The sequence below is a fragment of the Scomber scombrus genome, chromosome 4, assembly GCF_963691925.1.
Source record: "Scomber scombrus chromosome 4, fScoSco1.1, whole genome shotgun sequence".
NCBI lineage: Eukaryota > Metazoa > Chordata > Actinopteri > Scombriformes > Scombridae > Scomber > Scomber scombrus.
Genome location: NC_084973.1, coordinates 29558369 through 29630168, shown reverse-complemented (window position 1 = coordinate 29630168; position 71800 = coordinate 29558369). Strand labels below are relative to the sequence as shown.

The window sequence follows — 71800 nt, the reverse complement described above, 5'->3', positions numbered from 1 at the left end:
CCTCCGCAAACCATTCTGCTCCTCATTTTCTTTCAGCTGTTTCTCAGTCTTTGCTTGTTTTACCTGGATTTTTTTCGCAGCCTTTTCCTCATTTTTTTTAAGACGTTTGTCCGCTTTATCTTGTTTTACTTGAATTTTTTTCGCAGCCTTTTCCTCCTTTTCTTTGACCTTTTTCTCAGCCTTATCTTGCTTTACTTGAATTTTTTTCGCAGCCTTTTCCTCTTTTTCTTTTAGCTTTTTCTCTGCTTTCTCTTCTTTTACTTTCTTTTTTTTCGCAGCTTTTTCTTCTTTTTCTTTATTTTTCTTCTCCTTTTCACTCTCACCGTTATTTTTCTTGGGTCCCTCCAGTTGTCTCATGAGCTCCTCCAACTTGGTGACTCTGACCTCCGTCCTGTGCTCACTTTCAGCCAGCTCTTTCTTATATTTCACCTCCAGAGCATCGCATTTGCCCTGCCAGGTGCTTTCAGTCTGGAGAATTTCAGACTGTTTAGTGTTCAGCTGGTCTGAGACCTCCGTGAGTCTTTCCGTTAGATCCTTATTCTCTTTGCTCAGAGCAAAGATGTCGGCAGCCTTCTGTTGCAGCAGCTCCTCCAGCTGCTTGACCTTCAGCTGCAGTTCCTCCTGCAGCTGGAAAACCTGCGTGGCAACAGTGGGATCTTCTGCCTCTTTGTCACGTCCTGCCTGGTGTGGTGTGCTTGGCACTTCTGCCTGGGGTGCGGTGTTCGGCACTTCTGCCTGGTGTGGTGTGTTTCGCAGCCCTGCCTGGTGTGGTGTGTTTGGAAGCCCTACCTGGGGTGGGGTATTTGGCACTCCTGCCTGGTGTGGTGTGTTTGGCACTTCTGCCTGGTGTGGTGTGTTTGGCATTTCTGCCTGGTGTGGTGTGTTTGGCATTTCTGCCTGGTGTGGTGTGTTTGGCACTTCTGCCTGGTGTGGTGTGTTTGGCACTTCTGCCTGGGGTGGGGTGTTTGGCAGAGCTGCCTGGTGTGGTGTGTTTGGCACTTCTGCCTGGTGTTGTGTGGTTGGCACTTCTGCCTGGGGTGGGGTGTTTGGCACTTCTGCCTGGTGTGGTGTGTTTGGCACTTCTGCCTGGTGTGGTGTGTTTGGCAGACCTGCCTGGTGTGGTGTGGTTGGCACTTCTGCCTGGGGTGGGGTGTTTGGCAGAGCTGCCTGGTGTGGTGTGTTTGGCACTTCTGCCTGGTGTGGTGTGTTTGGCGCTCCTGCCTGGTGTGGTGTGTTTGGCACTCCTGCCTGGTGTGGTGTGGTTGGCACTTCTGCCTGGGGTGGGGTGTTTGGCAGAGCTGCCTGGTGTGGTGTGTTTGGCACTTCTGCCTGGTGTGGTGTGTTTGGCAGACCTGCCTGGTGTGGTGTGTTTGGCACTTCTGCCTGGTGTGGTGTGTTGGCAAAACCTGCCATGCGTGGTGCGTTTGGCCAACCTGGCTGTGGTGGTGCGTGGGCAAAACCTGCCATGCGTGGTGGGTTTGGCCATCCTGGCTGTGGTGGTGCATGGGCAAAACCTGCCATGTGTGGTGGGTTTGGCCATCCTGGCTGTGGTGGTGTGTTTTGCCATCCTACCGGGTATGGTGGTGCGTGGACAAAACCTGCCATGGGTGGTGGGTTTGGCCATCCTGGCTGTGGTGGTGCGTGGGCAAAACCAGCCATGCGTGGTGGGTTTGGCCATCCTGGCTGTGGTGGTGCGTGGGCAAAACCTGCCATGTGTGGTGGGTTTGGCCATCCTAGCTGTGGTGGTGTGTGTGTCCATCCTACCGGGTGTGGTGCGTTTGGCCATCCTAACTGGTGTGGTGCATTGGCAAAACCTGCCATGCGTGGTGGGTTGGCATGTCTTGGCATGCGTGGTGGGTTGGCATATCTTGCCTGGTTTGGGCGGTAGCTCATTCTTTGCATGGCTCCAAGTAACAAAAATCAGCAGCAGTTTGTAAGTAATGTAGTTGTCTATTAGTAGACTAGCTGTCTGTAGCAGACTGTGGGTTGAGGGTCGTAGTGGTCTTTGGTAGACTGTACTTAACTCTGGAACACAACACTTGGGTGCAGTTGACTTGAGTTAATATGATGGTCCTACTTCAGTCCTATGTCAGTGTAATTGTGATGTCATCGCGCACAAAATTGTGCGCGATGACATCACAGGTTTACCTATGATGTGTTAGAACCTTTGTGACATCATCATATCTAATGACATCATACGGTCCTCATGACACATGCACACATTTGAGGTCATGTGACCTGACGGCAGCACATTTCAGAATAAAAGCACCATATTTGGAGAAAACTTGCAGTCTGATGATGTTATTAGGTTTTTAACACTATTTACATTCTTAACTGATGATCACTAAACATGAATCCATTCCACATCTTGTCATCCGACTAATATGGAAAATAATAGATAGAAACTTTATTTGTGTGGCATTAAAATAGGGGAAATATAAAAGTGGATCAAGAGATTAAACAACAAGACGCATTAAATACATGTAAAGGGTTTCCTATAAAAGAATGTTTTAAAAGAGTACAGATGCAGCCTAATTGATTCCAATGGGCAGTCTTCTAAAGTATGGGTACTCCAGATCTGTCAACTCTCACGCAATCAGAGTGAGAGTCACGCAAATGGCCATTTTCACACACACATGGTCCTCTAGACTGCAATATTTATACTAAAGGTATACAGTTAAGGCTGTATTAAAAAGAGGCAGGCAAAAAGCAACAGCCTACAACCTACAAAGGAGACACAGGGTTATGCTACCTGCTTACACAATTCATTCAAAATTGTCCTGGCCCCCTTTACCACTGTAAGGAGTTAGAACAAGGAAGCTTAAACAACAGCAACCAAAGACAATATTACCTCTGGCAATTAAATGTCAGCCTATCAACATTTGTCCAGGGCACATGGCAGGAGCAAGAGAGGATGAACAGGGGCAGACACGTGTCTTAAATAATCTAGCCCTAATTAGGAGCTGGTTAGAGGAGAGGAGGGGCCAAACCTGGGGCTGCATTCAAGGCCTATAGTGTTGTATCTGCACTTAGCTCAGGGAGCATTTCCCACCACACTCATCTACACCATACAGCCACTGACAGCATAATTTTGTTGCATTTCAAATTTATCCAGCAGTATTTTCGTTTCTTTCTTTAATGTCACTGCTTTCTTCATATGCAAATTCTAGTGACTTTTTAAGTTCCTCAATGGTGTTGGCAATGCTGTTTATGAAGGAAGGATGGTGCCATATATCCAAAGAAGAGCAGACTATGATTTGCACTTGTAAAATCTGTAATTCACAACTCGTGAAAGCACATCTCAGAGTTTGCACTTGTAATTTCTAAACTGCAAAACTGCACAACAGGATTTGCATTTGAATCTTCCTATTTGCGTGCTCAGTTGCGTCATCCTTCTCACGTGATTTTTGGCACGATTCTCGCAGATGGAGTGCCAAAACACCCAGTTCTACATCTATCCAGTAGGTGGCAGTGTGTCTATTGATTTCCCCCCCCAGCCTAGTTTAAATTAAACCACGCCTACTTCCGGATGACCTTTAACGTAACAAGGGTGCCTTTAGAGAGTGCCTGGTGTCTCTCTAAAGGCACTCTAAACGTAACCAACCAATTTTCACAGTGGGACTGTTAATACATCAATTTATTAAAATTTTAAAAAAATGTTAGGGTGAGAAAGTAACTATGTAGATTCCCAATATGTGGTCAGTTTATCAAAATAACATCTGTTTGTAAATCTGCTGAGATGTTTTTGGACATGTTAAAAGCCAGTCATCTCAGCTGTTAGCCTTTCATTTGACTCTGAAATGATGACCGGTTATCTGAGGGAGAACATGATCAAATGAACTGACCTGTGCAGCTTCTTGGTGATTTACTCTTAGCTCAAATGTGTAGCATATATGATCACATTTTATTTGGTCTCAAGAATTTAAAAAATGTTTTTAATGGACAGAACAACAGCCCTGCCTTTATGCTCTATATGTACAGATATGACCAGCTTAACATAAATATATTATATGAATGTAATCTTTTGTTAAGCGTCCTCCCGCCAGGGTTAGGGTTAAATATAACACGATATTATGGCATTATATTTGTGCCACATTAGTGAGAGCACAGTGAGACTTAACTGGGCGTGCACTTTATATTTTTAACAGAAAATATTAATCCGAGCAAACAAAAATGTAGATGTTGAGTTAGCCGAACGGCTAAGTTGCTATGTTGTTGCCATTGACGGTTGCTATGCTGTTGCTATAGACGGTTGCTATGCTGTTGTTATAGACGGTTGCTATGCTGTTGCTATAGACGCAACCCAGTATCATTGTGGGAGGCTGCAACATTCAACTCCTTTCTTGATTGGCTGTTTAGCATCCAATCAGACTGCCTCTCAAAACGACACTGGGTAGCGTCTATAGCAACAGCATAGCAACCGTTTATTGCAACAGAATAGCAACTTAGCCGTTCGGCTAGCTCAACAGCCAATCAGGCTGCTTCCTCCCCTCCCATTCTGTGATTGGCTGCTGGTTTTGTGGTTCATTTACATACACTATGAAAACTCGAGCGAGCACACATGAAGTTTTGAGCGCGTTATTTGATCAATAAAATAGCTACACTACTGAAAAGCTACTTGACGTAGAAAAACAGCGATGTTACGACCACGCTACTGAGAAATGTAGTTAAACTAATAACGCCGCTACTGCCCAACACTGAGTATTTCCATGTGATGCTGCTTTATACTTACATTCCACTACATTTCAGAGGGAAATATTGTACTTTGTACTCCAGTACATTTATTTGACAGTTTTAGTTACTTTTTAGATTTGACACAATGGATAATATAACAAGCTTTTAAAACACAACGCATTGTTAAAGATGTATGTCAACTGTGTTATTAGGCTAAAACTCAGAGAAGGATTACAATTTTTGGTATGAGTATTCTTTTGGTTTCTGTACATCACTTTTAATACTACAGCACCCCCCTGAGGAAGCTTTTGGCTTTGTCCTGCTGAATGTCTGTGTGTTTTTACAGGCCACATCCTATCATTTCTCATCAGAACCATGAGTTCAGTTACAGAGGAACACAGTGAATATTTAATTCTCCACTGTAATGTTCATTCTGTCTGAATGAAACTTTAATTTTTGTTTAAATCATAACATAGAGACATGACATGTGACATCACAGCTTCTACATTACATTCAGAGTATAAAGTCATACAGTTGTATAGATATATATTTACACAGAGAGTCAGACACATTTATTTAAGGGGTTTTGATTTTTTTATTTATATTTTTTTGTTTGTTTAGGGGGTGAATTTGGAGTGTCCAATTAGCCTAATCTGCATGTTTTATGGGATGTGGGAGGAAACCTGAGACCCAGGAGAAAACCCATGCAGACACGAGGAGAACATGCAAACTCCACACAGAAACAAAGGTGTCTCTGTGAGGCTGTAGTGCTAATCACTGAGCCAACGTGCTGCCCTAAAGATAGAATAAAGTTTAGGAAAGTCAGAAAGTGGGGGAAAGAGAGAGGGGTGGGGATGATCAAGGGCGGGTGGGAGTTAGGAGAAGGGTGGAATGAGGGAGGTTTGGGTGGCGAAGATGGGACGGTGGGCATTGGGATGATGGTGGAATGACGGAGGTTTGGGTGGGCAAGATGGGAAGGGGGGCATTGGATAAAGGTGGAATGATGGAGGTTTGGGTGGAGAAAATGCGACGATGGGCATTGGATAAAGGTGGAATTAAGGAGGTTTGGGTGGGGAAGATGGGACAGTGGGCATTGGATAAAGGTGGAATTAAGGAGGTTTGAGTGTGCAAGATGGGACGGTGGGCATTGGATGAAGGTGGAATTAAGGAGGTTTGGGTGGGTAAGATGGGACGGTGGGATAAAGGTGGAATGAGGGAGGTTTGGTTGTGGAAGACGGGGGAACAAGAAGAGGGGGAAAGAAGGGAGGGTGGAGAGGTGAACAGTGGAGGAAGGGGAAGCTATATCACTCTCACTTCCACGAATCTATTGTCAGATTCGCTTTTTTTCCACCTCCTCCTCCCCAAACCATTCTGCTCCTCATTTTCTTTCAGCTGTTTCTCAGTCTTTGCTTGTTTTACCTGGATTTTTTTCGCAGCCTTTTCCTCATTTTTTTTAAGACGTTTGTCCGCTTTATCTTGTTTTACTTGAATTTTTTTCGCAGCCTTTTCCTCCTTTTCTTTTACCTTTTTCTCAGCCTTATCTTGCTTTACTTGAAGTTTTTTCGCAGCCTTTTCCTCTTTTTCTTTTAGCTTTTTCTCTGCTTTCTCTTCTTTTACTTTCATTTTTTTCGCAGCTTTTTCTTCTTTTTCTTTATTTTTCTTCTCCTTTTCACTCTCACTGTTATTTTTCTTGGGACCCTCCAGTTGTCTCATGAGCTCCTCCAACTTGGTGACTCTGACCTCCGTCATGTGCTCACTTTCAGCCAGCTCTTTCTTATATTTCACCTCCAGAGCATCGCATTTGCCCTGCCAGGTGCTTTCAGTCTGGAGAAGTTCAGACTGTTTGGTGTTCAGCTGGTCTGAGACCTCCGTGAGTCTTTCCGTTAGATCCTTATTCTCTTTGCTCAGAGCAAAGATGTCGGCAGCCTTCTGTTGCAGCAGCTCCTCCAGCTGCTTGACCTTCAGCTGCAGTTCCTCCTGCAGCTGGAAAACCTGCGTGGCAACAGTGGGATCTTCTGCCTCTTTGTCACGTCCTGCCTGGTGTGGTGTGCTTGGCACTTCTGCCTGGGGTGCGGTGTTCGGCACTTCTGCCTGGTGTGGTGTGTTTCGCAGCCCTGCCTGGTGTGGTGTGTTTGGAAGCCCTGTCTGGGGTGGGGTATTTGGCACTCCTGCCTGGTGTGGTGTGTTTGGCACTTCTGCCTGGTGTGGTGTGTTTGGCATTTCTGCCTGGTGTGGTGTGTTTGGCATTTCTGCCTGGTGTGGTGTGTTTGGCACTTCTGCCTGGGGTGGGGTGTTTGGCAGAGCTGCCTGGTGTGGTGTGTTTGGCACTTCTGCCTGGTGTTGTGTGGTTGGCACTTCTGCCTGGGGTGGGGTGTTTGGCAGAGCTGCCTGGTGTGGTGTGTTTGGCACTTCTGCCTGGTGTGGTGTGTTTGGCAGACCTGCCTGGTGTGGTGTGGTTGGCACTTCTGCCTGGGGTGGGGTGTTTGGCAGAGCTGCCTGGTGTGGTGTGTTTGGCACTTCTGCCTGGTGTGGTGTGTTTGGCGCTCCTGCCTGGTGTGGTGTGTTTGGCACTTCTGCCTGGTGTTGTGTGGTTGGCACTTCTGCCTGGGGTGGGGTGTTTGGCAGAGCTGCCTGGTGTGGTGTGTTTGGCACTTCTGCCTGGTGTGGTGTGTTTGGCAGACCTGCCTGGTGTGGTGTGTTTGGCCATCTTGCCGGGTGTGGTGTGTTGGCAAAACCTGCCATGCGTGGTGCGTTTGGCCAACCTGGCTGTGGTGGTGCGTGGGCAAAACCTGCCATGCGTGGTGGGTTTGGCCATCCTGGCTGTGGTGGTGCATGGGCAAAACCTGCCATGTGTGGTGGGTTTGGCCATCCTGGCTGTGGTGGTGTGTTTTGCCATCCTACCGGGTGTGGTGGTGCGTGGGCAAAACCTGCCATGGGTGGTGGGTTTGGCCATCCTGGCTGTGGTGGTGCGTGGGCAAAACCAGCCATGCGTGGTGGGTTTGGCCATCCTGGCTGTGGTGGTGCGTGGGCAAAACCTGCCATGTGTGGTGGGTTTGGCCATCCTGGCTGTGGTGGTGTGTTTGTCCATCCTACCGGGTGTGGTGCGTTTGGCCATCCTAACTGGTGTGGTGCATTGGCAAAACCTGCCATGCGTGGTGGGTTGGCATGTCTTGGCATGCGTGGTGGGTTGGCATATCTTGCCTGGTTTGGGCGGTAGCTCATTCTTTGCATGGCTCCAAGTAACAAAAATCAGCAGCAGTTTGTAAGTAATGTAGTTGTCTATTAGTAGACTAGCTGTCTGTAGCAGACTGTGGGTTGAGGGTCGTAGTGGTCTTTGGTAGACTGTACTTAACTCTGGAACACAACACTTGGGTGCAGTTGAATTGAGTTAATATGATGGTCCTACTTCAGTCCTATTTCAGTGTAATTGTGATGTCATCGCGCACAAAATTGTGCGCAATGACATCACAGTTTTACCTATGATGTGTTAGAACCTTTGTGACATCATCATATCTAATGACATCATACGGTCCTCATGACACATGCACACATTTGAGGTCATGTCACCTGACGGCAGCACATTTCAGAATAAAAGCACCATATTTGGAGAAAACTTGCAGTCTGATGATGTTATTAGGTTTTTAACACTATTTACATTCTTAGCTGATGATCACTAAACATGAATCCATTCCACATCTTGTCACCCGACTAATATGAAAAATAATAGATAGAAACTTTATTTGTGTGGCACTAAAATGGGGGAAATATAAAAGTGGATCAAGAGATTAAAAAACAAGACGCATTAAATACATGTAAAGGGTTTCCTATAAAAGAATGTTTTAAAAGAGTACAGATGCAGCCTAACTGATTCCAATGGGCAGTCTTCTAAAGTATGGGTACTCCAGATCTGTCAACTCTCACGCAATCAGAGTGAGAGTCACGCAAATGGCCGTTTTCACACACACATGGTCCTCTAGACTGCAATATTTATACTAAAGGTATACAGTTAAGGCTGTATTAAAAAGAGGCAGGCAAAAAGCAACAGCCTACAACCTACAAAGGAGACACAGGGTTATGCTACCTGCTTACACAATTGATTCAAAATTGTCCTGGCCCCCTTTACCACTGTAAGGAGTTAGAACAAGGAAGCTTAAACAACAGCAACCAAAGACAATATTACCTCTGGCAATTAAATGTCAGCCTATCAACATTTGTCCAGGGCACATGGCAGGAGCAAGAGAGGATGAACAGGGGCAGACACGTGTCTTAAATAATCTAGCCCTAATTAGGAGCTGGTTAGAGGAGAGGAGGGGCCAAACCTGGGGCTGCATTCAAGGCCTATAGTGTTGTATCTGCACTTAGCTCAGGGAGCATTTCCCACCACACTCATCTACACCATACAGCCACTGACAGCATAATTTTGTTGCATTTCAAATTTATCCAGCAGTATTTTCGTTTCTTTCTTTAATGTCACTGCTTTCTTCATATGCAAATTCTAGTGACTTTTTAAGTTCCTCAATGGTGTTGGCAATGCTGTTTATGAAGGAAGGATGGTGCCATATATCCAAAGAAGAGCAGACTATGATTTGCACTTGTAAAATCTGTAATTCACAACTCGTGAAAGCACATCTCAGAGTTTGCACTTGTAATTTCTAAACTGCAAAACTGCACAACAGGATTTGCATTTGAATCTTCCTATTTGCGTGCTCAGTTGCGTCATCCTTCTCACGTGATTTTTGGCACGATTCTCGCAGATGGAGTGCCAAAACACCCAGTTCTACATCTATCCAGTAGGTGGCAGTGTGTCTATTGATTTCCCCCCCCAGCTTAGTTTAAATTAAACCACGCCTACTTCCGGATGACCTTTAACGTAACAAGGGTGCCTTTAGAGAGTGCCTGGTGTCTCTCTAAAGGCACTCTAAACGTAACCAACCAATTTTCACAGTGGGACTGTTAATACATCAATTTATTAAAATTTTAAAAAAATGTTAGGGTGAGAAAGTAACTATGTAGATTCCCAATATGTGGTCAGTTTATCAAAATAACATCTGTTTGTAAATCTGCTGAGATGTTTTTGGACATGTTAAAAGCCAGTCATCTCAGCTGTTAGCCTTTCATTTGACTCTGAAATGATGACCGGTTATCTGAGGGAGAACATGATCAAATGAACTGACCTGTGCAGCTTCTTGGTGATTTACTCTTAGCTCAAATGTGTAGCATATATGATCACATTTTATTTGGTCTCAAGAATTTAAAAAATGTTTTTAATGGACAGAACAACAGCCCTGCCTTTATGCTCTATATGTACAGATATGACCAGCTTAACATAAATATATTATATGAATGTAATCTTTTGTTAAGCGTCCTCCCGCCAGGGTTAGGGTTAAATATAACACGATATTATGGCATTATATTTGTGCCACATTAGTGAGAGCACAGTGAGACTTAACTGGGCGTGCACTTTATATTTTTAACAGAAAATATTAATCCGAGCAAACAAAAATGTAGATGTTGAGTTAGCCGAACGGCTAAGTTGCTATGTTGTTGCCATTGACGGTTGCTATGCTGTTGCTATAGACGGTTGCTATGCTGTTGTTATAGACGGTTGCTATGCTGTTGCTATAGACGCAACCCAGTATCATTGTGGGAGGCTGCAACATTCAACTCCTTTCTTGATTGGCTGTTTAGCATCCAATCAGACTGCCTCTCAAAACGACACTGGGTAGCGTCTATAGCAACAGCATAGCAACCGTTTATTGCAACAGAATAGCAACTTAGCCGTTCGGCTAGCTCAACAGCCAATCAGGCTGCTTCCTCCCCTCCCATTCTGTGATTGGCTGCTGGTTTTGTGGTTCATTTACATACACTATGAAAACTCGAGCGAGCACACATGAAGTTTTGAGCGCGTTATTTGATCAATAAAATAGCTACACTACTGAAAAGCTACTTGACGTAGAAAAACAGCGATGTTACGACCACGCTACTGAGAAATGTAGTTAAACTAATAACGCCGCTACTGCCCAACACTGAGTATTTCCATGTGATGCTGCTTTATACTTACATTCCACTACATTTCAGAGGGAAATATTGTACTTTGTACTCCAGTACATTTATTTGACAGTTTTAGTTACTTTTTAGATTTGACACAATGGATAATATAACAAGCTTTTAAAACACAACGCATTGTTAAAGATGTATGTCAACTGTGTTATTAGGCTAAAACTCAGAGAAGGATTACAATTTTTGGTATGAGTATTCTTTTGGTTTCTGTACATCACTTTTAATACTACAGCACCCCCCTGAGGAAGCTTTTGGCTTTGTCCTGCTGAATGTCTGTGTGTTTTTACAGGCCACATCCTATCATTTCTCATCAGAACCATGAGTTCAGTTACAGAGGAACACAGTGAATATTTAATTCTCCACTGTAATGTTCATTCTGTCTGAATGAAACTTTAATTTTTGTTTAAATCATAACATAGAGACATGACATGTGACATCACAGCTTCTACATTACATTCAGAGTATAAAGTCATACAGTTGTATAGATATATATTTACACAGAGAGTCAGACACATTTATTTAAGGGGTTTTGATTTTTTTATTTATATTTTTTTGTTTGTTTAGGGGGTGAATTTGGAGTGTCCAATTAGCCTAATCTGCATGTTTTATGGGATGTGGGAGGAAACCTGAGACCCAGGAGAAAACCCATGCAGACACGAGGAGAACATGCAAACTCCACACAGAAACAAAGGTGTCTCTGTGAGGCTGTAGTGCTAATCACTGAGCCAACGTGCTGCCCTAAAGATAGAATAAAGTTTAGGAAAGTCAGAAAGTGGGGGAAAGAGAGAGGGGTGGGGATGATCAAGGGCGGGTGGGAGTTAGGAGAAGGGTGGAATGAGGGAGGTTTGGGTGGCGAAGATGGGACGGTGGGCATTGGGATGATGGTGGAATGACGGAGGTTTGGGTGGGCAAGATGGGAAGGGGGGCATTGGATAAAGGTGGAATGATGGAGGTTTGGGTGGAGAAAATGCGACGATGGGCATTGGATAAAGGTGGAATTAAGGAGGTTTGGGTGGGGAAGATGGGACAGTGGGCATTGGATAAAGGTGGAATTAAGGAGGTTTGAGTGTGCAAGATGGGACGGTGGGCATTGGATGAAGGTGGAATTAAGGAGGTTTGGGTGGGTAAGATGGGACGGTGGGATAAAGGTGGAATGAGGGAGGTTTGGTTGTGGAAGACGGGGGAACAAGAAGAGGGGGAAAGAAGGGAGGGTGGAGAGGTGAACAGTGGAGGAAGGGGAAGCTATATCACTCTCACTTCCACGAATCTATTGTCAGATTCGCTTTTTTTCCACCTCCTCCTCCCCAAACCATTCTGCTCCTCATTTTCTTTCAGCTGTTTCTCAGTCTTTGCTTGTTTTACCTGGATTTTTTTCGCAGCCTTTTCCTCATTTTTTTTAAGACGTTTGTCCGCTTTATCTTGTTTTACTTGAATTTTTTTCGCAGCCTTTTCCTCCTTTTCTTTTACCTTTTTCTCAGCCTTATCTTGCTTTACTTGAAGTTTTTTCGCAGCCTTTTCCTCTTTTTCTTTTAGCTTTTTCTCTGCTTTCTCTTCTTTTACTTTCATTTTTTTCGCAGCTTTTTCTTCTTTTTCTTTATTTTTCTTCTCCTTTTCACTCTCACTGTTATTTTTCTTGGGACCCTCCAGTTGTCTCATGAGCTCCTCCAACTTGGTGACTCTGACCTCCGTCATGTGCTCACTTTCAGCCAGCTCTTTCTTATATTTCACCTCCAGAGCATCGCATTTGCCCTGCCAGGTGCTTTCAGTCTGGAGAAGTTCAGACTGTTTGGTGTTCAGCTGGTCTGAGACCTCCGTGAGTCTTTCCGTTAGATCCTTATTCTCTTTGCTCAGAGCAAAGATGTCGGCAGCCTTCTGTTGCAGCAGCTCCTCCAGCTGCTTGACCTTCAGCTGCAGTTCCTCCTGCAGCTGGAAAACCTGCGTGGCAACAGTGGGATCTTCTGCCTCTTTGTCACGTCCTGCCTGGTGTGGTGTGCTTGGCACTTCTGCCTGGGGTGCGGTGTTCGGCACTTCTGCCTGGTGTGGTGTGTTTCGCAGCCCTGCCTGGTGTGGTGTGTTTGGAAGCCCTGTCTGGGGTGGGGTATTTGGCACTCCTGCCTGGTGTGGTGTGTTTGGCACTTCTGCCTGGTGTGGTGTGTTTGGCATTTCTGCCTGGTGTGGTGTGTTTGGCATTTCTGCCTGGTGTGGTGTGTTTGGCACTTCTGCCTGGGGTGGGGTGTTTGGCAGAGCTGCCTGGTGTGGTGTGTTTGGCACTTCTGCCTGGTGTTGTGTGGTTGGCACTTCTGCCTGGGGTGGGGTGTTTGGCAGAGCTGCCTGGTGTGGTGTGTTTGGCACTTCTGCCTGGTGTGGTGTGTTTGGCAGACCTGCCTGGTGTGGTGTGGTTGGCACTTCTGCCTGGGGTGGGGTGTTTGGCAGAGCTGCCTGGTGTGGTGTGTTTGGCACTTCTGCCTGGTGTGGTGTGTTTGGCGCTCCTGCCTGGTGTGGTGTGTTTGGCACTTCTGCCTGGTGTTGTGTGGTTGGCACTTCTGCCTGGGGTGGGGTGTTTGGCAGAGCTGCCTGGTGTGGTGTGTTTGGCACTTCTGCCTGGTGTGGTGTGTTTGGCAGACCTGCCTGGTGTGGTGTGTTTGGCCATCTTGCCGGGTGTGGTGTGTTGGCAAAACCTGCCATGCGTGGTGCGTTTGGCCAACCTGGCTGTGGTGGTGCGTGGGCAAAACCTGCCATGCGTGGTGGGTTTGGCCATCCTGGCTGTGGTGGTGCATGGGCAAAACCTGCCATGTGTGGTGGGTTTGGCCATCCTGGCTGTGGTGGTGTGTTTTGCCATCCTACCGGGTGTGGTGGTGCGTGGGCAAAACCAGCCATGCGTGGTGGGTTTGGCCATCCTGGCTGTGGTGGTGCGTGGGCAAAACCTGCCATGTGTGGTGGGTTTGGCCATCCTGGCTGTGGTGGTGTGTTTGTCCATCCTACCGGGTGTGGTGCGTTTGGCCATCCTAACTGGTGTGGTGCATTGGCAAAACCTGCCATGCGTGGTGGGTTGGCATGTCTTGGCATGCGTGGTGGGTTGGCATATCTTGCCTGGTTTGGGCGGTAGCTCATTCTTTGCATGGCTCCAAGTAACAAAAATCAGCAGCAGTTTGTAAGTAATGTAGTTGTCTATTAGTAGACTAGCTGTCTGTAGCAGACTGTGGGTTGAGGGTCGTAGTGGTCTTTGGTAGACTGTACTTAACTCTGGAACACAACACTTGGGTGCAGTTGAATTGAGTTAATATGATGGTCCTACTTCAGTCCTATTTCAGTGTAATTGTGATGTCATCGCGCACAAAATTGTGCGCAATGACATCACAGTTTTACCTATGATGTGTTAGAACCTTTGTGACATCATCATATCTAATGACATCATACGGTCCTCATGACACATGCACACATTTGAGGTCATGTCACCTGACGGCAGCACATTTCAGAATAAAAGCACCATATTTGGAGAAAACTTGCAGTCTGATGATGTTATTAGGTTTTTAACACTATTTACATTCTTAGCTGATGATCACTAAACATGAATCCATTCCACATCTTGTCACCCGACTAATATGAAAAATAATAGATAGAAACTTTATTTGTGTGGCACTAAAATGGGGGAAATATAAAAGTGGATCAAGAGATTAAAAAACAAGACGCATTAAATACATGTAAAGGGTTTCCTATAAAAGAATGTTTTAAAAGAGTACAGATGCAGCCTAACTGATTCCAATGGGCAGTCTTCTAAAGTATGGGTACTCCAGATCTGTCAACTCTCACGCAATCAGAGTGAGAGTCACGCAAATGGCCGTTTTCACACACACATGGTCCTCTAGACTGCAATATTTATACTAAAGGTATACAGTTAAGGCTGTATTAAAAAGAGGCAGGCAAAAAGCAACAGCCTACAACCTACAAAGGAGACACAGGGTTATGCTACCTGCTTACACAATTGATTCAAAATTGTCCTGGCCCCCTTTACCACTGTAAGGAGTTAGAACAAGGAAGCTTAAACAACAGCAACCAAAGACAATATTACCTCTGGCAATTAAATGTCAGCCTATCAACATTTGTCCAGGGCACATGGCAGGAGCAAGAGAGGATGAACAGGGGCAGACACGTGTCTTAAATAATCTAGCCCTAATTAGGAGCTGGTTAGAGGAGAGGAGGAACCAAACCTGGGGCTGCATTCAAGGCCTATAGTGTTGTATCTGCACTTAGCTCAGGGAGCATTTCCCACCACACTCATCTACACCATACAGCCACTGACAGCATCATTTTGTTGCATTTCAAATTTATCCAGCAGTATTTTCGTTTCTTTCTTTAATGTCACTGCTTTCTTCATATGCAAATTCTAGTGACTTTTTAAGTTCCTCAATGGTGTTGGCAATGCTGTTTATGAAGGAAGGATGGTGCCATATATCCAAAGAAGAGCAGACTATGATTTGCACTTGTAAAATCTGTAATTCACAACTCGTGAAAGCACATCTCAGAGTTTGCACTTGTAATTTCTAAACTGCAAAACTGCACAACAGGATTTGCATTTGAATCTTCCTATTTGCGTGCTCAGTTGCGTCATCCTTCTCACGTGATTTTTGGCACGATTCTCGCAGATGGAGTGCCAAAACACCCAGTTCTACATCTATCCAGTAGGTGGCAGTGTGTCTATTGATTTTTCCCCCCAGCCTAGTTTAAATTAAACCACGCCTACTTCCGGATGACCTTTAACTTAACAAGAGTTCCTTTAGAGAGTGCCTGGTGTCTCTCTAAAGGCACTCTAAACGTAACCAACCAATTTTCACAGTGGGACTGTTAATACATCAATTTATTAAAATTAAAAAAAAAATGTTCAGGTGAGAAAGTAACTATGTAGATTCCCAATATGTGGTCAGTTTATCAAAATAACATCTGTTTGTAAATCTGCTGAGATGTTTTTGGACATGTTAAAAGCCAGTCATCTCAGCTGTTAGCCTTTCATTTGACTCTGAAATGATGACCGGTTATCTGAGGGAGAACATGATCAAATGAACTGACCTGTGCAGCTTCTTGGTGATTTACTATTAGCTCAAATGTGTAGCATATATGATCACATTTTATTTGGTCTCAAGAATTTAAAAAATGTTTTTAATGGACAGAACAACAGCCCTGCCTTTATGCTCTATATGTACAGATATGACCAGCTTAACATAAATATATTATATGAATGTAATCTTTTGTTAAGCGTCCTCCCGCCAGGGTTAGGGTTAAATATAACACGATATTATGGCATTATATTTGTGCCACATTAGTGAGAGCACAGTGAGACTTATCTGGGCGTGCACTTTATATTTTTAACAGAAAATATTAATCCGAGCAAACAAAAATGTAGATGTTGAGTTAGCCGAACGGCTAAGTTGCTATGTTGTTGGTATTGACGGTTGCTATGCTGTTGCTATAGACGGTTGCTATGCTGTTGTTATAGACGGTTGCTATGCTGTTGCTATAGACGCAACCCAGTATCATTGTGGGAGGCTGCAACATTCAACTCCTTTCTTGATTGGCTGTTTAGCATCCAATCAGACTGCATCTCAAAACGACACTGGGTAGCGTCTATAGCAACAGCATAGCAACCGTTTATTGCAACAGAATAGCAACTTAGCCGTTCGGCTAGCTCAGCAGCCAATCAGGCTGCTTCCTCCCCTCCCATTCTGTGATTGGCTGCTGGTTTTGTGGTTCATTTACATACACTATGAAAACTCGAGCGAGCACACATGAAGTTTTGAGCGCGTTATTTGATCAATAAAATAGCTACACTACCGAAAAGCTACTTGACGTAGAAAACAGCGATGTTACGACCACGCTACTGAGAAATGTAGTTAAACTAATAACGCCGCTACTGCCCAACATTGAGTATTTCCATGTGATGCTGCTTTATACTTACATTCCACTACATTTCAGAGGGAAATATTGTACTTTGTACTCCAGTACATTTATTTGACAGTTTTAGTTACTTTTTAGATTTGACACAATGGATAATATAACAAGCTTTTAAAACACAACGCATTGTTAAAGATGTAAAATGTAAAAAATGTAAAATGGACTGTACTTATATAGCGCCTTTCTAGTCTTTTCGACCACTCAAAGCGCTTTACACTACATTTCATTCACCCATTCACACACATTCATACACTGATGGCAGGCAGCTACCACGCAGGGTGCCAACCTGCACATCAGGAGGAAGCTAATCATTCATACACATTCATACACCGTTGGCACAGCAACGGGAGCAATTTAGGGTTAAGTGTCTTGCCCAAGGACACATCGACATGTGGACTGGAGGAGCTGGGAATCGAACCGCCAATCCTCCAATTGGTGGACGACCCGCTCTACCTCCTGAGCCACAGCCGCCCAATAAGCTGACACAGTGTGTCAACTGTGTTATTAGGCTAAAACTCAGAGAAGGATTACAATTTTTGGTATGAGTATTCTTTTGGTTTCTGTACATCACTTTTAATACTACAGCACCCTCCTGAGGAAGCTTTTGGCTTTGTCCTGCTGAATGTCTGTGTGTTTTTACAGGCCACATCCTATCATTTCTCATCAGAACCATGAGTTCAGTTACAGAGGAACACAGTGAATATTTAATTCTCCAATGTAATGTTCATTCTGTCTGAATGAAACTTTAATTTTGTTTGAATCATAACATAGAGACATGACATGTGACATCACAGCTTCTACATTACATTCAGAGTATAAAGTCATACAGTTGTATAGATATATATTTACACAGAGAGTCAGACACATTTATTTAAGGGGTTTTGATTTTTTTATTTATATTTTTTTGTTTGTTTAGGGGGTGAATTTGGAGTGTCCAATTAGCCTAATCTGCATGTTTTATGGGATGTGGGAGGAAACCTGAGACCCAGGAGAAAACCCATGCAGACACGAGGAGAACATGCAAACTCCACACAGAAACAAAGGTGTCTCTGTGAGGCTGTAGTGCTAATCACTGAGCCAACGTGCTGCCCTAAAGATAGAGTAAAGTTTAGGAAAGGTAGAAGGGGGTGGGGGGGATGATCAAGGGCGGGTGGGAGTTAGGAGAAGGGTGTAATGAGGGAGGTTTGGGTGGGGAAGATGGGACGGTGGGCATTGGGATAATGATGGAATGACAGAGGTTTGGGTGGGCAAGATGGGAAGGGGGGCATTGGATAAAGGTGGAATGATGGAGGTTTGGGTGGAGAAAATCCGACGATGGGCATTGGGATAAAGGTGGAATTAAGGAGGTTTGGGTGGGGAAGATGGGACAGTGGGCATTGGATAAAGGTGGAATTAAGGAGGTTTGAGTGTGCAAGATGGGACGGTGGGCATTGGATGAAGGTGGAATTAAGGAGGTTTGGGTGGGGAAGATGGGCATTGGGATAAAGGTGGAATGAGGGAGGTTTGGTTGTGGAAGACGGGGGGACAAGAAGAGGAGGAAAGAAGGGAGGGTGGAGAGGTGAGCAGTGGAGGAAGGGGAAGCTATATCACTCTCACTTCCACGAATCTATTGTCAGATTCGCTTTTTTTCCACCTCCTCCTCCGCAAACCATTCTGCTCCTCATTTTCTTTCAGCTGTTTCTCAGTCTTTGCTTGTTTTACCTGGATTTTTTTCGCAGCCTTTTCCTCATTTTTTTTAAGACGTTTGTCCGCTTTATCTTGTTTTACTTGAATTTTTTTCGCAGCCTTTTCCTCCTTTTCTTTTACCTTTTTCTCAGCCTTATCTTGCTTTACTTGAATTTTTTTCGCAGCCTTTTCCTCTTTTTCTTTTAGCTTTTTCTCTGCTTTCTCTTCTTTAACTTTCATTTTTCTCGCAGCTTTTTCTTCTTTTTCTTTATTTTTCTTCTCCTTTTCACTCTCACCGTTATTTTTCTTGGGTCCCTCCAGTTGTCTCATGAGCTCCTCCAACTTGGTGACTCTGACCTCCGTCCTGTGCTCACTTTCAGCCAGCTCTTTCTTATATTTCACCTCCAGAGCATCGCATTTGCCCTGCCAGGTGCTTTCAGTCTGGAGAAGTTCAGACTGTTTGGTGTTCAGCTGGTCTGAGACCTCCGTGAGTCTTTCCGTTAGATCCTTATTCTCTTTGCTCAGAGCAAAGATGTCGGCAGCCTTCTGTTGCAGCAGCTCCTCCAGCTGCTTGACCTTCAGCTGCAGTTCCTCCTGCAGCTGGAAAACCTGCGTGGCAACAGTGGGATCTTCTGCCTCTTTGTCACGTCCTGCCTGGTGTGGTGTGCTTGGCACTTCTGCCTGGGGTGCGGTGTTCGGCACTTCTGCCTGGTGTGGTGTGTTTCGCAGCCCCGCCTGGTGTGGTGTGTTTGGAAGCCCTGTCTGGGGTGGGGTATTTGGCACTTCTGCCTGGTGTGGTGTGTTTGGCATTTCTGCCTGGTGTGGTGTGTTTGGCATTTCTGCCTGGTGTGGTGTGTTTGGCACTTCTGCCTGGGGTGGGGTGTTTGGCACTTCTGCCTGGTGTTGTGTGGTTGGCACTTCTGCCTGGGGTGGGGTGTTTGGCAGAGCTGCCTGGTGTGGTGTGTTTGGCACTTCTGCCTGGTGTGGTGTGTTTGGCAGACCTGCCTGGTGTGGTGTGGTTGGCACTTCTGCCTGGGGTGGGGTGTTTGGCACTCCTGCCTGGTGTGGTGTGTTTGGCACTTCTGCCTGGTGTGGTGTGTTTGGCGCTCCTGCCTGGTGTGGTGTGTTTGGCACTTCTGCCTGGTGTTGTGTGGTTGGCACTTCTGCCTGGGGTGGGGTGTTTGGCAGAGCTGCCTGGTGTGGTGTGTTTGGCACTTCTGCCTGGTGTGGTGTGTTTGGCAGACCTGCCTGGTGTGGTGTGTTTGGCCATCTTGCCGGGTGTGGTGTGTTGGCAAAACCTGCCATGCGTGGTGCGTTTGGCCAACCTGGCTGTGGTGGTGCGTGGGCAAAACCTGCCATGCGTGGTGGGTTTGGCCATCCTGGCTGTGGTGGTGCATGGGCAAAACCTGCCATGTGTGGTGGGTTTGGCCATCCTGGCTGTGGTGGTGTGTTTTGCCATCCTACCGGGTGTGGTGGTGCGTGGGCAAAACCTGCCATGGGTGGTGGGTTTGGCCATCCTGGCTGTGGTGGTGCGTGGGCAAAACCAGCCATGCGTGGTGGGTTTGGCCATCCTGGCTGTGGTGGTGCGTGGGCAAAACCTGCCATGTGTGGTGGGTTTGGCCATCCTGGCTGTGGTGGTGTGTTTGTCCATCCTACCGGGTGTGGTGCGTTTGGCCATCCTAACTGGTGTGGTGCATTGGCAAAACCTGCCATGCGTGGTGGGTTGGCATGTCTTGGCATGCGTGGTGGGTTGGCATATCTTGCCTGGTTTGGGCGGTAGCTCATTCTTTGCATGGCTCCAAGTAACAAAAATCAGCAGCAGTTTGTAAGTAATGTAGTTGTCTATTAGTAGACTAGCTGTCTGTAGCAGACTGTGGGTTGAGGGTCGTAGTGGTCTTTGGTAGACTGTACTTAACTCTGGAACACAACACTTGGGTGCAGTTGAATTGAGTTAATATGATGGTCCTACTTCAGTCCTATTTCAGTGTAATTGTGATGTCATCGCGCACAAAATTGTGCGCAATGACATCACAGTTTTACCTATGATGTGTTAGAACCTTTGTGACATCATCATATCTAATGACATCATACGGTCCTCATGACACATGCACACATTTGAGGTCATGTCACCTGACGGCAGCACATTTCAGAATAAAAGCACCATATTTGGAGAAAACTTGCAGTCTGATGATGTTATTAGGTTTTTAACACTATTTACATTCTTAGCTGATGATCACTAAACATGAATCCATTCCACATCTTGTCACCCGACTAATATGAAAAATAATAGATAGAAACTTTATTTGTGTGGCACTAAAATAGGGGAAATATAAAAGTGGATCAAGAGATTAAAAAACAAGACGCATTAAATACATGTAAAGGGTTTCCTATAAAAGAATGTTTTAAAAGAGTACAGATGCAGCCTTACTGATTCCAATGGGCAGTCTTCTAAAGTATGGGTACTCCAGATCTGTCAACTCTCACGCAATCAGAGTGAGAGTCACGCAAATGGCCGTTTTCACACACACATGGTCCTCTAGACTGCAATATTTATACTAAAGGTATACAGTTAAGGCTGTATTAAAAAGAGGCAGGCAAAAAGCAACAGCCTACAACCTACAAAGGAGACACAGGGTTATGCTACCTGCTTACACAATTGATTAAAAATTGTCCTGGCCCCCTTTACCACTGTAAGGAGTTAGAACAAGGAAGCTTAAACAACAGCAACCAAAGACAATATTACCTCTGGCAATTAAATGTTAGCCTATCAACATTTGTCCAGGGCACATGGCAGGAGCAAGAGAGGATGAACAGGGGCAGACACGTGTCTTAAATAATCTAGCCCTAATTAGGAGCTGGTTAGAGGAGAGGAGGGGCCAAACCTGGGGCTGCATTCAAGGCTTATAGTGTTGTATCTGCACTTAGCTCAGGGAGCATTTCCCACCACACTCATCTACACCATACAGCCACTGACAGCATCATTTTGTTGTATTTCAAATTTATCCAGCAGTATTTTCTTTTCTTTCTTTAATGTCACTGCTTTCTTCATATGCAAATTCTAGTGACTTTTTAAGTTCCTCAATGGTGTTGGCAATGCTGTTTATGAAAGAAGGATGGTGCAATATATCCAAAGAAGAGCAGACAATGATTTGCACTTGTAAAATCTGTAATTCACAACTCGTGAAAGCACATCTCAGAGTTTGCACTTGTAATCTCTAAACTGCAAAACTGCACAACAGGATTTGCATTTGAATCTTCCTATTTGCGTGCTCAGTTGCGTCATCCTTCTCACGTGATTTTTGGCACGATTCTCGCAGATGGAGTGCCAAAACACCCAGTTCTACATCTATCCAGTAGGTGGCAGTGTGTCTATTGATTTTTCCCCCCAGCCTAGTTTAAATTAAACCACGCCTACTTCCGGATGACCTTTAACGTAACAAGAGTGCCTTTAGAGAGTGCCTGGTGTCTCTCTAAAGGCACTCTAAACGTAACCAACCAATTTTCACAGTGGGACTGTTAATACATCAATTTATTAAAATTAAAAAAAAAATGTTCAGGTGAGAAAGTAACTATGTAGATTCCCAATATGTGGTCAGTTTATCAAAATAACATCTGTTTGTAAATCTGCTGAGATGTTTTTGGACATGTTAAAAGCCAGTCATCTCAGCTGTTAGCCTTTCATTTGACTCTGAAATGATGACATGATCAAATGAACTGACCTGTGCAGCTTCTTGGTGATTTACTATTAGCTCAAATGTGTAGCATATATGATCACATTTTATTTGGTCTCAAGAATTTAAAAAATGTTTTTAATGGACAGAACAACAGCCCTGCCTTTATGCTCTATATGTACAGATATGACCAGCTTAACATAAATATATTATATGAATGTAATCTTTTGTTAAGCGTCCTCCCGCCAGGGTTAGGGTTAAATATAACACGATATTATGGCATTATATTTGTGCCACATTAGTGAGAGCACAGTGAGACTTATCTGGGCGTGCACTTTATATTTTTAACAGAAAATATTAATCCGAGCAAACAAAAATGTAGATGTTGAGTTAGCCGAACGGCTAAGTTGCTATGTTGTTGCCATTGACGGTTGCTATGCTGTTGCTATAGACGGTTGCTATGCTGTTGTTATAGACGGTTGCTATGCTGTTGCTATAGACGCAACCCAGTATCATTGTGGGAGGCTGCAACATTCAACTCCTTTCTTGATTGGCTGTTTAGCATCCAATACTTCTACTTCCACTACATTTCAGAGGGAAATATTGTACTTTGTACTCCAGTACATTTATGTGACAGTTTTAGTTACTTTTTAGATTTGACACAATGGATAATATAACAAGCTTTTAAAACACAACGCATTGTTAAAGATGTGTGTCAACTGTGTTATTAGGCTAAAACTCAGAGAAGGATTACAATTTTTGGTATGAGTATTCTTTTGGTTTCTGTACATCACTTTTAATACTACAGCACCCCCCTGAGGAAGCTTTTGGCTTTGTCCTGCTGAATGTCTGTGTGTTTTTACAGGCCACATCCTATCATTTCTCATCAGAACCATGAGTTCAGTTACAGAGGAACACAGTGAATATTTAATTCTCCAATGTAATGTTCATTCTGTCTGAATGAAACTTTAATTTTGTTTGAATCATAACATAGAGACATGACATGTGACATCACAGCTTCTACATTACATTCAGAGTATAAAGTCATACAGTTGTATAGATATATATTTACACAGAGAGTCACACACATTTATTTAAGGGGTTTTGATTCTTTTATTTATATTTTTTTGTTTGTTTAGGGGGTGAATTTGGAGTGTCCAATTAGCCTAATCTGCATGTTTTATGGGATGTGGGAGGAAACCTGAGACCCAGGAGAAAACCCATGCAGACACGAGGAGAACATGCAAACTCCACACAGAAACAAGGGTGTCTCTGTGAGGCTGTAGTGCTAATCACTGAGCCAACGTGCTGCCCTAAAGATAGAATAAAGGTTAGGAAAGGTAGAAAAGGGGGGGGGGGGGGTGATCAAGGGCGGGTGGGAGTTAGGAGAAGGGTGTAATGAGGGAGGTTTGGGTGGGGAAGTTGGGACGGTGGGCATTGGGATAAAGGTGGAATGACGGAGGTTTGGGTGGGGAAAATGCGACGTCGGGCATTGGATAAAGGTGGAATTAAGGAGGTTTGGGTGGGCATTGGATAAAGGTGGAATTAAGGAGGTTTGGGTGGGGAAGATGGGACAATGGGCATTGGATAAAGGTGGAATTAAGGAGGTTTGTGTGGGGAAGATGGGACAGTGGGCATTGGATGAAGGTGGAATTAAGGAGGTTTGGGTGGGCAAGATGGGCATTGGGATAAAGGTGGAATGAGGGAGGTTTGGTTAGGGAAGATGGGGGGACAAGAAGAGGGGGAAAGAAGGGAGGGTGGAGAGGTGAACAGTGGAGGAAGGGGAAGCTATATCACTCTCACTTCCACGAATCTATTGTCAGATTCGCTTTTTTTCCACCTCCTCCTCCGCAAACCATTCTGCTCCTCATTTTCTTTCAGCTGTTTCTCAGTCTTTGCTTGTTTTACCTGGATTTTTTTCGCAGCCTTTTCCTCATTTTTTTTAAGACGTTTGTCCGCTTTATCTTGTTTTACTTGAATTATTTTCGCAGCCTTTTCCTCGTTTTCTTTTACCTTTTTCTCAGCCTTATCTTGCTTTACTTGAATTTTTTTCGCAGCCTTTTCCTCTTTTTCTTTTAGCTTTTTCTCTGCTTTCTCTTCTTTTACTTTCATTTTTTTCGCAGCTTTTTCTTCTTTTTCTTTATTTTTCTTCTCCTTTTCACTCTCACCGTTATTTTTCTTGGGTCCTTCCAGTTGTCTCATGAGCTCCTCCAACTTGGTGACTCTGACCTCCGTCCTGTGCTCACTTTCAGCCAGCTCTTTCTTATATTTCACCTCCAGAGCATCGCATTTGCCCTGCCAGGTGCTTTCAGTCTGGAGAAGTTCAGACTGTTTGGTGTTCAGCTGGTCTGAGACCTCCGTGAGTCTTTCCGTTAGATCCTTATTCTCTTTGCTCAGAGCAAAGATGTCGGCAGCCTTCTGTTGCAGCAGCTCCTCCAGCTGCTTGACCTTCAGCTGCAGTTCCTCCTGCAGCTGGAAAACCTGCGTGGCAACAGTGGGATCTTCTGCCTCTTTGTCACGTCCTACCTGGTGTGGTGTGCTTGGCACTTCTGCCTGGGGTGCGGTGTTCGGCACTTCTGCCTGGTGTGGTGTGTTTCGCAGCCCTGCCTGGTGTGGTGTGTTTGGAAGCCCTGTCTGGGGTGGGGTATTTGGCACTCCTGCCTGGTGTGGTGTGTTTGGCACTTCTGCCTGGTGTGGTGTGTTTGGCATTTCTGCCTGGTGTGGTGTGTTTGGCATTTCTGCCTGGTGTGGTGTGTTTGGCACTTCTGCCTGGTGTGGTGTGTTTGGCACTTCTGCCTGGGGTGGGGTGTTTGGCAGAGCTGCCTGGTGTGGTGTGTTTGGCACTTCTGCCTGGTGTTGTGTGGTTGGCACTTCTGCCTGGGGTGGGGTGTTTGGCAGAGCTGCCTGGTGTGGTGTGTTTGGCAGAGCTGCCTGGTGTGGTGTGTTTGGCACTTCTGCCTGGTGTGGTGTGGTTGGCACTTCTGCCTGGGGTGGGGTGTTTGGCAGAGCTGCCTGGTGTGGTGTGTTTGGCACTTCTGCCTGGTGTGGTGTGTTTGGCGCTCCTGCCTGGTGTGGTGTGTTTGGCACTTCTGCCTGGTGTTGTGTGGTTGGCACTTCTGCCTGGGGTGGGGTGTTTGGCAGAGCTGTCTGGTGTGGTGTGTTTGGCACTTCTGCCTGGTGTGGTGTGTTTGGCAGACCTGCCTGGTGTGGTGTGTTTGGCCATCTTGCCGGGTGTGGTGTGTTGGCAAAACCTGCCATGCGTGGTGCGTTTGGCCAACCTGGCTGTGGTGGTGCGTGGGCAAAACCTGCCATGCGTGGTGGGTTTGGCCATCCTGGCTGTGGTGGTGCGTTTGGCCATCCTGGCTGTGGTGGTGCATGGGCAAAACCTGCCATGTGTGGTGGGTTTGGCCATCCTGGCTGTGGTGGTGTGTTTTGCCATCCTACCGGGTGTGGTGGTGCGTGGGCAAAACCTGCCATCGGTGGTGGGTTTGGCCATCCTGGCTGTGGTGGTGCGTGGGCAAAACCAGCCATGCGTGGTGGGTTTGGCCATCCTGGCTGTGGTGGTGCGTGGGCAAAACCTGCCATGTGTGGTGGGTTTGGCCATCCTGGCTGTGGTGGTGTGTTTGTCCATCCTACCGGGTGTGGTGCGTTTGGCCATCCTAACTGGTGTGGTGCATTGGCAAAACCTGCCATGCGTGGTGGGTTGGCATGTCTTGGCATGCGTGGTGGGTTGGCATATCTTGCCTGGTTTGGGCGGTAGCTCATTCTTTGCATGGCTCCAAGTAACAAAAATCAGCAGCAGTTTGTAAGTAATGTAGTTGTCTATTAGTAGACTAGCTGTCTGTAGCAGACTGTGGGTTGAGGGTCGTAGTGGTCTTTGGTAGACTGTACTTAACTCTGGAACACAACACTTGGGTGCAGTTGACTTGAGTTAATATGATGGTCCTACTTCAGTCCTATTTCAGTGTAATTGTGATGTCATCGCGCACAAAATTGTGCGCGATGACATCACAGGTTTACCTATGATGTGTTAGAACCTTTGTGACATCATCATATCTAATGACATCATACGGTCCTCATGACACATGCACACATTTGAGGTCATGTGACCTGACGGCAGCACATTTCAGAATAAAAGCACCATATTTGGAGAAAACTTGCAGTCTGATGATGTTATTAGGTTTTTAACACTATTTACATTCTTAACTGATGATCACTAAACATGAATCCATTCCACATCTTGTCACCCGACTAATATTGAAAATAATAGATAGAAACTTTATTTGTGTGGCACTAAAATGGGGGAAATATAAAAGTGGATCAAGAGATTAAACAACAAGACGCATTAAATACATGTAAAGGGTTTCCTATAAAAGAATGTTTTAAAAGAGTACAGATGCAGCCTAACTGATTCCAATGGGCAGTCTTCTAAAGTATGGGTACTCCAGATCTGTCAACTCTCACGCAATCAGAGTGAGAGTCACGCAAATGGCCGTTTTCACACACACTCACGCCACACTGCTATTTCTAAAACATAATACCGAACTATCTTTTTAAAATCATTAGTTTGGACCCCCACACTTCTACCATGTCTATAATCAATCCATCAGTCTATCCACTCTGCGCTGTGTCAGAGCTTCAATATTGAATCCGTTCCGCTTGTTTATTGAGAGAAAACCTATACAGTCTATGGATAAAGCCCAAATAAATACTGCTCCATATTTTCACTGATAACGACAGCTTCTCGCATATTGCGCGCGTGCGCACACACACACACACAAAATATTTTATTCCAACTTTATTGGTGACCGTGTATATATATATATATATATATATATATATATATATATATATATATATATATATATATATATATATATATATAATTATACATTTCAATAATAAAGCACATTACATTTGCAGAACAAAATTCAAAGTGCTACAAGACAAACAAAACGAAAACAAAACATAAAACATCAGAAAATAATTAGAAGACAAAAGATCTATTAAAAAGAAATGTTTAAGTCCTCTCAATAGACTGATTTGATCACAGACCCTGATTTGATACATTTGTAGCACTTATACCAAATATACACAATATTATATATCATATAATATTGTATATTATTTATTAACTACTATAAATAATATATAACATAATATTTTCATTTTTGTGCATTTTGGACGACTTTAGGAAAAGTCATCACATTTCAGAGTAAAAGACATTTGGGGTGTTTTTTTACAGCTGTCAAATATTTTGTGTTGGATGGAAAAACAAAACCCTCTGAAGCAGCAGAGAAATTGGAATTGGAACTTTTCTATAATTTTCATACTTTGCAATGTTATCCAGCAGGTTAAATCGGACCCCATGGCAGGCCAGTTCTGGCCCACAGGCCGTATGCTTGACACCCCTGATTTTAAACATCATTATTTTGTGCCTTGCTTTCATCTCCAGCAGAGGGAGATCCAGGGTTACTTCCTAATGTCAACAGTTTGTGAGCTCCCCCTGCAGAAATCTCATCAGTTTGACTCGCTGTAGTATAAAGTGTTAGACACTAGATGGCAGCAGTTCTCATTTGAGCATTAAAAAAACTCACAGTGACTCAATCAAAGCTTGAGTGTGGGTGGTTTGGGTTGCTTTGAACCACACATAACCACAACCACAGAAGTATGACAGTGTTTTTGGTCAGTGGTTTTCAAACTTTTTCACATCAAGGATCCTTAAACTGACACAAATTAGACCACATTAGACCCTAATTTGATTTGAAGATTTTGTCCCCCATCAAGTTTTATTTCAGACCCCAGTTTGAAAATCACAGTTCGAGGTGCCTCATAACGGATTTATTGTCCTTAAATAATAGCGTAAAGTGCCTCAATCTGGGTCAATTTTCCATCCCGAGCAGTGGAAAAAGTGACTCTGGTCAGTTGGATTTTTTTGTGTTGTGTCTCCACATGAGCCGATAATTAAAAGAGGAGTCTTTTGTGTTGTACGCTTAAGTTTGGCACTGGAACGTTTCCTTTGTGTGGGATATGTTATTACCCAATAATCAAATAATGAACGCATGTCAGACCTGAAAGTCTACCCTTTATTGGCGGTTGGAGAGTGTTTATCTATTGTTGCTCTGCTCAGTTCAAGTTTCTCTGGATGAAATGCTCACGATATGTAATCCGTCTTAAGTTTTGATTTCTCGCTTTTCTATGCATGAAAAAAAAAACTTTTAAAAAAGATCAGTAAAACATGATTATAGCTTTGGCAACTGTGATGATTTGCAGGTCAAAACAAATCTAGACTACTTATAATTTGATTGAAAAGTTGAATCTTTTTCATAGGCCTCTAATCACTGTCATCATTTCAGTGTTTTAAATTAATGCATTGAAATGTATTAATTTAAAGCCACTTTGTGAAGGATTTTAAAGCACTATGGCAGACAGTTTTGAATGCCCCCAGTCCTCTACCCACTGCACAGATCCAACCCTAGGGAAATAAAAAGTTTCCACCAGGATTGTTTCAGTTTCCAACAAATTGAGTGCAGGTTTATCCGAGATGTCTAAATGTCTTTTAAACTGCAAAGCACCAAATCAATGCTCACTGGCATTGTTAAACTGGAGGACAGCGCTCCACTTATTCTTTCCATTACTTAATTTACTCAAAAGACAGATCAATTTCATATCCAAAAGTTTGGTGACAGAGGCAAGCAACAAATAGCATCTCTCCAAAGTTAAAGATGCTCTACATGCCGAATCTTTCAGATCTCCAACCATGCAGACATTTGCGGGAAACTGCATGCACACACAGGTTTATTCTCTTGAAATTACTGTGGACTAGCTGGATAACTCTCTGGATATCTTTGAAAATCCTTAAATAATCAGATCATGCAACTCAAGCAAGACCAAAAACTGAGGCAAGCTCAAGTGACAAATTGGCAATTCCGACATATCAGATACATTTTCTCAGGAAAAGACTAAATCTTGAGTGGTTGGTGGAAATTTCCCTCCCGTGAGATGATTGTGTAAACACATGTGCCAAAAAAAAAAGGAACAACAATGCTCCGGTAAACCGAATCCAGACACCACTGCCACTGGCCACACTTAAAACCTTTAAACAAGACTCAACATGAAACTTACTGTAAGCCTTCAACACTGACAATGACAGAAAATAAAACCTCAGGCACTTTGCGTGGCAATCTATTGACCTGTCTCAGCTGTAATTTGTTAATCACATGCCAATCCCCATAATAAAAAAAACAATGTCGTGCATGTGTTTAATTGCAGACTGCCTGTCATCAGCAGTTCTTCTTTTCTGCAGAAAAACGTGGTGTAGGTTATAATATGAGCTTAGTTCCTCTAGTAGAAAACTCCCTGACACACATTTCACAACACATGAGAGAAAGTCGATCACATTTCCAATGAAAAAGACAATGACGTTTGTTGTAGTTTCATTTCTACATATGGCATTCACCAGATGGGAAAAAGACCTATTGTGAGAAAGAAAGGGGAGAGTAGGGGGGGGGGAGAGCATGTAAGCATGAATTAATTTGATCTGAGAATAAAACACTTCTTGCTTTCAAAGAGAAGAGAAAGATTTGTACTGTTGCAGTCTTGGTGCTTGGGGCTAATCCTTCACACTCAGTTTAAATTCCTGTATGTACTTAAGTCAAGTGCCAGAAATAGTATGAGGGATTCTCAAAAGTAGATATGATCAACTTTCAGGCTGAGTGCACTTGGCGGGCCTGCTTGCTCCCAGAAGGTTCATCTTGCACACTGTTCAGTGTTTGAGATGCACTTTCACCCAATTCAACACTGTGCAAGCTGCTAAGGGTTTATACACAAAGAGCACTTCAAAATTTAGAGAAATGCACTTATTGCCTTTCTTGCCAAGAGTTAGTTAGATGAGAGGGTTGATACTACTGTCTGTCCTGTAAGATAAATATCAAGTTTGTGCCAGGAGATAATTAGCTTAGCTCAGCATAAAGACTGGAAGCTGGAAGGGAAACATGATAGCATGGCCCTATCCAAAGCTTAAAAACATCTACTTTCCAGCAACTATCAAGCTCACTAATTTACACTTTATAGACCTATCTTGTTAGTTTAAAAAAAGAAATCATGCAGAAACAGAAATATGAAACCAATAATTGTTTCTTTAAGGGTGTTTTAGTATTTCTTAGCCGGGAGCAGGCAACCAGTGCAGACTGGTAAACGAGATATAACTTGTTAATTAGTAAGCCTTAGAGGTGCTAGTTGGCGGATTTTTCCTACCTTGGGACAAAGCCAGGCTAGCTTGTTTTCCCCTGCTTTCAGTCTTTACGCTAAGCTAAGCTAAGCTAAGCTAAACAAAGCAAAGCTAAACTAAGCATCTTATGGTTGCAGCGACATATGCAGGAGTTGCATCTAACTCCCTGCAAAAATGCAAAAAGGCATTTCTCCCAAAATGTAGAATCCCTTGACATGCAGTCCTACTTGGTGTAGTGAGCCGCAGATCTCAAGAGATCATTAACTGGAAAGGAATGCTATTAGCAAGTTAATGTTTTCAGGACATTGCTCTAATGTTTGTTTTTTATTTCCTTGTGCATAAAAAGTGATTCAAATAATTACGTCTAAGGTGTAAAAGTTTCTACAACCGTTGATGAGGGACCACAGACACACATTTCTTTATTACAGGGGATCACAAGCCAAAACTAAACTATGAGAACATCAGGATACACCGGACATGCTGAACTGTTCCTCGATTACAATACTTGCATCCCATTTTCATTTTTTCTTGCCATATTCATCTTCCAGTGGTGCAAACATAAACAATGCTGCAATAACACTGTCAGTCAACTATGTGCTTCCAGCTCTGCACCAGGACTGTTTTTAATCCTCTGAGATAAGTTTCGATTTCTTGTTTAAAAACCACCTCAAGGCATTTTGTCCCTTTGTTCTTCCTTCCCGCTTCTCATTTTCTTCAGAGCTCACTTGTTAACTCTTTAAGTGAATGTGAACCAAAACATAAAATTTGCTTTCCTGTAAACCACGTGGCTCCCCTAGATTTGTTTTTAACACTCCCATTTCTGCCTTTCTCCAGCGTGAGAATTGTACTGGTGGAGGGTTGAGGGTGCCAGAAGAGGAGGTGTGAGAGCAGCTAATACATTCATGGATCAGCTACAATAAAGACGTTTTTGTGTAAAGACTGTAAGGTCATTTTTTTTGTTAAATAGAGCAAAACTCCAGTAATTTTTAAAAATATTAACAATGAGTCAAAGAGTTTGGCAAATGTGAAAGCGGTGACAGACGTATCAGCCAGTGTTTGCAGAGCTACGCAGATTCTCATCATCTACTTATTGTTTTGATTTACGGCTCATTAACTGTGAGCGCTCTTTCAGCGTTGTTTTCAGTGAGCAATCTCCGGTAAACCCGCTGTTTTATACCTGCCCAGCAACAAAACACACAGTCAAAGTTAGCAAAATAACTAAATACTTTTTTAAAGGAGTTAGTGGAGAAAAAAACGGGGTCATCCCGATGTTCCCACTTAATGATATTCATTGTATAAAATGACCGAAACGCTAAACTTCACTTGGAATTTAATAATTATAAATGAATATAAATAGTAAAACACATGCAACAAAAACCTATGTATGCATTAAACTCAAATTACATACATAAACTGCATATACATAAACTGCTGCCTATACGACTTTAAAAAATATTGTTGAATATCAGACAGCATATATGATATATCTGTGATAGGCCAATAAGAGATTTAAAAATATTTTTCAGGTGAATAGAGACAAAGTTTTGGTAACGTTTGGTAAAGTTGAACCTTGTCAAACCTTCAGTGTTTACTTAAAGTATGTGGATGTTTTTAGCTCTTTTTGGAAGGCATTAGGAGACATTTTTGTACAAATTAATAGAGATTAATAATTAAACTAGCTGGTTAATTAGAGCTTCCCTTTAAACTTTTGTTTGACCTTTTTCTTCTACATTGGGAGAAGTGTTTTTATATATTCAGCAGCACCAGTAATTGGTTGTAAATGTTATGTTGATATGTTAATTCCCATGTGTAGTATTTCACCGCTGTGGCTGAGCAGATGTTAATAGCAGAAATCCAAAATATTGCAATGCTGCAACATGCTGTGACATTTCTTAAGTGCAGCGTGTAAACTAAATAGGCTCTTGAGACATCACATAGTTTCGAATCCTCCAACTTTTACTTTCATTCTTTCCACTGATTTGATCTTAGGGTCGCATATCTCAGTTTACGGGTCAACGATGAACTCGTTTTTACCAAAACATGTCATGAATGCGGGTTGCAGATATTATGGAGAAGCTGCATGAGTCACTGCTAGTATAACGGAAAAGTAAGAAGGTGCGATAGCCATATATGACTAGACAGGTGTGGGAATAAAGACATGAAGAAGCCTGGTGCCAATTCTTCTGGGGTTTGCATAAGATGACTGTCCATACATCTTCAGTGGAAAAAGAAACAGCTTCACACGTATGCACATTACTGAGAGAATGAGAATAAATAGTCGCCTTTTATCAAGACAAAAACTGCAATCCTTAAATTTAAAACTGTGGCTCTCAGCCAGTCTTCTGCCAGAATCATCTGTGAAACTTAACGTAGCTGAAACACGAGAACAACTTGATTTCTCCAAGGTGTTTTACAGAGCCAAAAAACAGAACAGGTGAAAAGTTAAAAAAAAATGTTTTTAAAAAGTGAAACTCTTGAGTTACTGAACCTGCTTCAACCCAATCATTCATTTTTTTACTCAACCATCAAACCTCAGCTGTTTAGGTAGACTCTAATCACCGGATGCACGAAAGGCCTCGAGCCATGCAGATGTGTTTGGAGTAAATTTGTCTTGATGAGAGTTTATGATGGCACTTAAAAATGTATCTCCAGATTTTACCACATGGGTGGTAGCAGTTTACAGATTTTATGCTGAACTGCTGCCAAAACATCCTTGAGCTAGTTAGAACATTTTTATTGCTCGATTGTCTCTTTACTGTTGACTTTATAGATTGTCTCTATTCATAATATGGGCATTATCTGATGTTCAATCTCTCACTGCTTATAATTTTCACAGATAAATGATAACACATTTGTTGCTCCACCATAAAAACCTTGCTCTGCAGCATGAGGAAATCTTAAAAGAAACAATGAATGTGGCTTGTTACTGAGTCATTTCTCTGTAAGGCCATTTCTGCTTTTCTTTAAAGTGCAGGTTCCTCATGAACAGAAAACATATGTTGACAGTTCCACTAAATACCGTTATGTTTAAACCGATATGTTTAAAAAAAAAAAAAAAGGCAATATGTGCAATATGTGTGAAAGTGCACAGGTCGACCGCACTTATTTCAGGAAGTAATGACACACTATTTTTTAGCATGACAAGAAAGTTCCACTTTGTTCGTAGGAAAAGAGAATGAATACCACTTTCATGTTTACGTGTTGAACAAGTAGTTCAACATTTTTTGAAAAATACTTTCTTTCCAGACTCCAGGAAGTCATAGCCCCCACCATGGAGCTGCCATCAGCCTTTCAGCCGATTTTTCTCAGAATTGCATTGTTTAACCCACTAATACACATTTTTGTTTTCGTGCAATTGTGCAGCAAATATATAAATCTGTTATCTGTATCTCTTGTGAAATCTTAATCTCTCTCATTTTCTCTAGAATAAGCCCCCCTTAGGGTTTTTTTGCACTTCTCCATAATTTAAAAATCTAGCTAAAAAAATCCCCCTGCAGACCAAACCACATTCTCATCATAGACCACCATTGTAAAAGAGACGTCTGTGAAACTGCTGATAGGACACCTCGAACTACAAACAAGGTCAATTATGACTCTTTCTGTTTTGAAAGTTTGATCCGTGCAGGTTTTATATTTTATAAAACTTTCCTCAAGCCCACAAAAGTGATTTAAAAATCTGCATCGTCATCACAATGTAAAGTCTGTGGGCCGAGCCGGAACTCACAGCTCGGATAATGATATAATAGAGTGTGAAGATCAGTGTTGGGGAACGTTACTTTTAACAGTAACTAATCAGTAAGTTGCTACCATTAAAAAGTAACTAGTTACATTACAGCATTACCTTCTGAGAAAAGTAACTTGTACTTTTTGCCTTCCCAAAAATGAAAACCTCCTCGCACATGTTGTTTTAAGGTTCTAGGCCGTTGTGTCTCCATAGCAGAGTAGCACCTTGATAGGACCCACCGGACTCTGACCGTGATGTCACCAAGGTAACGAGCTGAGGTGGTTGCCGCGTTTCTGGTTTGTGTGTTCGTGTACGTAGCGGTGGACATTATGAACTTTTTTTCCAGCAGTGTAGACACTTTCTACTACTGTTCATCTTTTGCGGGGTTTTAAAAATGCTGCTTATTTTGACGCTTTCTGTTGACGCCACGTCCCGCTTTGAGTATACCCAATCAGCAACGAGTAAACCTCAAGTCCCACACAGGAGTTTTTCAGTGCCAAACGGAGTACATACCCTGGGGCAGGGATTTGTTTTGCCCCCGTAAAAGTTCCAGGAGATTGTCCTTCGGGGTCGGTTCCTGCTATGGAGACACGCGCCAACAGTCACGGCCCTGTAAAATGACCCCAAAATTCCTGCAGTGGAAACGGGGCTTCAGTCAAGACCTCCTTTAAATATAATGACTCTACCTTCTTCACACATCCAAGTCTGGCCCATAATCTGTAAATCTTTACACTCATTGCAGGAATGACAGACACAATGTCCCATTTACAGCTCTTTATTGGACTAAAGTGTACAAGTTATAAAGTACATACAGGCTTTTCAATCACATACCTGCATCACATTACACATAACTTTATTTATGGACTTTAATGTTTTGATTTCTCTATATGTGTGGATTTCTGGTGAAAGTTTAATGTGTGAGTATCCTCATTGGAAATATATTTACTGGAATGAATAATGATGTGTTCAATGCTTATTTCTCCCACTGTATATCTATCTATATACCCTGGCCTATACATATGAGTATATATAGTAAATCAATAAGTTGCCATGGTAACTGAGCTTGAACTATGCTTAGCTTGCTTTATGGAACCTGGAAAACTATGGAAAATTAGCCAGACTAATGAAATAAGCCTCGAAATACGAAATAAATCGGTTTTATTTGGTAATCCTGCTTTATGGAACAGGACCCAGGTTTTATACGAGTGGGGAGCAATTTTTGTTGATCCTGGTTTTCCCCTGTTTTTGGTTATATTAGGAAGTTAGGTTGGTGATTCGTCTTTTTTTGTTATTTCTTTATTTCGTTATTTATTGTTTGTTTGTTATTTTGCTGTACGCCCACCCTGACGTTAAACTAAACCAATAAAATCCTTACAAGGGCTTAAAACATCGATGTTGCTAATGGTACTTGGAAGCACGGAGGAGAGGAGTCTCTTTTTTTAGTCATGTTGTGCCAAGGTTTCCTCAGGGCCAGGTGTAACATCTTGTCAGGACTGTATATAAACTCCATTGAAAGCTAAGTGTCTTCCATCTGGCAGCATAGCGGCTGTTACTGTGTTTGTGTCTTTCAGATGTTCCCAGTTAATGATGATTAGTTGTAGTCGTGGTGGGAGTTTTTTAGATCGGCTTCCTTTTTTTTTTAGAAGAGTCTGTTTTCAGTTGTTTATGGTGTTTGAGCTTCCTGATTATGTTTTTTGTGATTTGTTTAGAAATCCTTAGTTTTGCATTTGTACTTAAATTGTTCTCTTGTTTTTTCCCCCCGGTAATCCCAATTGTTACTACTGTCTTCCCCTACACATTTTTGGGGTTGTAACAGGGAGCATTATCTGACCTGGAAGGACAACAGCTGTTAACTCAAAAAAATAAGGTATCATTTTATTTAAATCGGGCCTCATTGACCATCATTTCCAAAAAAATGTGTGTGGAAAGAAGGTTATAACACAGAATTGGGTGATAATTTATAGCTTATGCTTTAAAAACAGTCAAACCAAACCGGGTCAGGAGGGTTAAATAAAGATAATATGGTATTTCATCCTGATCCCCATATTCTTACAGTATACTTCCTCTGTTTTTAATTTAAGAAAACATAAATAAAGATGTCATAATATTGTAGGAGTTATACCTTAATGGGATACACACAACTGGAAATGGAAACACATAAGGTAGCATTTTTCGATAGATCATCAGAACACAAGAAAACCCAAATAATGAGCTGAAAGATGCTATGAAGCTATAAAACTCTGCAGTTTCTGAAGTGGTTATGAGCTCCTTTAATGGATAAAACTGCACATGTCACTGCACATTGTCAGTGGAGACAGTGGAAGCAGACCTTACGGTAACTGTTATGAAACATGTCCAAATTAGCATAGAGCTTCCGGTGCAATGTATCTTCATGCCTGGTCCCCTCACAGAATCACAACGGTTGCAAAACTCTTGGCAAAATCTTTGCCTCTGGCGGGAAAAAGTATGTCTCGACAACTCCCACTCTCAAGATTGTCATCTTTAACTTTTGCTGCATGCACACACATGCACAAAACACTCACACAGAGGAGCACTCTTCACACACACTGAAGTGACTGCCCGCATGCATTCCAAAAAAAATTCCCCAAAACACACTTTCACCACACTCTTACCTTTCCGTGTCATGTTGTAAGGTGTTCTCAGTCAGATAAGCCCGATAAAGATCATAACTTGATTTACAGTATGAACAACTCTTCACCTGAGACACCTGGAAATTTAGATTTTACCTGCTAGATTGTGTTTAGTGGACAATCCTGAGCAGGTTGCAACTAACGACACTAAACTGACATTGTACAGTTTGGTGCATTTAAGTTTGGCCAAAGGAAGAACCAGGATTCTGATATGGGATTGTTAAGTAATGAGTTGAAATCAGGCTTTTATTTACAAATATCAGACAGATGTGTATCTGTTTCCAATGTGATGAGACAGCTGCATGGCCAGCTTACAAGTCTGCCACTTTCAGCTCATCAAATTTCCGAGGTGATGCAATAGCATACCAAGTACAAAATAAAGACCAACTAAAACATGGATTTGGCCAAGGAGGTGGAAATGAATGCACCCCCCCCCCCCACACACACACACACACAAGGAAATTGCAAAGCTTCGGAGACAACAGAGAAAGACTGGAGGGAAGTTTAGAGTAAGAACTGGAGTCTCTGTTGAGTCGTGAATTCAGTCAGAGTCTGAGTTGATGACCAAAACAGACTCCCACGCATGTACTCTGCTGTACACTGTGTCTGACAGCTAATCATTTGTGTTGCTTTCAGGGTGAAAGAAACCCTTAAGGGAGACATTACATGCTTACTGTGATTTTCCGTCATTTATATGATGTTATAATGTTGGATGTCTGTGTTAAACACCGTCAAAGGTCCAAAACTTGAAGTAAATGTATTAAAAAAAATATGCTTGAGCGTGTGAAAGATTGCAAAAATTACAGTTGTGGCTGGATGGTAACCCTAGATATGCAAAACCTCTCTGTGAGATTTGTAAGGAAGTAGTAACCAACACCATAAAATGATCATTTTAACCTTTATTGGTTCAGGGGACTTTCACTGAGAGCAATGCTGTCCTTTTAACCCTTACATACTGATAATATTCTGACCCGGTTTAAGTATTCCTTTATAATTAGTGCCTATACCAAATTTTGACGACTTTAGATTTGACACTATTATAGTGGCGATACATTCACAATCACACTATATTATGTTATCTAAAATGAAAACGTAACTGCCATAATTATTTCTGTGACATTATTTGAATATTAGGTTTCATGATAACATTTAACACCATCTATGTGCAAAAACCTATCAAATTTAAAAATATGTCATTTTTCGGGACATTCTAGGCCACTAAAGGAAAAGTCACAAAATTTCAAGTGTAAGGAATGTCATTTATGTGTTTTTTTAATTTGCTTTCAAATGTCAAAATGGGTCAAAAGGTTTCACATCTGTAAGCTGACCAGTACAACCACAGTCTGATCTGCCTGCCATTGAGCAGCTCCACTGCAGCATGTTGGGGTTAAGGTTAAGGCCTTGCTCAAGAGCATCTACATGGTGGTAATGAAGAAGGGAAAAGGGTTGCTTTCCCCACCCAGATTTATCCTGCCAGTAAAGGGGATTGAACCTGTGACCCCTCTGGTTACAAGCTCACTTCTCTAATTGGCCACCACTGCCCAGCTCATTCCTTGTTTTTTGTGCCCTAACCAAACCAGGCCTAATGTAACCTTAACCTTCGTGTTGTCACATCATAAAAAAGAAAGACAAGACTAATCTTGCTCTGTGGATTGTTCACATTGTCCGCTCGCATATTTTGGATCAGATTTGAGCTTGAACATGTACAGGAGCTAAAACTGCCTGTTTCAGACAGAGACTGCTTACTGCAAATCATGCAAATATGTTCCAGTAAAGCCTCAGAGCCAAAATATTATATTATATTATATTATATTAATATTATTATATAGCAAAACAGCTCCTCCATTATTCTTTATGTGGTGGTCTTTCCTTTTTGGGAGTATTATCCCCAGAGCTTCCTCTTCAACTGTGTGCATCAGCCAACATTTCACCTGTTACAGTTTATGTTAACAGACAGATAAAAGATAAGATATTCCTTTATTAGTCACACAATGGGGAAATTTGCAATGCCATGTGTTGAATCTCTTCCTCTTTACCTGAGACTTCATCTGCGTCTTCGGTTCCTTTCAATACAGACACTGGTTTGGTTTTTTTGGTGTTTTTTTGGAGGGCTTTTTGCCTTTATGTTGATAGTAGGTGGCACGCTGCCGTTATGTGGCATGCTGCAAAGTGTCACACAAGTTTTAACATTGGTGACATTTTAGGTTTTAAATCAGTTATATACTAATCATTGTATGCTGTTTTGAAGTTTACTAGAAATCCACTTTACTGAGGAAAAATCCTTGCAATTTGCAATTTACTGAAATGTAAAATGGTTAAATAACATTTACTGAATATTTGCACGAAATATTGGCAGCGAATGCACAAGAGAAAAACATTATATTCTTATAATATCATATTTTCAGTGGCCTAACTCAATTTTGACATAATTTATTGATTTATCGCTTGAATAAAGCATGTTTGGCATTTCTTGTGAAATTCAAGTGCCGTGATAAAGATTAGCCTCAGGCGAGCACCTAGACACACACATTTGAAGGTTTTTGGCAAGAAACTGAAAAAGATGGGGAGGAGAGATAAGAGATAATTGGCAGGACACGTGTGAGCTTGGTGCCAACTTCACACCCATTTCCAGTCAATGCGCAGCGACCACACTTTCACTTTCTCTTACATCTGTATAAATGCACCTGCAGCGCTCCTCTCCACCTCACAGCGACACCTTCACACACACCTGAAGAGACTCTCTGAAGCAGCTAACCTGAGCTCAGACCACCAACGAAACAAAGACATGGCCTCTCGAATTGCAGCTCTGCTCTTGCTGGGTGTCATCTGCCTTGGATTCGCATCAGGTAAGACACACGCTTACATGCACAGACATCATTAGTTTATTTGAGAATACCTTTAATGCTGGTGTAATGTGATTTTAAAATAAATTTAAAAAATCTAATTGCATTGAATTTTGTCTCTCTCCATCTTCCTGCAGGTCAAGTTGCAATTGACTGCTGTCTCTCAACCTCTAACAAGCATTTCCCCCACCAAATCGTCAAAAGCTACATCATCCAGGAAGCTGGGAAGGGCTGCGAAATCAGCGCCACTATGTAAGTTGACACAAATGCTACATGCACAATATTTAAATATATTCATTCGGCAAAAGACAGATCTTCGTTTAAACTTTATGCTGAATGGTTACAGTATTTTTATGCATGTCCTCATCTGCAAAACAGTTGGTGGGGTTACTTCTGTTATCTGCAGACTAATCTCACTTCTGTGTCTCCCATCTGCTTTTTCAGCCTCAAATCACAGAGAGGAAAGAATATTTGTGCACCTGAGGCCAGCAAGGCACAATGGGTGCAAGATATCATCAATCACGTGGATAAGAGACGTGCACGTCAGTAAACGAGGTCAATTTAAATCACTTTCCTCTAAAAAATCATACATTTAAAGATTTCTTGCACCTTTTTTTTTCTTCTTATGGTTCTATTTAAATCATTCCCTTCATGCTGCATTGTAATATTCATCCACTTTGCAAGTTCTCATCACTCATTGCACATCTTTTCTTTTCTTTGTGCAGGTATAAAAGGAGTGAGAAAGATGGTTGAAGATTTATGAGAGCTGAATTCAAACCGAAGCTGCAAGAAAAACTTCACTTCCGTTTCTGTTCAGAGTCTCAGCATCACCATGTCGCACTGTAGCAGATCAGACTGAAGTTTGATCATTGAAGAGTCATCATTTCATCTTATTTATGACTATCTATTGCATGTGGTTTCCTGCCAGGGAATTCAGATAGTTGCATAATATTCAATTTTTGTGCATTTCTTCTCTTTTGTGGTGACTGTGGTTTGAAACTTTGTGACAGAGCAGTTGTGAATGGTTTTTCCTCCTTCCTTTTTTTTTTTTATTATCCCTTTATGTGAAATTTACTAAACAAATACGATTTGCCTTGACTTGCCTGGGACTAACATTGAACATGAAAGCCTGTAGATTTTTTACTAATAGTACTGTAAGGTGTTTTTTTTTATCTTTTATGATCATGTAACGAAAAAGCTCATGAATTTACAGCATTGTTTTAGTGACAACTTGTCCAAAATGCTACTGAGAAAATGTGTACATGTCAAAATTATTGTTGAAAATCCCTTTTAAATAAAGTTTGGTACATTTTGTAACTTCTTGGTGGTTTTTTTCAAACTTAAACACATCATGAGTGCATCCTCTGCACAGTTTTTCACTGGAGTTATGTATGAAACATAAATGGAAATATATTTTGGGGCTTTATGACCTTTTAAATAAATGCATTTAAGTGAAAGACACACTAGTAAGATTTTAAAGAATATAAGCAGCAATGATGATTCTGCAGGGAGAGCTAATCCAATTTTAACCCTTTCATGCAAGAAAAAAATATTTGAACTTAATTTTTTCCCCATCAAATTACATTACATTACATTATAATAACATAAATTAAGTGATTTACTGAAGTGCAACTATGCCTTTAAATCCATGCATATATAAGAAAACAGCTTTTTGAATAGCTGACCACTGTAGTGACTACTATGCATGAACGGGTTAATAGAGAGACACAGCCATGTTAGCAGCACGAGTCTAAAGACGACATGTCCGTTCAACACTTTGCTCCTGACTTAACTCTAAACAACTACTGGATGTATTGTAGACATTTAAGGCCCTAAAAGGATGAATCTTGACTTTCCTCTAGTGCCACCAGCAGGTCAGTGTTTTTACATATCAAGAGGATTATCTTAACTTCCAAAGAAGGTATTGGCACACACTTTTTGTGCATAATTGGAGTGAAATATCTTAATAATTATTTGGCCTGAAATTCAGCATCAAACTCAGGATCAATTGTAATCACCTTGGTGACAACAGTAATTAACTAAAATCCAATACTGTCGATCTTTGACTAATTTGTTAACTTTGCTAACGACAGGTCCTTGAGCATACATTATTCTTGTTTTTCATTTGTATTTCGCTTTGTAAGAGCGACTCTTTTACACTCTGCAGAGTCTGTTTTCTAAGCGCAGTGTATGTTTGGTCAAAGTACTTCATGTATGAGTGTTTAGTCTATGTGCAAGTGCTATCTAAAGCTGAAGAGCATTGAACCCCAGCAACCTTAATCTCACTTGGGAAATACCCAGCGCAACAGCAGTAATCAGCAGGGAGCAGCTTCAGGGAAGGGTGCAGTAAGGTTGGCTGCAGGCCATTACAACAGCAGGTTCTCATGGAGGAGATTGTGACAATAAAATGATTTCCATTTGATGTCAAGATGTACAAAACAATGAATTGCTTATTTATTGCATGTCAAGTTTGGACTCTTTCATGCTTAAATGCAGAACACAGTTTAATATGATAAAGGAGGATCCTCGCTGATGCAGCCGGACACTGAGTACTGATTAGGGATTTACGCCTTGCAGCTATTTAAATATTCAAATTTAGTTAAAATGCACAAGTGTTTATAAAGGTTCAAACTAATTAATTTGATATTTGAAGACCAGAGTAAAACTGTAAACCTGGCTCAATCTTTTCTTATCTATCTATCTATCTATCTATCTATCTATCTATCTATCTATCTATCTATCTATCTATCTATCTATCTATCTATCTATCTATCTATCTATCTATCTATCTATCTATCTATCTATCTATCTATCTATCTATCTATCTATCTATCCATCCATCCATCCGTCCGTCCGTCCATCCATCCATCCATCCATCCATCCATCTATTTATGGAGGGATTTTTATTTTCTGCCGATGGTTTTATCTGCTGCATGTCATCATTCACTTTTCCAATCAGAAGCTCTTCATTTCAGTCAAACACTAATGAAACTACAATTGAGACATAATCTAGTCTGTTTGTTATTGATACAAGATGCTGAACACAAGCCAGATTTTGGGGGTAAAGAGTTAATTCTGTACTCAAGGCTATCTCCCGATTTCTACAACTTGTGCATGATGAGAAACTTTTGGAAGTTATCAGGACAAATTCTTACTGGAAGCTGGGACTCCAGGGAGTCTGAAGACAGGAAACCCTTCCATGTTTGTTTAACCTTACTTGGAAAGCATCTCTGTGCATCTCTTCCAGACACAAAGTGTCCTCCAGACCACATAACCAGGCTCTTTACGCCAAAATTGTCTCTTAATGTCCATCCAACATTCCCAGAAGGCACATGGGACTGTTTTAAATCACAGCAGACCACCCATAATTAAACTTGACTCCAAAAACATTTATCTGCATATTTGTTCATGAGGTCAGATTTCATTCTTTTTCAGGAAAAGACGTCAAAATGAACAGCAGAGAACCAAAAGTGAAAGTCCTCATGAAGATTATTGATTCATTTAACACATTGTGTCACATTGATACATGTTGGATTATTATTACTTATTTATTATCATTAAGTACTGTATGATTGTTGCTGCTGCTTTATATGGACAACTTGGTTAATTTACTCTATAAACACGCTTTATATTTTATAGCTGTTAAAAAAATGTAGAATAGAGTGTGAAACTTATAAAACAGAAACTATTACTTGAGTGAAGTACAAATACTTCCCACCTCTGGATCTGAAAGAGGTACTCAAAGTATAAAAACTACACAGAATAGACTTTTCAGCAGATGTTGCACCTGTCTTATATTTAATGCAAACATCTGCAGCTTTAAGCTCCCAATTTATGCTTTAAATGATTTCAATTCAAACTTTAGTGCAACTGGTCATACTCCGTCTTTTCCCAGACAGTCGCCTTAGACAAACAAATATATCATGAGTAAATATTAAACCTGCTCCGATAAGTACTTTCATATTAACACAATGTGTCGCATGACTGTATGTGATATGAAAGGAGTCGCTTTTTCTTTCTTTTTTTTTGGTTTTCCCCACCTGCACTTTTGCGTTTTTTCTTCACTTCTACTGTTCTCACGGACCTTTTTTTAAGCTGGAAGCAGGAAATGGATCTAAAAAAGGTAATTGAACACTAACCCTGCTCAGCAAACACAGTTAGTGACTAAAAGGTGAACATAGTGCATCATTTAGCAGCTAAAGAGCCAGACATTAACCTCAGGAGCTGGTGGAGAACAAAAATAGAGCTAAAAGTCGAGTAAATATCGGATTTACATTCACCAGGTAGACAGAATCCTTTTCAACTTTGGAAGGTGATGATATTTTAATACTTTAATACTTCAGGCTCAATCCTCTTACATGCTCCACTGAGGCTACCTCCTACACATGTGTGTGCAGACAGTTTCCATCAGTCTGAATGACGCACGTGGATGTCACAATATTTCCTCAAGCTAACTGCTGACAAGACAAATATATGTGTCATAGCTCAAAATGATGCAAACAACCATATTTTAAATCAGTCTCGGTACACTATCCCATTCATGCAAATCAAACCTCACCCAAGATAAACATTTTAATAATATGGTTCAAATCATGTCTTTATAATCTCTGACAGATTTCAGTGATTAGACCATTTCTTTCTGCCAAGAATCTGGAAACAATCATCCACACCTACATGACCAGTAAGTCCGACTACTGTAATTAAAGGCTCTTGAGAATCAGCCTCCAACTCATCCAAATCTCTGCTGCCAGGATTGTAACTCAGACAAGGAAACGCGATCACATCTCTCCAATCCAGTTTATCTGTTGATTTTAAAATAGACTTTAAGATTTCACTGATTTCTTACAAAGCTTTGAGAGGCCTTAGCATATCAGTTTTCTTATCTCGTATCTCTTTTATGTCCATTTCTGCTCCCTGAAATCATGGGATGCATCTTTTCTTGTTCTTTCAAGATCCAGCATTTTGCAGTTTGGGCTCCCACGCTTTGAAATGACCTAACTGAGGAGATCCGGGCTGCAAACTCTGTCTCAAATTACTATTTAAACCCACTATAATTTCATTTTGGTGTTTTTATACTGTGCTTATTTTTTATGGCTTTCACTTTGTTTGTGCATTTTTTTAAATAAGCACTATATAAATAAAGTTATTATTATATGTTATTATAATATGTTTGCAGCCTGTTCATTTTAAAAGTGCAATTTGTTAAAAATGACATGTTAAAATATATATTGATATAAGTTGTATGATCTTTATGAATCTTGACCATCACAATAATGCACATTTTGCATGTTGTGCTAGTTAATATCTGGAAAACACAGCCATCAAAGGCTTCTCAGGGAAGGTAAAACATGTCCTATCTTGTCAGTCTAGAAGGAAATATATATAATGAAATGCTTACTTCTTTAACACAGCTAAGTACCGCCCACATGCCTCCCTCATTGTCTACTGCAGGCAGCACTTCAAGTCCATCAGCTTTTTTTATGTTCCTGTAATTGCTCAAGCCGGGAAAGTACATGGAGTAAATACAACAGACAGATAAGGCAAAGATCCAAGAAGATTTACAAGAAAATGAAACTTTCGTTTTGAAAATGCTCCACAGGCACTTGCAGCGTGTGAATGAACATACAAACAAAAGCTTTTGATTATGCAATAAGGCATGCTTAATATTTAATCTGATATTTTACAAATCAAATATTAGTAAATCTTTATGTGAACACAAAGAGACTGCAGCCCAGTTCCTCTATTAAGTAAGGAAGAGAAAGTTTCTATTCACAGGCACATGTGCATGATGTGGTTGAGTCTTGTTCATTGGAATAAGTGTTTTTCCAGCGAGGTGTGGAACAACTGAGGAAGTACAATCAGTTGTGTGATAATGTTTTTATTTTTTATTTTTGGTCGAACAACAGTACAACTGAAAAGCACAAGAGAGCCAGACAATATGAAAGGTTTATGATAATATCTGTGGTCATGGTCATATAAAGAATTAGAAAATAATTGTGTTAACAACTCATTGTCATGTTCTATGGCTAAGGCTGTTACTATTATATTGTGGAAGTTTTATCTGCAACTAATATTATTATAGCATGAAAAAAAAATCTCAAATCTTGTTATCCAGCAAAATGACCAGCAAAATGATGCTAAAGAAACTTTTGCAGAAATTCTTGAATGAAATTAAAGGTGCAGTATGTAGAATTCTGGCACAAATGTCATATAATATACATAGGGCCTACATATGTTTTGATTAGTGCATAATCACCTTTTGCATATTTTGCAGCCCCTATAGATTCTTCTACACACTTGGAAGTAGTGAGGGGGGCTATTCAGTTAGTTGCAATCTGCATCCTCACCACTAGATGCCACTAAATCACTCGTCCTAGCGGAATTAAGTCGATTATAATCACTCTCCTGGTTGATGCAGGTAAATGTAGGAAATGTGTAGGAAAATGGATGGAGTACTCTGAAAGGTGCTTTGGAATTCAAAATCCAAAGTTTTATTATTATATGCACGTTAAGCAAGTTTCACTTTACAAATAAGGTCGTAACTCGCTGAAGTCTCGGATTCCGAAAAACGTGTTGAATGTTAATTAGGTCAACATATCCTGTCTCAAGTTTCTGATTGTGATTTCAGTGTTTTCAAAGACCAAAATCTTCCCCTAACCTTAACATACTGCAGCGAGAAACCTATTACGGACCTGCATGTGTGTGTATGTGTGGGTGTATGCGTTTTTCTCTTTTCCGTCTCTCGTTATCTTTCGGCTCTGGTGGTTCCTCCCACTTCCCGGTTCTCTAGCAATGATCTCGATTGGTACGATTTGTCCGCACTACAATCCTGGCCAGTTTTCATTCGGTGCAGCGAAATCAGTGTGACCAGTTCGCTTTCATACCTATTGTTGTTTTCCCACTTCCTGGTTCTCTAGCAATGATCTTCATTGGGGCGATTGGTGCGCACTACAATCCTGGCCAGCTTTTCAGTCGGGGCGGCGGGATCAGTGTGACCAGTTCGCTTTCACACCTATTGTTGTTTTTGACTTTGTGGTTGAATTTAAAGAATAGCATGAAGCACCCGATCTTTCTGTTGGCTTCCTACTATTGTGTAAAGTTGTGAGACGAGAACTGGGCCAGGGCTAATGCTTTTCTGTTAGCCTGATTTGCAGCACGTAGTAGGGGAGACGGAGGGGAGAGGACGGTTGTAACGGCATCACTTCCACCAATTTAATGGATAACCACTTCCTTTTTGACTGCGTGATGAAGCTGCAGGTTTTCCAGCCAAAACGCACATTTTCAGGTAAAGAAAGAAAGTAATTTTTTGGACCAAGTCTATATTTTGATAAGTACTGATACTGTTGAAGTTTGAATTAGGGAACTTGTATTAGATTAAAAGAGTAGATTCTTATGTAAAATGTGAGTAATTTCAGCGATGCTATTTTCAACCATCATTGTAATTACTACTTTTTTTTGTTAGACTCAGCAGGAGTAGGGGTGCTGCTCTTAACCTGTGTCTTCATTTTAACTCCACTACTAGACCACTTTCATTGTTTTCTTTGTTTAGATAGATATTTAAATATTAAGCTCCTGTTTAGGGGTCCTCTTTTGGATAATTTTGGTGGATTTGAGCAGCATTCACCGGCCGTATTTCCTTTTTGGCAATTGTCTTCCTCTGTTGTGTATTATACAGCTAATAAATCTTTTTTTTTTTTTAACATAACATCTGGTCTTATGTTGCTCCCCTTTTCCCTATGGAGCAGGGTTGTAACGGTGCCTAAATATAACCATTAAAAAACAATAAAATGCTTTACTTTCTGGCAGATATTGATGTTCAACAGTGGATATTATATGATAAAACAGATAAATGAGGTCATTGAACTTGGCTGATGTGTTCATTAGAGATAAATGCTTGCTATGTTGGTAGAAAACTGATTTCAGGTGACATTTCTCTAGTGTCTGAACACCATTTTCTTGTTATTGTTGTGTCTGATCCCCTCAAAACCACTGCCAAAAAATGCTCAGTATCAGGGTAGAAACATAACCAGATTTCGGAGTGTTGACATTCTGGAGACAAACAACATAAGCAATGTGCGGCTTATTCCAGGAAGGGTTTTTGTAGTGTTTGTTTTGTTTTGTGCTTCTTTTTTTTTTGTGAGTTAACTCTCACTTGAGTTACCAGCATTGATACACTTAATTTGATCTCATCATCTCCAAGTATCTTTGCAACTGGGGAAGAAATAAAATACTTGAGCTCAAGTACAGTATTATTTTAATTCAATATGCAGTAAAACAAATTGATTTTTTCATGCATTTTCAACCTTTAATCTAAAAGTTATTATTTCTCATGATCCATAGGAACATTTGGTGTTGGGCCTGTCCTACAGAGAGTTTTACGCTGCCAGTTAAGGGTCAGACTCTGCAGATGCTACAAAAAGTCTGTGGACCTCTGGTTGAAGATGTGGCTGTGATATCGGACATGGTGGTTGCTATGACTACAGCTCTAGTTGTGGGTGCTCTGACAGTACGATGCTGTGGATATGTCTACAGCAGTGGTCTCCAACCCTGCTCCTGGAGAGCTACTGCGCTGCATATGTTAGGCATCTCCCCACTTTAACACACCTGATTTAAAGTATTAGCTCGTTGCCAAGCAGCTGAAGCTCGTTAAGGGTCTTGATAACGAGTTACTGATTAGAATCTGGTGTATTAGAGTGGGGAGATACCTAAAACATGCAGGACATTAGCTCTCCAGGAGCAGGGTTGGAGACCACTGGCCTACAGTTACTGTACTGTGGTCGCTCTTTACTGCTTCTGTCTGAAGTAGCAGAGAAAGACATTGTTAAGATCAGTTCAGCACAGCTGCGCCACACTGCACACACCTGAACATGCAGATGGAGGCTAACAAGACCCTGGGGGATTATATCACCAACCTCAACCACATAGATGCCCACAACAACAAGATGGCAGAGTGCCTTTTTAACAAGCTCAAAAAAAGGCCCATAATTACACCTGGAGTTTCAATATTAAACACACTCCAGTTGTAAATTCCCTGAGGGTATTTTTTTAAATCTAATCTGCTTTAGTTTATAAGTGCATGATAAGTTGCTGTATCTTCTGGCGGTATCACTGTTCTTTTTAAATATTATATAGAGGAATGGATGATGCCTTCTCAAGAAAAGCTGACAACCCCTGTGTGTCATTTATTACACCTATTAAAAAGGTTTTGGCATCTGGAAAGTTGCTCCTTGTGCGGAAGACGCAGTGCCTTCGCTCGCTTGTTGCGCAACATGTCAACCTCTTCACTTTCACATTGTAAATCACACATTTTTCAAGTTTTCTTAAGGGTTTTTCAGGTTTGGCTCTGCACATGAAATCTGTTGACATAGAGAAAAATGTAGAAGAGTGCAGATTTTATCATCCTTTAACTTCTGCTGCAATAAAACATTATACATCATATGAGACAGCTAAGCTTTCCTATGTGGATTAGAAGGAATGGTAAAACTAGGGCTGCAACTATTGATTTTTTTCATTATAAATTAATCTAGTTATTTTCTCAATTAGTTGTTTGGTTTGCTAGTGAAAAATGTCGATCATTGTTTCCAAAATCCTGAGATGTAACTTAAAAATTCAACAGCCCACAACCTTCTGGAGGCTCTGTTACTGAAAAAGGGAAATGTGACATTAAGCATTCGTTTGTCATAAAAAGCAAGATTTAACCTTAAAATGCTCCCTTCCATTAGTGAGGAAGAAGATTTTCCTTGAATGACGATAAAAGTAAAAAGATGTTCCAAATGCTCCCAAGAGACAAATAAAAGCATGACCGTGATCATTTTGCATGCTTATTTTTGCAGCTTTTCAATGATGAAAAGTTTAAATCTGAATAATATTTTGCGGGAAAATCACAACCTCTGTTCAGAAATGAGAGAAGTCTACATATGACTGGACAGTGACCTGACTCAAAGGGTCATCAAACTGTTCCTGTTACCTTGGAAGATGTCTGATAAGTGCTGGGAAGTGAAATAACAGCTGATAAGAGATCTAAACAAGGGGATTTTTCTTCTTCCAGTTGGGAGGGGTGATGAAGTGTATATTCACTGTATTCATAATGGACTTATGTGTATGTGTGAGTGACCAGAAGGGCAGAAGGAGGAGGGGGAGGAGGTTCCAAGAGGTGAAAGTGAAACTGATGTGAAACTGTATATATACAGCGGCTTGCACACAGAGGCAGTCACCTCATTTCCTTTGCCACTGCAATTGCTGAAAGGAAGAACAGGCTATTTGCCAGCTAATCAGCCTCCAGTCAGACGAAAGGACGACCTCTCCAGCTCAGTGAACAGACATGGCTCCATGGGGTGATGGAAAGCTCCTCTTCTGCGTCCTCTTCCTCACCTGCTGCATAGGTGAGTTTTCTCATGCACGCATCTTTCCGGGTCAAACCCTCAACAGAGATGCTTTCTGCTTTCTTTCATCTCTCTGAAGCAGTAAAAGGATGAGATGAGTCAATGCTAAACTTATCTTTCTCAGTTTTAAAAGATAACAGGATGTAATTCAGTTTGAGCAAATCCACTTGGAACAGCTCCATGAGGAAGCAGCTGTTTAGAAAGTGAGCATGGAAAAGAGGAAATACTTCAATATTTGACATTTAAATACACATTTGTTTATTTTGGCTTGACTTGAAAGTTCAACTCTGTCTTTGCAGTTAGAGTATAGCTGTTTCTGATTCTGAAGCTTGTTCTAACCTTAAAGCGTCATCACTTTATTATGCATCAAGTTTATTTATAGCATCACAAATTTGTCTCAGAGGAATTTGATCCTCATTTTCGATAAGGAAAATCTGCTGCCAAACTGAGAAAGAAGCAGCAGTGCTTTAATTACAACATCGAGGACAGAATGACAACCATAAGCAAATAAAAAAAAATATAAGAAGTGTTATAACCTTAAGAGCAAAGTAAACAAACCAATGCAGAAACTTTTCACAGGCAAAATAATCAGCTTCTTCTAATGATTTTGTATGTATTTTACTTATCAGTGTTAAGCAAACACAGGCAGCAGTGCCACTGAGTTACAGCCGTCATCTGGCAGGGTGTGCTGCTGGTATTCCCCTTTCTCCTCGGCTCATGCTTTAGTGAGTTAAAAGTTAACCACTGAAACTTCCTGTCGAGTGACAAATAATGATGGAGCAACTTCTGTTACATCAGTGATGACTCAGTATTTTGTGTGTGTGTGTGTGTTGTTATGTGTGCATATCTTGCACAGGCATAATTTCACTACATCCTGAGTCAGGATGAGTTGCCATTGCTCTTAATCAGCAATTTGCATACATTTAATACTAGAAATTAAAAGTACTCCATTACAAGTTCTACATTCAAAATCCTACTTCTGCAAAAGTCAAGTCATCAGCAAAATGTACTCAAAGTATCAAAAGTAAAAGTACTGATATGTTATTATTATTATTACACATGACGTTATGAGATTGTTAATACAGAAGCATCAATGTATCAGCAGCATTTGAGCTTCAGTTGTGAAATATGAGGATGATTTTAAGTTATGTAAATGATCGGTGAAACTGCAAACACCTACGTTCAAGTTTCAACTTTATTATAATGTCTACACATGCATGCATGCACACATAAAGTGAATTAAAATGTCATTCCTCAGGGAATAGATGTGCAACATAGAGCAGACATTAAGACGTGTTTAAAATAATAAATAGGTGCAAGAAAGTTCACAGATATCTGAAACATGATGAGCAGTCTTTGATCCCCATTTTCTGCTGTGGATATGTGGCCACTATGTGTTGTTGAAATCTGTTCCATGTGAGCAAGAGAACTGCCAACGTTTTTTTACAGTCACATTTGAAGCCAGTAGATTTTGGGAGGTGAGTCACTTATTTGCTCAGTTGAAGTAACCTGATCTTCTTTCTGTCCTCAGCGACTTTGGCGCACATGCCCATGGACTGCTGCATGAGTACAAGCAGGCCTACAATTGTAAAACAATCAGTTGTAGACTACCGTCGACAGGTCAAGGGACAGGGCTGCCCTATTGATGCAATGATGTAAGTCTATTATGAACAAACACACTGTAATTCTTTCTGTTTTGTGCAAGTTATCAAAATATCTGCAGATGCTCCTCTCTCTAACCCAGATGATTTTTCTTGTAGTTTTTTGACCAGACATGGGAAGAAACTCTGTTCAGTCACAGACTTGCCGGGGCTCAGTGAGGTGATGACACATGTGGATAACTTGAAGAAACGGTGCAAGGATGGCACATATAAGGTACTTTTAACTAATGTTAAATGAGTTTGTTGTGTTAAACTCCATAATAAAATCTGACAAAAAGCAGCAAATAACGGCTAACACTCAAAATTCAAACTTAAAAAAAGTTACATGAGAAGATGATTACTCTCGTGTCTGTCCGTTCAACATGAAGCTGGAGCCAGAAAGTGATTAGCTTAGCTTAGCATAAAGACTGTTAGCACGAAACAACAACTAGCTATATCCAGGAGGCAATTAACTTCGCATAAAGACTAAGAGCAGGTGGAAAATAGCTCTGTCCAAAGTTCAAACATATATATGTGTACTATTATCACCAAACCTCAATACTTATCTCCTAAAATCACAAAAATGCTTTGAGCACAGAACACTGCCTATAAACCTGTGTATAAATCTATAAATCTGCGCAAACAAACAAGATACAACGTAACTGAGTTTTAGAGGTGTTGTAATTTTTGGACTTTGGACAGAAATGTTTCCACCTGTTTTCACTCTTTATGCTAAGCTAATTGCCTCCTGGCGATGCTTCCATATTTTACAGAGAAGATAGCAAATATTTTTTTATATTGGTTAACTTTAATGTTAGACACCTTGTGGTATTGGTTGGTATTACATTTTGGGGAGGCTCATAGGAAGTCCGCCGTAGCACCAGGGCAGCAGGGACTATGAAGGAGAGGAAGAAATGGGAAGAGAGAAATGGGGTTGGGGGGAGGGGCGCAGAATACGAGAGCGGAAGCAGAGGAGAAGTCTAGGTCGTATTTATAGGAATGGCTGGAGGCGGGCAGTTGTGGTGCAGTCCTGCTCCTGAAACTACGCTATATAAACTTCCGTTCATGAGAGAGAAAAAATCAAGCTAGTTTTCAGAATAGTCCTCCGTTGTACTCTCAAGGGGTTTGTACAACGATATGAACCAAAAACCACAGTCAGTTTCAAGCCCCATCAGGTTTCAACCATTGAACTGTGAAACCACAAACACTAACACTGGCTCTGAGTCATGAAGTTGAACAGGAGCCAAAACAGATTTAGAAACGTCACTTTTTTTTGTATTTGCAGTGTAAAATGAAACTGGTTCAGATTCAAGAAAAAGACATTCCTACAAACAAAACGTCACATTTGTTAATAATCCTTCAGAGAGGCTTTGAGCAGCATGTTTAACCATCTACAGTACATATCAATGTTTAGATGACTAGATTACTGATATCATGGTCAGAGAGTGTAAGCATCTTCCTCTAAATTTAGAGCTTCAATCAAACAAGAAATGAGCACCAGTGGTGTTATTTTTTTCTTCATTCCAATCTTTATTAGTGATCAATGTCCTTTTTCTTTTTCTGAAAAGCACAAAAAGTGTTAAGAGCTTTATTTTCTGGTCTTTTACTGTAAAGCAATACATTAGATTCTGTGTAAAATTCAACCTGGTAGCACACAGCATGTCATCCATCTCCCACCTTTAGAAGAGGCTATCATTTTCTGGTGGTAGCTCCAGCTTGAAGCATGTGATTCATTGATCCGTGAGTAATGAGTTTGGTTTCTAAATATTCTGAATTTTTGTGTTTCTATAGACCAAACGCTGCTTTGGAGTGAATCGTGTGTAAAGTGAGAGTGACCTCTGACCTCACAACATTGCCGCAGCAAGAACAACAGAGCAAGGGTGGAATACCCCAAAAGGAGCAAAGGGTGGATCACACCAATAATAAATAGATGTCTTTTCTCTCTTTTTTTTTTTTACAGAAAAGCTTTTTTCATATTTCTCTTGTCTGTATTACATCAAATAGATTTGGTACATATGGTTCATTCGGTACATTCACTTTAGTTGTAAAAAAAAATAAAGCACTTTGAAGGATTTTTAACATTTTCTGTGGTATTACTGTTTTCAATGGCTATAGAAGAAACTGAATCTTAATTTAAAATGTGAAAATGTGTGTGTACCTCAATAAGTTAACTCTGCAAAACTGAGCTTTTTTATGTAAATTTTATACCTTTTAAAAATAAAGTCTAGTTTTCCCAAATTTGTGTTTCTACCATTCTTTGTCGATGACACTCTTCACTGTGTTGGGAGTGGAAATTACGTTTTTTATTTTTGTTTGTTTACTTTGCACCAAAAGTTTCAAATCCTCATTTTTTAGTGTGGTTTGTTAAGGTTTAAGATAAGATAAGATTATTAGTCCTGCAGTGGGGAAATTTACACTATTGCAGCAGCAAGTGGATAGCAAAGAAGAGCATCAATATAAAGAACAAAGAACAATATATAATAAGTACACAAACAATAGTAGTAAAAAATATAGTTAAAAAAGGAAGTTTACACCAAATTACAAACAAAACACAATTTTTGAACAATGCTAACAATGCTCTGATGTGTATCAGGCAAAGTTGAAGTAATCATCATCCTGCGATGGTGGAGATTTGACAACCAGGAGATGAAAACAACTTATAAACTGAGCATGTCAGTCTTTACTGTAATTTTTCTGTTTTTTGTTAAGAAATCAATTATAGAAATCTGCATGGATCAAGTGTTGAATGACACAACTGTAGTTTTCTTAGGGTTGTTTCATGCATTGAAATTTGTATGTCTGAACCAGGCGGGGAGTTCTGGTCCTCTGAAATGAGGCCAATGCGGAAGTAACTTAAAACTGCATTCTATCAAAAGGCCACCAGGGGGCGACCGTTTTGGTGTCAAAAGGACTTCCGTCTCTATACAAGTTAAATGGAGAATTCACCAACTTCTCACTTGATTTCTAACCTCAGTAAACGTTTTCGAAATGTGTTTATGGTCTCAATCGCTAGTTTAAAGCCTTCTTCAATGCAGTATGATGTTCATTTGTGAAATTTTGGCCTCCCTGATTTTATATTTGACGATAAAGCAGGGTATGAATTAGGGCGTGGCTACGTCGTGATTGACAGGTTGATTGGTTCACAGGTTCAGGAAGGCGCCTCATGCTCCTCCTGATGCCCATATAAGTAGAATCCATGTTTTTTTCCCCCAGCATGCACCGGAAATTTTCAAGATGGCGCTGCCCAGATCCGAAACTATTCGCTTCCAAGCAGCAGTCCACAAACCAATGGGTGACGTCACGGATGTTACGTCCATTTTATAAACAGTCTATGGTCTGAACCAAAAAAAAGACGTCAGATCAGTTTATTCAGGAGGACAAAAGTCATAAAACTACACAATAGCTCCTAACATACTTGCTCTGAATGCATCCCAAAACACTTTCACACATTTTTCAGATTGAACCAAAAATTGGACCGAAAATCCAGAAAATTCTACACCTTTGAAGGGACGAATATCTTTGATAGTCATTCCAATAAATGTTTGTTTCTGGTCTTTTTTTCTTCTGCACTGTAAATCACTTGTCATGTGAAACTAAAAGGGAGAATTACTTATGATAAAATGTTATTATGACAATATAAAACTATCAACAAAACATTTTAAAAAAAACACGTACATACTTTTTTACTTCAAAGATGGATGATTCGGTGTGATTTCAGACTTCAATCTAAAATGTTTCCTCTCATTCTTTAAAACACATGTGGACAAGGATGAGGTGGAAACACACCCTCAAAATGAAGTTAAAGTACAAATGTCATCCTTCATCTGTGACTATCCGAATTTCTGTTCACTGATCCGAGTCTAAGATAGAAAACATCAAATTATTTTCAATGGAATTTTGAATTTAGGATAAGATAGATCTTTATTGTCATTGCAAGTACACAGTGAAACTCTGTTTGAACAGTCCAACTATGTTGAATTCCAATGTGCTTCTCTCTCTCTCCTATACTTCCTCTCTCTCCTCTCCTCTCCTCCTGTTAAAAGGGAGTTTTTTCTTGCCACTGTTGCCAAGTGCTTGCTCATGTGGGAATGTTGGGTCTCTTTAAATTAAAGAGTACGCTCTAGACCTGCTCTATGTGTAAAGTGCCTTGAGATGACTTTTGTTGTGATTTGGCGCTATATAAATAAAGATTGATTGATTGAACTGCAGCATAAAAATATAGAATATAAAATATATACACATAACTCTAGTACACACACATGCGTGAGCACCCATACCCATGACCACATTCACATTCATACCCATTTTGAATTATATGCATCTAAATCTGTGGTAAGAGCGGTGAACATATCACTCAACAGTAGATGAATACATAATATTGTTTCTCTAATTCATTTGACACATCGTAGCAGAATTAAATGTTTCTAAAGCAATATTTGTGTTTATGTATTTATGTTTTTGTCAATTAAAAGAGTTTACCTTGAAATTTTGAATTTATTTTAGATTTTGGTCATATTTTTTATTAATTTTTTTCTTCACTCTTATTAGTAAACAGAACATCTCTTATTAAATCTTATGAAAGATCCAGGTGATCAAATTTTTTTTTTAAAGCTTTTGTAGAAATTTCCATCTAAGCTTGTTTTCCTCTTTCATAGTAACTTAAAACTTCTACCAACTTAAGAACAAGGACGTTAACTGTCAGAAAACCACAACAAGACAGACGTCAAGTCTGTCTATACAAAACACAAAGACAAAGAGAATATTATATGAATATTGACATTTAGATGCTGCTGAATAAGCTTGTTATTATGAGGAAGTCATATCAGGTCAGTGGCGTCATTTCACGTCAGCAGTGTTTTTTGAGGGCAAGACATTTTGTTGTTGATTTCTCCTCAGGATTCAAACCTAGCAACTATCAGGTGACGAGCAGACTGACTTTGACATCGAGGTTCTCACAGCTCTAACAGACTTTTTTATTAAGATAGTCGTCCTTCTGGAAAGTTAAAAGACTGAGTGTCAATCGTTCACCTTCTGAATCCTCCTATACACTTGATGTATAAATAAAAGATTGTATTTCACACTTTGTGCATTTGGCAGAGGTCTTTGTCTACAGGAAGTAAGCCAATAATTGTAGTTTGGTTAACCCTCACAGAGAGCTGAGAAAGTTTATTATTCAGTTTTTACACTTTCTACACAGTTTTAAATATTAACTATATTAAATATGAAGAATGCAATGTCATCTTTATTTATATAGCACATTTAAAACAGCCAATGGCCTACCAAAGTGCTTTACAGTAAAATAAGCAGATACAATAAAAACAAACAAACAATAAAAGCAATACAAACAAAATAATATAGAGAAATATAAAAGATAAAAGACCCAATAAAGTGGCTATACTCCGCCAAAGGCCAAGGTGAACAAGTGCGTTTTAAGCAGTGTTTTCAAAGTGGAGAGGCTGTTTGCAGTTTGCAGTGAAAGGTAATGCGCTCCACAGAGTGGAAGCCGCAACTGGGAAGGCTCGATCTCCTCTAGTTTTTAAGAGGGATCGAGGAACGTCCAAGACCACCTGGTTAGCTGACCTAAGGGCTCTGGAGGGCTGATGCAATTTATGTGCTGGCGTTTCTTTGTCCCAGTTAGGAGACAAGCTGCTGTATTCTGAAAAAGCTGCAGGCGGTTAAGCTCTGACTGGTCAATGCCGACATACAGGGAGTTGCAGTAGTCTAAGCGAGATGTAATAAAAGCATGGATAACTTTTTCAAGGTCTTTCTGGCTTAGATATGATTTAACTTTGGCTAGAAGCCTCAGCTGAAAAAAAGCTAGACTTGACAACTGAGCTGACCAGTTTATCTAATTTGAAAGCACCATCAATAATAACACCAAGTGCCTTTGATGCCTACACAGTGTTCAATAGTATTTTTATTTTTTTATTTTTTGATAGATATGGGTCAAACACTCTAAAAATGATACAGTATATATCAGCACTCAAATGTTTTTAGGAGAAATCATCAGATTTCAGACTGAAAGTATGAAGTATATAGAGTGTAAATAATCACTGAATTATTGTGTAAGTGCACAAGAAAAAATCCAAGAGAGACATGCCAGTAAAAGAACAGAAATGATGAAATTGAAATGAAATTATGAGGAAATATTGCCTGTGCATCATCTTACAAGATGCAGACGTTGCCTCTTGATGTTACAAAATGACTTTGTTTTGACTTGTCTTCACTTTTCAGGGGGATATTTTGTGCTTCTGTAGAACTGTGACACATATACACAACAGTAAGATGAGCAACATCTGGGGGGGGGGGGGGGTTAATTCACAGGAACATTTATAAATGTCATATATATTGCAGCAATGTTATGTTTCCATGGAAAAAAACAAATGCAGTCATATCTTTTAACCCTGTATTTCATGTTTTTTTTTAAAAAAAAGGATTGATCTCAAGGAGCTGCTTCAGTGTCTGGGATGAGTTTCAGAAATACACATAAAGCAACTTAAAATGTATTCAAAAGGTAAAAAACATGAATTAAAAATAGGTCAACAGTGTATTTCAAGAGTGCATTTAGATTTTCACAAAGGAGCCTGCGTGGTTAAAAAAAGACAGCAACATCAGCGTGGTTGGTTCGCTAATTCACTCCAAACTGAAATATCTCAATGACTATTCGACTATTGACTATGGATTTGACATAAAATGTTGATACCGATATTCACAGTACCCAGAAACTCAATCCTAAATCCAGCAGTGATTTCTCGACCTTTCCCTGAACGCCACCAGCAGGTCAAAGTTCTTACTCATCCGGTGAAATTTCTCAACATCAACCAAATGTATTATCACAAAATGTACAGAAGTTCAAGGTTCCCAGAGGATTAATCTCAATTACTTTTCCTGGACTTTTAATGCAATATCTAACAACTAATGGATGTACTACCAATGAATTTCATAGAGAATGAAATGATGTTATAACCAGGCGGGGAGTTCCGGTCCTCTGAAATGAGGCCAACCCGGAAGTAACTTAAAACTGCGTTCTATCAAAAGGCCACCAGGGGGCGACCGTTTTGGTGTCAAAAGGACTTCCGTCTCTATACAAGTCAATGGAGAATTCACCAACTTCTCAATTGATTTCTAACCTCAGTAAACATTTTCAAAATGTATTTATGGTCTCAATCGCTAGTTTAAAGCCTTCTTCAATGCAGTATGATGTTCATTTGTGAAATTTTGGCCTCCCTGATTTTATATTTGACGATAAAGCAGGGTATGCATTAGGGCGTGGCTACATCATGATTGACAGGTTGATAGATTCACAGGTTCAGGAGCACGGACAGATAGACTTAAGGAAATAGCCGTGAATTTGTTTCACACCGACAGTGTGTGCAGTGGAAACTGCGGACAAACCCACTTGGGACCCATATTTGCACCCCAAATTTAACCCTTATGGGGCCCACACGGACATGCTGGATGGCAAAGAATATATGTGTTGTACAGTGTACATTTGGTACACAAATAAGTGTTGTCTTAAGATCTACTGTAGTAACTTTAATGATCCCCTGACATGAAAACCTTTAACATTCCCATTCGCCTCAGCTCTGTCTTGTGCTTAAGACTGATTAGCAAGCGATGCTAAACAGGCAATTTTAAATATTATACCTGCTAAATGTGAGCATGTTAGCAAGCTCACTTTTTAGCTCAAATCTTTGTGCCTACAAGCACAGCCTCACAGAGCAGCTAGCACAGATGCAGACTGTTTGTCTTGTTTAAATACACTGTAAGTATCTGGACACACAAACATGACAATCATATTTAATAGCCGAACATCTCATTCTTAAACAATAGGCTCTAATGTGCTTCTAAAACAGCCTATACTCTTCTGGTTTATGGCTTTCCACCAGATGTTGTTCCAATTAAGCCCCAAGGGCTTTAATGCACCAATGTTGATGTTGGTTGATAAGGTTCAGTCGTTACAGTTCATCCCAAAGGCGCTGGATGAAGCTGAGGTCAAAGTTTTGTGTAGGCCAGCCCAGTTCTTCCACATCAGACTGTGATTGTAGCAACCCTTGTAGAATAAACAACAACTTTACTAGGGGTACCAACACTTTTCAGCTTGTGGCCTTCATCAGAGTGTTTTTTTGTTTCAATCCCATCTTATATTTACATTCCACTATAATTTTGACACTTTATTTAGATTTGTTGTTCTATTGTGTACACACAACATGTATTGCATGTCCATCCACCCTGGGAGAGCAATCCCTCCTGTGTTACTCTTCTTGTGGTTTCTTCCATTTTTTTAGGTTTTCCTTCTTTGAATTGAGGGTCTAAGGACAGAAGACGTTGTATTGCCGACAGACTGTAAAGCCCAGTGAGGCAAATTTGTAACTTGTGATACTGGGCAATACAAATAAAAAACAATTGATTTTATACTACAGGTGTAGCTTGAGTTACTTCTGTCCTTTTCTGTGCACCTTGGAAGAAAGAGATGTTGTGCCAGACCTCTCTACTCTGCTTTTACACCAAACCGGGACACGTTTTATATAGACCTGGCTCTTTGCATGGAGGGTTTGTCATGTTGAAACACGGTCCGGATACCTTTGACCATATAGTGTGTGTTGAAGGATTACATGCTCTGAGGTAAGAAATCTTTATATAAACAGTTGGATTATCTCAAAAACTTGAAAAATTGTAACGCTAAATGATAGTTGGCTTCCTGTCAACACAGCAGACAAACATATCTTATGGCAGCCAAATGTTCAACAAGACTTAGCTGGTGTCCAATTACCCATATTGTATTATGTAAGAGGCTTTTGTAAAAAAGGAACGACAATACCTCAGATCTTACCTGAACTCAGTTTTCTACTTGAGTATATTTGTAAAAAGAGACAAAGATTCAAGATTCATGTGAAATTAATATTCAGTGAAATATTCTCATGTTTTCTTTTTGGCTGTGTCATAACATGCAATGCAGATATTCTAAATGTTTGTGCATACTTTCATACATTTACTCAAACCTTTATGAGCCTATTTAGTATATTTGTAGCGTGTGGTATTCTGATTAGAGTCTAAATAGCCCGTAATGCAACAAACCTACTGGTGTGTCTAGATCAATGGTTCTCAAAGGGTCCCCTGCAAAAAGGGGAATAATTATTTTCACTATAATTCCATCTATAAATAAGATTATGACAGAATGTATGGCTGTTTTGATCATGGGTTTCATACACTTTCTTTAATAAAACATCTAAAAGCAGAAATCTTATCAGGTTGGGGTCCGTGGTGTAATTTTTGTCAAGTTAGGGGTCCTCGATGTGAAAAAGTTTGAGGAACACTGGTATATATGTTTTGGCCACTGTTATCAGCCCTCCTGTTCATACTTGCAGTGAGGACATTGTTGCCCCATGTGTTATTAGTTATTATTGCCAGAGATGGGTGACTAAATCCAGGCCTCTGAGTTATCCAAATCATTAAAGTATCAGTTACAGTGTTTTTATCAGCACCCATGGGTCTTAGCGGTGTTGTAATACTTCCACAGAAACATGATTTCACCCCCCCCAACCTTTTTCCATTTACTGAAACAGAGTTCCCCATACATGAAATGTGTATTCATAACTAAGTTCTTTCTAATGTTCTCTTTTTCATTTGATATCAGGAACCATAGGGGGGCTCATTCTATCATCCCTTACCCTACACCTTCATCCCTAACTCTTCATCCCTCATCCCTTCAATCCTCAACCCTCAAACCTTCGACCCTCATCCCTTCATCCCTAACCCTTCATCCCTAACCCTTCAATCGTCAACCCTCAACCCTTCGACCCTCATCCCTTCATCCCTAACCCTTCAATCTTCAACCCTCAACCCTTCGACCCTTCATCCCTAACCCTTCATCCCTAACCCTTCGACCCTCATCCCTTCATCCATAACCCTTCATCCCTAACCCTTCAATCGTCGACCCTCATCCCTTCATCCCTAACCCTTCATCCATAACCCTTCACCCCTCATCCCTAACCCTTCAATCGTCAACCCTCAATCCTTCGACCCTCATCCCTAACCCTTCAATCTTCAACCCTCAACCCTTCGACCCTCATCCCTAACCCTTCGACCCTCATCCCTTCATCCGTAACCCTTCATCCCCAATCCTTTGACCCTCATCCCTAACCCTTCATCTCTCATTCCTTCATCCCTCATCTTTTCATCCCTCATCCCTTCATCTCTCATTCCTTCATCCCTAACCCTTCAATCCTCAACCCTTCAACCCTCATCCCTTCATCCCCAACCCTTCATCTCTCATCCCTTCATCCCCAACCCTTCGACCCTCAACTCTTCAGCCCCAACCATTCGACCCTCATCCCTTCATCCCTAACCTTACGACCCTCATCTCTTCATCCCTTCATCCCCAACCTTTCGACCCTCATCTCTTCATCACTCTATCCCTCCACCACTAACCCTGCTACCTTTGTCGCAATAAATCCTTAAACTCATATCTGAGTTGGCGTGATCTTTGTTAGTGAAAGACCATTTGAACATTGGTCAAGTTAGATAAATTGACCTATCACACCTATCCACCCAATTACTGCCATTAGACCAATCTACGAGGCCAGAGAAGGGTGTACAGTTGAAATAACGTGCAGTAAAGTTTCAGGAGTACATTCAGACACAGTGTTCGGCTATGATAACAGATTAGGGAGTAACATATCAGATATATGAAGAAGTTGTATGCTATGTGAACTCTGTGATCTTATGGTTTATACTATTTAAGCCAAATGCCAAAGGAATATATTGCTTTAGATTCCATAGTTTCACTCCTTATTTTAGGGAGTAATGTGTGTTTTGCATTTAATACTGTATATGTTACAGTGACAGGACATACATTTATACATTTGAGAGCTGTAAAAACACCCATATACACATTTATTTTAGCCAGCATTCAAACATGTATTCATCATATTTAACCCTAACCCATATTGTATAAAATGTTCTCTTGGACCATAAAATAGTGATTGTGAATGTCTTTTTTCCATAAACATTTATTAATGACTGATGGGGAATGTGAATTGGTGTCGAGACTATGTTTCAGAATATGAAATGTATGTAAAGGGTTAAGGTGAGAGAAAGGCCAATTTAAACAGGCGGGTCTTCAGTTGCTTTTTAAAAACCTCTAAAGAGGCTGCAAATCGTAAGCCTAAAGGAAGAGAGTCTCATGGCGTTGGAGCCACTACTATACTATTTTTTTACTGTCCACTTGTTGCTGCAATAATGTAAATTTCCCCCATTTTATTAGTGGGGATAAAAGAATATCTTATCTTATCTAATCTTATAAAACAGGAGTTATATGTGACCTCCAGCTAGACCTTTGTAACTTCCCATCCAGACTACTGTAATAGTATTCTCTTCAGTTCCACCTCAAAAAGCCCTTCAGTATATCCAGAATTCTGCTGCCCGACCCCTCACTCAAACCTGCTCTAATGCCCACATCCCATATTTATTTATTTTCATTTCAATTTTCAAAATATTTATCATTATTTTCTCTTGCATGCATTGGTCTCAATTTTTGTCTTATAATTTGATGTTTGTTTATCAATTCCTTTTTTTCTGTTCCGTCTCATTATCAGCTTGTCAATCAACTGAATGTGAAGCACTTTGAACTACACTAGACTTTATGAAAGGTGCTATATAAATGAAGTTTGATTGATTGATTGATTGATTGATTGATTGATTGAACTACAGCGACCAATTTCCATGTGCATGCAGTACAGTGCATACATGTGAGTATTGTTATAGTGTAAATCTCACAGATGACCTTTTCTAGGAAGTTGAGATGAGGACTGTGGACTAGATTGTTTAGTCACACTGAACTCACATCTGATCCATCTCATCTTAAAACAATAGCACCACCTGGTGGCTAAAGTGCATAACGTTAATTTTAACCACTTCATATAGGTGGCAGCAGACCTCTGACCTGCAGCTACAAACTTCAGACAATCAAAGATAATTTGCTGTTTATACAGATAATACAAATGCACCCAGAACAGGTGAAACAAAAACAGGTGACTATCTATTTCAATTATTTCTGCAGCATAATCCACCTATGTAAATCTCAGTTGTATGCAGAGTATGTTTTAAACGGTTACATTTTTGTCTTAATCATTGAGTACAAACCTGCCAACCTCAAAATCAGCTGCTTTTCCTCTGGTTGTGTTGTTTTCCAAGGATTTCTTCAGATGTTTCCAGGTCAGAGTATTGTAGTAAAGATATTAAACAAACTGAGGATAGTGAGCTTAAATTGATCAGTATATATTTACCGATGCACAACATACATCTCATATCATTAATATAGTATACAATAAAAAACTACTGTGTTAAACAAATATATGAGAAAGAATTGGACCTAGTGGCGATAGCAGAGGATAAATGCAAAGATATTATTTATAAGTCAGGTTAAGACCACCAACTCATACATAACATTATATTATATTTTATGACTCCAAAATTGAAATTAGTATAAAATACAATGTCATGCGCTCCCAGAAAGGAACACCATCCGCCCCCCTCCCACTATTTTATATTTCATAGAGAAAAGCTGGGACAGGAAGTACGTCACTTGGTCTTCTACATCGCTCCACAAGCCAGACACACTAGAATACATTGAAACATATTCATTCATGTAAACCTGGATTACAGAGTTTAGACCAACCCAGTCTCACAGCAGGTTTCTGTGAAAGTGTTGCAACACCTGTAAGACCTATGACTGCAATGCTCCAGCTTGCCTCTGCCAAGGAGAGGAAGTTTGCACTAAAAACACTGTAACTTTGGCAGATGCATGCATGATTTGGATAATTCAGAGGCCTGGATTTAGTCACCCATCTCTGACAATAATATCACATGGGGGAGCGTTGCCCTCACTGCAAGTATGAACAGGAGGGATTATAACAGTGGGCAAAACCTGTTTCCCTGTGCATGTGGTCAGATTGTTTTAAGATAGATTTAATTTATGTAGACACACCAGTAGGTTTGTTGGATTGTGGGCTGTTTAGACTCTAATCAGAATACCACACATTACAAATATGTAGTAGTCAAATATAATAAGATTTTTACTAGATTTGTATGAAATTATGCACAAACATTTAGAATATCTTCATTTCATGTTAAGAAAACATCTGAATATTTTACTGAATATTAATATCACATGAAAAAATGTTCTTTGACAATGACAAAGATATATCATATCTTAAATTCTAAATTACATTCAAAATAATTTGATGTTTTCTACCTTAGACTCAGATCAGTGAACAGAAGCTCGGATAGTCACAGATGAAGACATTTGTACTTTGACTTCATTTTGAGGGTTTGTTTGCACTTCATCCTGGTCCGCACATGTGTTTTAATGAATGAGAGCAAACATTTAAAATTTAAGTCTGAAATCACACTGAATCACCCCACTCAGGATGTAAATGTGCTTCTTGTAATGTACTGTTGGTAGTTTTCTACTTAAATCTCCCTTTTGGACGATGTTTTTCTTCTCAGAGGCAAACACAGGACAAGTGATTTACAAAGCAGATATTAATGCAGTATTTTATTTATCAGGATTTCAGGATAGCAAGATATGCACCATGAGGTCCCATTAAGAAAAAAGACCAGAAACAAACATTTAGGTAAAATATTTCTTCTACAGTCATTGAAAACAGAGACACCACAGAAAATATATTTTAAAATCCTTCAAAGTGCTTTATAGTTATCACAAATGAAGTAAATGTACTAAATGAACATAATGTACTAAATGTACTACACCATATCTATACAATGAAATACAGGACAGACAGGAGAAATACCAAAATAGCTTTTGTGTGAAACAAGAGATTAGTATTATTTGTTTGGTAATTAGTTGGATACACCTTTTCGTCGACTCTCTGCGGCAATGCTGTGAGGTCAGAGGTCACATTCTCAGTTTACACACGATTCACTCCAAAGCAGCGTCTGGGCTGTAGAAACAAAAAAAATTCAGAATATTTAGAAACCACACTCATTACTCACGGATCAATGAATCGCATGCTTCAAGCTGGAGCTCCCGCCAGATGATATGAATGATAGCCTCTTCTAAAGGTGGGAGATTGATGACATGCTGTGTGCTACCAGGTTGAATTTTACACAGAATCTAATGTATTGCTTTACAGTAAAAGACCAGAAAAGAAAACTCTTAACACTTTTTGTGCTTTTCAAAAAAAGAAAAAGGACATTGATCACTAATAAAGATTGGAATGAACAAAAAATAACACTACTGGTGCTCATTTCTTGTTTGATTGAAGCTCTAAATTTAGAGGTAGATGCTTACACTCTCTGACCATGATATCAGTAATCTAGTCATCTAAACATTGATATGTACTGTAGATGGTTAAATACACTGCTCAAAGCCTCTCTGAAGGATTATTAACAAATGTGACGTTTTGTTTGAATTTGAACCAGTTTCATTTTACACTGCTAATACAAAAAAAAGTGACGTTTCTAAATCTGTTTTGGCTCCTGTTCAACTTCATGACTCAGAGCCAGTGTTAGTGTTTGTGGTTTCACAGTTCAATGGTTGAAACCTGATGGGGCTTGAAACTGACTGTGGTTTTTGGTTCATATCGTTGTACAAACCCCTTGAGAGTACAACGGAGGACTATTCTGAAAACTAGCTTGATTTTTCTCTCTCTCATGAACGGAAGTTTATATAGCGAAGTTTCAGGAGCAGGACTGCACCACAACTGCCCCGCCTCCAGCCATTCCTATAAATACGACCTAGACTTCTCCTCTGCTTCCGCTCTCGTATTCTGCGCCCCTCCCCATTTCTCTCTTCCCATTTCTTCCTCTCCTTCATAGTCCCTGCTGCCCTGGTGCTACGGCGGACTTCCTATGAGCCTCTCCAAAATGTAATACCAACCAATTCCACAAGGTGTCTAACATTACAGTAGGTAAGCCAATATAAAAAAATCTTCTCTGTAAAATATGGAAGTATCGCCAGGAGGCAATTAGCTTAGCATGAAGAGTGAAAGCAGGTGGAAACATTTCTGTCCAATGTCCAAAAATTACAACACCTCTAAAACCCACTTACGTTGTATCTTGTTTGTTTGCGCAGATTTATAGATTTATACACAGGTTTATAGGCAGTGTTCTGTGCTCAAAGCATTTTTGTGATTTTAGGGGGAGATAAGTATTGAGGTTTGGTGATAATAGTACACATATATATGTTTGAACTTTGGACAGAGCTATTTTCCACCTGCTCTTAGTCTTTATACGAAGTTAATTGCCTCCTGGATATAGCTAGCTGTTGTTTCGTGCTTACAGTCTTTATGCTAAGCTAAGCTAATCACTTTCTGGCTCCAGCTTCATGTTGAACGGACAGACACGAGAGTAATATTCTTCTCATGTAACTCGCAGCAAGAAAACAAAGAAAATATCAAATGGTGTTTTTTTAAATGATAAAAACAAAAAGAAGATTTATTTTAAGTCTGAATTTTGAGTGGTAGCTGTTATTTGCAGCTTTTTGTCAGATTGTATTATGGAGTTTAACACAACAAACTCATTTAACATAAATAAATTAAAAATAAAAATAGATAAAAGTACCTTATATGTGCCATCCTTGCACCGTTTCTTCAAGTTATCCACATGTTTCATCACATCACTGAGCCCCGGCAAGTCTGTGACTGAACAGAGTTTCTTCCCATTTCTGGTCACAAACCTACAAGAAAAATCATCTGGGTTAGAGAGAGGAGCAGGTGCAGATATTTTTGATAACTTGCACAAAACAGAAAGAATTACAGTGTGTTTGTTCATAATAGACTTACATCACTGCATCAATAGGGCAGCCCTGTCCTTTGAACAGTCGACGGTAGTCTACAACTGATTGTTTTACAATTGTAGGCCTGCCTGTACTCACGCAGCAGTCCGTGGGCATGTGCGCCGAAGTCTCTGAGAGACAGAAAGAAGATCAGGTTACTTCAACTGAGCAAATAAGTGACTCACCTCCCAAAATCTACTGGCTTCAAATGTGACTGTAAAAATCGTTTGCAGTTCTCTTGCTCACATGGAACAGATTTCAACAACACATAGTGGCCACATTTCCACAGCAGAAAATGGGGATCAAAGACTGCTCATAATGTTTCAGATATCTGTGAACTTTCTTGCACCTATTTATTCTTTTACACACGTCTTAATGTCTGCTCTATGTTGCACAGCTATTCCCTGAGGAATGACATTTTAATTACCTTTATTCCCTTTTACATTATAATAAAGGTGTTTGCAGTTTCACCAATGGATGATTTTCTATCATAATCATTTATATAACTTAAAATCATCCTCATATTTCACAACTGAAGCTAAAATGCTGAAAATTAACAAATGTGTAAATAAATGTCAAAAACTGTTTGAAAGCATTTCCTCTTTTCCATGCTCACTTTCTAAACAGCTGCTTCCTCGTGGAGCTGTTCCAAGTGGATTTGCTCAGACTGAATTACATCCTGTTAACTTTTAAAACTGAGAAAGTTTGGCATTGACTCGTCTCATCTTTTTACTGCTTCAGAGAGATGAAAGAAAGCAACAAGCCTCTCTGTTGAGGGTTTGACCTGGAAAGATGCCTGCATGAGAAAACTCACCTATGCAGCAGGTGAGGAAGAGGACGCAGAAGAGGAGCTTTCCATCACCCCATGGAGCCATGTCTGGTCACTGAGCTGGAGAGGTCGTCCTTTCGTCTGACTGGAGGCTGATTAGCTGGCAAATAGCCTTGCAGTGGCAAAGGAAATGAAGTGACTGCCTCTGTGTGCAAGCCGCTGTATATATGCAGTGTTTATCAGTTTCACGGTCACCTCTTGGCACCTCCTCCCCTTCCTCCTTCTGCCCTTCCGGTCACTCACACACACATACATACGTCCATTATGAATATAATTAATACACACTTTAGTAGTGGGTCTAATTCTGCGTTGTTTTATAGGCAAAGACACTCCTGAATGGCCCTAACACGATTTATTCCCCTGCATTATGGAGAAGAAACATTCACAGGTTCTCTCATACATGCTCTCTGTGCTATGTAACACCATGAGGAAAGTCACTACATGTCTCCTGTCAACAACCTCTCAACAGTACACTAGCGCAGGGGTGTCAAACATGCGGCCCGCGGGCCAGAATCGTCCCGCCGAGGGGTCTAATCCGCCCCACTTTCCTTCCTGTATTCTTTTCCTTCCTACCTTTCTTTCTTCCTTCCATCTGTCCTTCCTCCCTTTCTTCCTTCTATCCTTCCTTCCCTCCATCTGTCCTTCCTCCCTTCCATCTGTTCTTCCTCCCTTCTTTCCTTTCTTCATTCCCTCCATCTGTCCTTCCACCCTTCCTTCCGTCTGTCCTTCCTTCCCAACTTCCTTCTGTCTGTCTTATCTTCCTTACCTTTTTTTTTTCCTTCCTTCCCTCCATTATCAAATTGGTCTGTATGTGGCCCTTGAATAAAAATGAATTTGACACCACTGCTCTATCGTGACAAGCTACGTGGCAGCCCTGCAGCACACACAGGCAGCACCAACTTCTCCTCTAATTAGCAAGTTTATGCATGAAAAGAAATAACACAACAGTTCTACAAGTTAACACTGATTACACCAGCTTTAGAAGTATTTTAAGTAACGTGCATTCACTTTTACAACAAAAACAATGAAAATATGGAGAGCAGCAGAAATGCGTACCCTTCTGGGAAAAGTCACAGCGCAAAGAGGAAGTACCACCCAATACAACTCGGTAAGTGCAGTTTAGAAAATAAAATACTCAGTATACTTCCAGTAATAATCACACATTTTCCCTGACATATTTGTTTAAAACACATTTTAGAGCCATCTCCCGCCGCTCTCCCGTTTTGTATTTTCTCCCGGGACTGTTTCGTAATTTTACAAGCCCCAACTTTGTTAATAATAAAGAGAAGCGCATAATAACAAAGGTTTTATTTTGAAAGCTTAGACCGGAAGCCGCCGCCGCTCCGTTAGTTTGACAGAAGGTGAAACACACTGAAATGTTTTTAACTGTTAATAAAAGTGCAAATTTTCCAGCCTGGGTCAGATAATGCCGAGTTTACTGACTAATTATTGAACAAAAACAAAAACACAAAAAAAACAAGTAAGATAAGCACTTGTGAATAAGATAAATACCAAATAAGCCAAATAATAATTTGTTTACTTATCTCTCCCCCAAGCAAAAATCTCCTGGAGTTTACTACTCAAATGTTGGCAGGTATGGAGGAGACCCACACCACTCCGCGATTTCAATTTAAAGAAACAAGCCAAGAATCAACAGAAGAAAGTTAATTTGTACTTCTAAACATATTTAGGTTTTTTTTTTACTCACTTTTTATCCCTTTCCTGTCCGAAATCACGCAGAACTCACCGTAGCAACGTTCAACTGCCAACCATCTGAGAACCAATTTGCTTTTCCACTGCTCGTGGTGGTTAGGGCGTCACGTCATTACGTCACCGTATACGTCAGCCACGTCGTTGCTTTCCCATAAAGACTCGCGCCAACTTCGAAGCAACAACAATAAGAAAGAGAAGGAGAAGAAGGAGAAGAAAGAGGAGAAGAAAAAGAAGAAAAAGAAGAAGGAGAAGGAAGAGAAGAAGGAGAAGAAGGAGAAGGAGGAGAAGAAGGAGAAAAAAATGGAATTTAATTTCAATTGGATTTATTAGAGATTTACCAGGATTAGCAAGATATGCACCATGAGGTCCCATTAAGAAAAATAGACCAGAAACAAACATTTATTGGAATGACCATCTCAAACCCCCTCCAATCTGAAATATTTGTGAAAGTGTTTTGGGATGCTTTCAGAGCAAGTATGTTAGGAGCTATTGTGTAGTTTCATGACTTTTGTCCTCCTGAATAAACTGATCTGATGTTGTTTCTTGGCTCAGATACACAAATTTTGACCAGTTGCCTTAAAAAAAAAACCTAAAACCTACAATTGTGTCATTCAACACCTGATCCATGCAGATTTCTGTGTTTGATTTCTTAAAAAACAAAAAAAGTACAGTAAAGACTGACATCATCTCCTGGTTATCAAATCTCTGCCATCACAGGATGACAGATTACTTCAATTTTGCCTGATACACATCGGAGCCGCATTGTTACCATTGTTCAAATGCTGTGGTTTGTTTGTAATTTAGTGTAAATATTAACAACCAAACCAAAAAATGAGGTTTAGAAACTTCAGTTTGGCACAAAGAAAACACAATTATGAGAAAGATAATTTCCACTCCCAACAGAGTGAAGAGCATCATTGACAAAGAATGATAGACACACAAATTTGGGAAAACTAGACTTTATTTTAATTTTTATAAATATTAAAAATATTACATTTAAATAACAAAGCTCAGTTGTTTAGAGGTAATCTATTGAGGTACACACATCACATTTTAAACTTTTCTTCTACAGTCATTGAAAACAGAGACACCACAGAAAATATATTTTAAAAATCCTTCAAAGTGCTTTATAGTTATCACAAATGAAGTAAATGTACTGAATGAACAGAATGTACCAAATGTACCACACTATATCTATACAATGAAATACAGGACAGACAGGAGAAATATCAAAATAGCTTTTGTGTGAAACAAGAGATTAGTATTATTTGTTTGGTAATTGGTTGGATACACCTTTTCCTTGACTCGCTGCAGCAATGCGGTGAGGTCAGGCTTCACTCCAAAGCAGAGTTTGTGCTGTAGAAACACAAACATTCAGAATATTTAGAAACCAAACTCATTACTCACTGATCAATGAATCACATGCTTCAAGGTGGAGCTCCCGCCAGAAAATGATAGCCTCTTCTAAATTTATTCTGAATTTTACACCGAATCTAATGTATTGCTTTACAGTAAAAGACCAGAAGACCCTTACAGTGCAGAACAGCAGAATAGATAAAAGTACCATATAGTTGTTCTGCTTGCACAATTTTTTCACGTCATCCACACGTTTCATCACCCCATTGAGCAAGTTTGCAGCTGAACAGAGTGTCTTCCCATGTCTGGTCACAAAACTACAAGAAAAATCATCTGGGTTACAGAGAGGAGCAGGTGCAGATATTTTGATAACTTGGAGGTTAAATCAGAAAAAAATTGCAGTGTGATTGTACATCATAGACTTACAACGCTGAACCAACAGAGCAGCTTTGTCCCTTGACCTGTCGACGATAGTCTACAACAACATGTTTTTCCATTTCTTTTTTTTTTTTGAAGTTGCGGTCCACGGGTATCTGCGCCAAAGTCGCTGAGAGAAAGAAAGAAGATCAGGTTACTTCAACTGAGCAAATAAGTGACTCACATGCCAAAATCTACTG

The 71800-nt window shown here is 40.5% G+C and overlaps 3 protein-coding genes across 7 annotated transcripts; 2 read left to right on the top strand and 1 right to left on the bottom strand.

Moving 5' to 3' along the window:
* Positions 1–39350: 39350 nt before the first annotated feature.
* Positions 39351–40217, top strand: LOC133978734 (C-C motif chemokine 21-like). Its single transcript, XM_062417036.1, has 4 exons — positions 39351–39467; positions 39602–39716; positions 39909–40010; positions 40190–40217. Exons 1-4 carry the CDS (start codon positions 39407–39409, stop codon positions 40215–40217), a joined length of 306 nt encoding a protein of 101 aa, XP_062273020.1. The 5' UTR covers positions 39351–39406.
* Positions 40218–49668: 9451 nt separating this feature from the next.
* LOC133979044 (C-C motif chemokine 20-like) lies at positions 49669–53724 on the top strand. Its single transcript, XM_062417462.1, has 4 exons — positions 49669–49846; positions 51378–51501; positions 51607–51721; positions 53278–53724. Exons 1-4 carry the CDS (start codon positions 49786–49788, stop codon positions 53308–53310), a joined length of 333 nt encoding a protein of 110 aa, XP_062273446.1. The 5' UTR covers positions 49669–49785; the 3' UTR covers positions 53311–53724.
* Positions 53725–65029: 11305 nt separating this feature from the next.
* LOC133979042 (monocyte chemotactic protein 1B-like) lies at positions 65030–69911 on the bottom strand. Of its 5 annotated transcripts, none has more exons than XM_062417458.1 (5): positions 69823–69911; positions 68070–68226; positions 67293–67416; positions 67072–67186; positions 65030–65450 (listed from the first exon to the last, which is right to left on the bottom strand). In XM_062417458.1, the coding sequence occupies exons 2-5, from the start codon at positions 68158–68160 to the stop codon at positions 65418–65420; spliced, it is 363 nt and encodes a 120-aa protein (XP_062273442.1). In that variant the 5' UTR covers positions 68161–68226; positions 69823–69911; the 3' UTR covers positions 65030–65417. The 5 variants fall into 5 exon arrangements, with proteins under 5 accessions (XP_062273442.1, XP_062273444.1, XP_062273443.1 ...); XM_062417460.1 differs by having other exon boundaries at positions 69862–69887; XM_062417459.1 differs by having other exon boundaries at positions 68070–68273; positions 69823–69886.
* Between the last annotated feature and the right edge of the window lie 1889 nt (positions 69912–71800).

What these genes read in the sequence shown, in the direction of transcription:
- LOC133978734 (XM_062417036.1), top strand. Translation starts at nt 39,407, where the DNA reads ATGGCCTCTCGAATTGCAGCTCTGCTCTTGCTGGGTGTCATCTGCCTT. An exon ending in TGCGAAATCAGCGCCACTAT is followed by an intron (nt 39,717 to 39,908) that starts GTAAGTTGACAC and finishes CTGCTTTTTCAG; the next exon opens with CCTCAAATCACAGAGAGGAA. An exon ending in GATAAGAGACGTGCACGTCA is followed by an intron (nt 40,011 to 40,189) that starts GTAAACGAGGTC and finishes TTCTTTGTGCAG; the next exon opens with GTATAAAAGGAGTGAGAAAG.
- LOC133979044 (XM_062417462.1), top strand. Translation starts at nt 49,786, where the DNA reads ATGGCTCCATGGGGTGATGGAAAGCTCCTCTTCTGCGTCCTCTTCCTC. An exon ending in CTTCCTCACCTGCTGCATAG is followed by an intron (nt 49,847 to 51,377) that starts GTGAGTTTTCTC and finishes TTCTGTCCTCAG; the next exon opens with CGACTTTGGCGCACATGCCC. An exon ending in TGCCCTATTGATGCAATGAT is followed by an intron (nt 51,502 to 51,606) that starts GTAAGTCTATTA and finishes TTTTTCTTGTAG; the next exon opens with TTTTTTGACCAGACATGGGA.
- LOC133979042 (XM_062417458.1), bottom strand. Translation starts at nt 68,160, where the DNA reads ATGGCTCCATGGGGTGATGGAAAGCTCCTCTTCTGCGTCCTCTTCCTC. An exon ending in TGCCCTATTGATGCAGTGAT is followed by an intron (nt 67,187 to 67,292) that starts GTAAGTCTATTA and finishes TTTTTCTTGTAG; the next exon opens with GTTTGTGACCAGAAATGGGA. An exon ending in GCAAGGATGGCACATATAAG is followed by an intron (nt 65,451 to 67,071) that starts GTACTTTTATCT and finishes TTGTTTCTACAG; the next exon opens with CCCAGACGCTGCTTTGGAGT.